Source organism: Populus alba, chromosome 16 (genome assembly GCF_005239225.2).
Source record: "Populus alba chromosome 16, ASM523922v2, whole genome shotgun sequence".
NCBI classification, from domain to species: Eukaryota; Viridiplantae; Streptophyta; class Magnoliopsida; order Malpighiales; family Salicaceae; genus Populus; species Populus alba.
This window is the reverse complement of record NC_133299.1, coordinates 7,270,645-7,338,916: the sequence shown is the minus strand read 5'-3', so window position 1 is coordinate 7,338,916 and position 68,272 is coordinate 7,270,645. Positions and strand designations below refer to the sequence as shown.

At 33.2% G+C, this 68,272-nt stretch overlaps 2 protein-coding genes and 2 pseudogenes across 3 annotated transcripts; 3 read left to right on the top strand and 1 right to left on the bottom strand.

The window, feature by feature from the left end:
• The first annotated feature begins 14,612 nt into the window (after positions 1-14,612).
• On the top strand, positions 14,613-18,248 carry LOC118062945 (G-type lectin S-receptor-like serine/threonine-protein kinase At4g27290; annotated as a pseudogene).
• Positions 18,249-25,831: 7,583 nt separating this feature from the next.
• On the top strand, positions 25,832-52,653 carry LOC118062969 (G-type lectin S-receptor-like serine/threonine-protein kinase At4g27290; annotated as a pseudogene).
• Positions 52,654-55,961: 3,308 nt separating this feature from the next.
• On the top strand, positions 55,962-56,915 carry LOC118062534 (stress-response A/B barrel domain-containing protein UP3-like). Its single transcript, XM_035076338.2, has one exon. It carries the CDS (start codon positions 55,994-55,996, stop codon positions 56,819-56,821), a length of 828 nt encoding a protein of 275 aa, XP_034932229.1. The 5' UTR covers positions 55,962-55,993; the 3' UTR covers positions 56,822-56,915.
• Positions 56,916-57,095: 180 nt separating this feature from the next.
• Positions 57,096-60,938, bottom strand: LOC118062508 (G-type lectin S-receptor-like serine/threonine-protein kinase At4g27290). Of its 2 annotated transcripts, none has more exons than XM_073405295.1 (7): positions 59,594-60,938; positions 59,285-59,434; positions 59,010-59,167; positions 58,508-58,718; positions 57,973-58,210; positions 57,711-57,861; positions 57,096-57,612 (listed from the first exon to the last, which is right to left on the bottom strand). In XM_073405295.1, the coding sequence occupies exons 1-7, from the start codon at positions 60,846-60,848 to the stop codon at positions 57,319-57,321; spliced, it is 2,457 nt and encodes an 818-aa protein (XP_073261396.1). In that variant the 5' UTR covers positions 60,849-60,938; the 3' UTR covers positions 57,096-57,318. The 2 variants fall into 2 exon arrangements, with proteins under 2 accessions (XP_073261396.1, XP_034932188.1); XM_035076297.2 differs by having other exon boundaries at positions 59,285-59,437; positions 59,594-60,937.
• Positions 60,939-68,272: the final 7,334 nt, after the last annotated feature.

Genomic DNA, 68,272 nt, shown 5'->3' with positions numbered 1-68,272 from the left:
ATGTACAGCTGAGATCTGATTTGCAAATCAATTTCAAAGACGACGCTCAAGAAAGTCTTATATGTACAGTTGAGATCTGATTTGCAAATCAATCTCAAAGACGATGCTTAAGAAAGTCTTATATGTACGACTGAGATCTGAGCTTCTATTCAAAATGATGGCAGGAGCAAATTCCCTATAAATCACGCAGTATTTGGCAAAAGACATCATCAACTTCTCGCATTTTCAATACTCTCAAAGTTCTTAACTTTTGAAGTTTTAACCATGTCTTCCTCTTCTTCCAATGCTAATCCAAACCTTGTTCCTAAGGCAAAGCCTGTAGTTTGGCGTACTACTTTTGAAGTGAATGGTCGTCCAGTTACAATAGGGATACTGTAATGGACAACGAAGATACTGCTGTAGCCGTGGCTAGAGACATGATCCTTCCTCGTGATGAAATAATGCTGGCAGCCAGGACCGATATTGAAGCAGTGAATTAGTCACTTGCTCTCAGTATCAGAGCTATTTCGTCTTTGGTGAACGTTGCGGAGCATCTTCATGCCAGAAGACTTGAGTGAAATAATCAAATTCCTGAGCTCGATCGTCAGATTGAGAATTTAAGGAAAAGACTCCGTGATGAGAGACATCACAGAAATGACTTGGAGAGGAGAAACGAAGAGCTCAATGCACGCGTTGACTTTTGGAGGGACTATGTTAACACATGACACCTCGAGTTTGAGGAACAGATGGAGCGCATAATTAACTAGTTTGAGGAATTTCGAGTAATGATGGATCATCATCGAGATGAAAATATCCCTAATCGTCCTCGTAGTGTTTAACGTTTGTACTTGTAAACCATTATGCCCATGAATAAAAATCCATCTTTCTCGTTTTTATTCATGAATTTTGCTTTTATGGAATTGCCATATTTGATATGATTTAAAAAAACTTCATTTCATCTGAGTCTCGTTGTGTGAGATATCTGCAAAACAAAATATGTGATGCTTGTGAAGTGAGATGATATGCAATGCATCTTATCTGTTTTTGAAATATAGATCCCCGCTCATCTTGTTTGAAGGTCTTGACTTTGAGTGAGCTCTTTTGATTTACGCGTACTTCAAGTCTACTCAAGCCGACCCATGTTGTTCATTCTTCTAAGATACACTTTGTTTGAGTTTCCTAACAGTCACTGCACTTTTCTCTATTGGTAACTTCACTGAGAAAATTAACTTCTCCCTAGCCTGGCATTGTTCTATAGGTAACATTCCCATTATTGAAGATTCTTTAACCAATTCATATGGTCAATATAAGAGGATTATCCCGCTTCACCTGGGATTTTATCTACATTCCTCTTGATGTATCAGTTATCTTGTTGTCTAACTGATCATATTTTGAGAGTCAATAATCTCCTTTCATGGATACTGCATATCATACTATTTCAGTCCTCATGCTAGAAGAAGTCCACAGTTTTATCATGTGTATTTTCCACTAGGGAAGCAAATTTCTTTGTGCCATTAAGGATCTGGTAACTGCTTCTCTGCCCCCTGGAGAATTAACTGCCTTATTTCATTTCCTCCTTTGCTCTTGTTGTCATTAGAATCTCTGATTTTCTAATGATGCCTCGTAGTGTGTCATATATTCATTTTTCTTACAAAGAAAACCTTTTTTCAAAAATGATTTTTCAAAAGATCTGTTTTGTTCTCGAAAACTGAAACTCTCAATGTCTGTTTATAATAATGTTCAGGAAACTCTGGGGCTTTATGTCAAATCTCTTAGTAAAAGTAATCTAAGATGCAGTTAAGTGATGAGATGACCTTCTGCTTTGGTTTTCAAAGTGTTCAAGCGAGTGCTTGAAGGTATTTTTAGAGAAAAGAACCAATTTGCTTTTTATCTTTAGAAACACTCTTTTTAACAGCATGAATAATAACGAGTAATTATTTGCTACGCCATGACTCTTTATGGAAAAGTCTCTTATATTTTGAGAACGTTGTTTATTGATCCAGGTTGCTTACTTGATAAGAAAGGACTTCAAAGGCATGTAATGTATTTCATAGCTCAAGGCTATAAAAAAAAGAGTATTCCATAAGCTCAAAAAAGTGTTTAAAAGGGCTTATAAACTATAGATCACTATTATCTTGTCTTGACATTTTCTTTTGCTACCTTGACAATAAAAAATGATGCTAAATATTCCAAATGAGGAACTTCTGTTTTTTTTTGTTATTCCCATCTTTGTTAGGAATTCTCTTAATTGTTTGGAATCTTATTGAATTCTTTGTTGTCAGACTTTCTTTATAAGCTCGCATGCCTTCAAGACAATTTCCTTAATCATATTTCTCTTTTTGCCCCCTAGTGTAGGATGTGATCTTAGTTAAGGTTCTTGTGAAAAGAACAAAAACTTTAAATAGACTCAGCTCAAATTGGGACTGCAAAGGATAATTTTAAAGAAAGTGAAAGGAATATCAAAGATGGCCTTTCCTCATTTCAAGTAAATCAATTAAAACCAATAAACTTTGTCCACATCTAACGTAATGCTTTGGATTTGTAAGATACCATGTTTTGCGAGTCCATGACAAACTAATGTACTACCAACCATTATTCATGCTGGTAAAATGTGGATCCACGACGTAATTTGGGTGATAGTTGTTCCAATTGCATGTTTTTGACTTGTTTGGTCATCTCTTTCAAGGGAATTGTTCTGAACATTATTCCAAACAAATCATTGATTTATTTCATTGAAATCACAAACAAAATCAATTCTTTCAAAACCTCATTTAAGAAGAAAGGACTCTCTTGTAAAAAAAAGTTTGAAAGATCAAATTGTTGAGCCATTGAGATCATGCATGGGCTTTTTGGTGAGGTATATGCAAAGAGAATTTCCTGGCCTAAAACTTCATTGATTTGATTGATGAAACCATCATACATAAAACTTTTTCATAGAATCAGAGTTCACAGGCCTAGGTAAATCATCTCCATCCATCCTAGTTAACAACAGAGCCCCTCCGGAGAATGCTTTCTTCACTACATATGGGCCTTCATAGTTTGGTGCCCACTTGCTTCGGTCTTCACTTGGTAATGACAAGATTTTTCATAGTACAAGATCCCCTTCTTTGAATTCTCTTGGTCGAACTTTCCGGTCATATGCTTTGGCCATCTTTCTTTGGTACAGCTGGTGATGGCAAATTGCAGCCAACCTCTTCTCACTTATCATGTTTAACTGCTCATATCTCACTTTAGCCCATTTAGCTTCTTCTAGTTCAGATTCTATTAGTACTCTCAAAGATGGAATTTCTACTTCCAAAGGCATCACTGCCTCCATCCCAAATACTAATGAGTAAGGTGTAGCTCCAGTGGATGTCCTTACTGCTATACGATATGCATGCAGAGCAAAGGGAAGCATCTCATGCCAATCCTTGTAAGTGACTACCATCTTCTGGATAATCTTCTTGATATTATTATTTGCAGCTTCAACAACACCATTCATCTTTGGTCTGTAAGGAGACGAGTTTCAATGTTTAATTTTCCACTTCACACATAATTCTGTGATCATTTTCCCATTAAAATTTTGGGCGTTGTCGGTCATTATCTTCTCAGGTGAACCGTACTGACATATCAAATCTTTCTCAATGAAGCACTTGACCACTTTTTGAGTTACATGAGCATAAGAGCTGGCCTTCACCCACTTTGTGAAGTAATCAATGGCTACTAAGATAAATTGATGCCTATTGCTGGCCTTTGGGTTGATTGGACCAATCACATCTATTCCCCACATTGCAAATGGCCATGGTGATGTCATACTAAACAGAGAAGCTGGAGGTGCATTTATCTTATCACTGTACACTTGACATTTATGGCATCTTCTGACATAATCGATGCAATCTGTTTCCATGGTCATCCAGAAGTACCCAGATCGTTGTATTTGTCTAGCCATCATGTGCCCACTTGCATGAGTTGCACAAATTCCTTCATGAATTTCTTGCAATGCTACCTTAGCTTCGATTTCATCTAGACATCTTAGTAAAGTTCCATTGAATGATCTTTTATATAGAATTTCTCCATCCAGGTAAAATTCCATGGCTAACCTTCTCAAGGTCTTCATATCCGCTTTAGATGCCCCCAAGGGATATTCTTGATATTGGATAAACCTCTTGATGTCATAAAACCATGGGTTCCCATCTATTTCTCCTTCAACTGAACAACAATGAGCTGGAAAATTTTTAATCTCAATGTGGATTGGTTGTACCCTGATTCCGTAATCAATTTTGGCCATAGAAGCTAAGGTTGCCAAAGCATCAGCAAACTGATTTTTGTCTCTTCCCATATGGGTAAAATCTATCTCATCAAAGCCCTTAGTCAATTTTGAGAGATATTGTTGATATGGGATCAATTTTTCTTCTTTAGTCTGCCATTCGCCTTTCACTTGATAGATTATTAACATTGAATCCCCATAGACATCAAGCTTCTTTATTTTCATCTCTAAAGCAGCTTCTAACCCAAGGATACAAGCCTCATATTCAGCAGTATTGTTGGTACATTCAAATTGTAGTTTGATTGAGATGGGATATTGCTTCTGGTCAGTTGAGATTATCACAACTCCTGCTCCATTGCCAGATACATTCACTGCCCCATCAAAATACATAATCCACCAATCATTCTTCTCTTTGTCTTCTTCTACTATCAACACATCCTCATTTGGGAAGTCAAATTTCAATGGCTCATAATCTTTGATAGCATTATCTGCCAAATGATCAGCAATTACATTTCCTTTTACGGATTTTCTTGTCTTGTATACAATGTCATACTCGGCCAACATCACTTGCCATCTTGCTATTCGGCTTGACAAGTAAGGTTTCTCAAAGATGTATTTAAGAGGATCCATTTTTGAGATCAACCAGGTGGTATAATACAACATATATTGTCGAAGACGCTTCATGCTCCATACAAGAGCACAACATAGCTTCTCAATCATAGTATATCTGGATTCACAATCGGTAAACTTCTTACTCAGATAATAGATAGCTTGCTCCTTTCTTCCAGACTCATCATGTTGTCCCAACACACAACCCATTGCTTCCTCAGTTACTATCAAATACAAGATCAAAGGTCTTCCAGGCACAGGTGGCACTAACAAAGGTGGATTCTGTAAGTATTGCTTTATTTTATCAAAAGCTTTTTGACAATCTTTGTCCCAAGTACCAGGATTCTTTTTCCGAAGCAATCGAAAAATTGGCTCACATGTTGCTGTTAACTGAGATATGAATCGTGCAATGTAATTCAAACGTCCCAAGAAAACCTCTTACTTCTTTTTCGGTTTTAGGAGCTGTCATAGCCTGAATTGCTTTCACTTTATCAGGATCGACCTCTATTCCTTTGTTGCTTATCACAAACCCTAGCAACTTTCCAGACTTCACCCCAAATGAGCATTTTGCAGGATTCAATTTCAACTGATACTTCCTTAGTCTATCAAATAATTTTCTTAGAATCTGTACGTGATCTTCTTCATTCGTAGACTTAGCAATTATGTCATCCACATACACTTCAATCTCTTTGTGTATCATATCATGAAAAAGTGTCACTATTGCCCTTTGATATGTGGCTCTCGCATCCTTTAACCCGAATGGCATCACTTTATAGCAAAATGTTCCCCATGGTGTGACAAAAGTGGTCTTCTCTTTATCTTCTTCAGCCATTTTAATCTGGTTATACCCGGAGAATCCGTCCATAAAGGAATAAGTTGAGCTTCTAGCAGCATTGTCTACCAAGACGTCTATGTGAGGCAAAAGGGAAAATTATCCTTTGGACTAGCTTTGTTTAGATCCCTGAAGTCCACACATACTCTGATTTTGTCATCCTTCTTTGGTACTACCACTATGTTCGATACCCATTGAGGGTATTTAATGACTTCTAGAAAACCAGCATCCCACTGCTTCTTTATCTCTGCCTTGACCTTGAGTAGAATATCTGGGCGAGTTCTTCTCAATTTCTGCTTGACAGGTTTACATCCTTCTATCAAAGGCACTCTGTGTACTACAATATCAATGTCTAAACCAGGCATATCTGCATAAGACCAGGCAAACACATCCATATACTCTTGTAGTAATGAGGTTAAACTGCATCTTTCTTCTGTAGTAATCAGAGTTCCAATCTTTAACTCTCTTTTATCTTGCTCGGTGCCTACATTTATCACCTCTAATTCTTCTTTTGCAGGTTTCCAAGCATGTTCAGACTGTTCTACCTGTCTAGTAAACTCTTTCATATAATCTTCATTCCATTCTTCTTCATCCATTGCAATCATATCCTTATCAAAGTTTGGCCATTCATTTTCAATGCAATATGTTTGTGGATTTATGGAGGATTCGCTTTCAGAATTCCTGAAAGCGGAAGGTGTTTTTAGTGTAAATGCGTATCTTGTAGCCAGACAAAACAAAAGAAGATAACAATTGTTGAAGAAAATGCAGGATCTCAATAATATTTTAAAAGTTGACTTAATAATTATGAAAAGACCTTATGTTGACATCTTGAGCCAAGATTGCCAACTAGGTACAAAAAACACAAAGCAAACTACAAAGGCAAAGCACACAAAAGCAAATTATAAAGCAAACGCTTTTCATTACTTCTTGAAAATAACTAGGGCTTCTTCAATCTCCCAATTCTGGAATACTTCATCAACCGAAAGCTTTCGCACAAAGGCGTTGGTTGGAGCCTCTTCTAGAGAGTGGACAGTTAACTGAGGTAACAGTTCATCTTCTTTGCTGTTTTTGGCTCGTCATCAGAATTCCAGCCTTTTCCTTCACCTTCCTCTACATTGTTGATATCCATGACAGAAAGTTTTTGTCCCAAGACTTCCGTCATGTTTTCAGGTTTCATCACATATGCTGATTTTGGGAAAGAAACATGGATGGGTGGGATTACAATGTCTTCTTCTTCTGGCTTTCTTCCTTCCATTCTGGCCAACCTTCTTTCTCGCTTAATCCTAGCAGCTCTCTGGTAATCATCTTTCTTAGGCTTAAAGCCAAGCCCAAACCTCTGATCAGCAGCCTTAATTTTCATTATGTTGACTCTCTCAAGATTTCCAGTAATTGGGTCATTCTGGAATGGTAGCCCATGTTTCAAAAAGCACTTAGCTATCATTCTGGTAGTATCAGAAATCATTGGTCTTCTTAACACCGTATTCTCTGGTACCCATTCAGTGTTCACAATCTCGAAGGCGTGGAGATTTCCATCTTTGCAATCTTCTGCTTCAATATAAGGGACCGACACATTCCTTATCATGGACAAGGTTTCTTCTGCCTTAACTTTCACTAGAGTACCATTGATAATGTACTTCAAACATTGGTGTAGAGATGATGTCACAGCCCCAGTGGCATGTATCCATGGCCTTCCTAATAACATGTTATACGAAGGATGGATATCCATCACTTGTAAGGTTATCAAAAACATCTGAGGCCCTATAAACAATTCAATGTCAATGGTCCCTATCACCTGTCTAGGGGAACCATCATATGCTCTAACTGTCATCGTGCTTGGTCTCATGTAGGTAGCATCAATTGGCATCTCATCTAGCATATGCTTTGGAAGCACATTCAAGACTGAACCATTATCCACAAGCACTTTGCCGATCAAACAGTCTTTATATTTCACGGTGATGTATAAAGGCTTGTTATGCCCAGTCCCTTCCTGGGTCTAGCTCATCTTCTGTGAAGTATAAGTAATTAGAGGCTTGAATTCTTCCCACCAAATGTTCCATTGTATCTTGAGTAATATCCTGTGGCATATATGCTTCATTCAACACCTTTTGCAATGCTTTACGGTGTAACTCAGAACTCAAGATAAGTGATATTAAAGAGATTCTAGCAGAAGTTTTCTTCAACTGATCTACCACACTATACTCACTATACTTCACCAACTTCAGAAATTCATTAGACTTATCTTCACTTATAGGTTTGTTCACTTCCATGCCTTTTAAAAGCATCAACTATTCTCTTTTCCATTTAGCTTTCCTTTGCCTCTCTAATTCTTCTGGAGTAAAACATCGACCACTTCGAGTTAAACCATCGATTTCAAGGTGAAAGACAGGAGTAGGGTTCTTAATGTTGAAAGAATACCCATAATTGTAAGGCATTGTGCCATAACTTCCACTATTTGTGCATACAGGCCTGGTCAGGATTAATTTTGGTGGACCACCCACAGTTGGTTGGAGTCTACAAACTTTTATTTTTTTCTCCTGACAGCCTACTATCCCAACTTCACTGCTCTCTTCTTCACTCCCTATCCTTATCATGCCGAAAGTCAACATCCTTTTCACTTCTTGGTGAAATTCTTCACAATCATCAATGTGATGTCCCACCTTGCCATGAAACTTATAATAGTTATTTCCATTCATCACTGGTTCAAACTCAGATAAATATCCAGACTGTACCACATACCATATAGTATTTCTATGGAAACCTTCAAAACTCTTTCCTTTTTAACCTTTACTCCTACAACATTCACTCCTCCACTGCTTGCAGCATGATTGGGCAAATGGTGGGACTTCACATTTGGTGCATCATCATCAAAAGTTATCCATCCAGCTTTTATCAATTGCAGAAGCTTGTTTCTAAATGCATTACAACTTTCAATGTTATACCCAGCAACGCCATCATGATACTCACATTTCATATCTGGCTTATACCAATTTGGGTATGGAGGTTGCAGTGGGGTTAAGGGAATAAGGGTTATTTGCTCAATACTCAACAACTTTGAGTACATTTCTCCCAAGGGAAGTGGTAATGGTGGCAATCATTCTTGGGTTCTTTGAAAATTCCTTTTTGGAGGATTAACAATCTGATTACTTTGTTGGTCATTTAGCTGATTTTGTTGGTTGGTAAGGAAAGGTTTAGTGAAGTTTACACTTGTAACTTGTTGGGTGGGTATTTAGAAGTTATAATGATGGTAATTCTTTTTCATACCCTTATACACTCCTTCCACATTGTTCACATGGAATCCTTCTTTTTCCCAGTAAAGCCTTTCTTCTCAGGAGGCTCTGACATTCTCCCCGTTCTTATCGCTTGTTCTATTCTCTCAGTGATAGTTACAGCATCATAGAAATGCTGAGCTGAACTACCCACCAAGTATTCAAAGTAGGGAGATTTAAAAGTGTTAGAAAACAGAGTGACCATTTCTTTTTCTAACAAAGAGGGTTGCACATGAGATGCTTTTTCACGCCATCTCAAAGCGTATTCTCTTACAGTCTCTTTGTTGCCCTTCTCCATGACTAACAAGCTTGACCTGTCCGGGGCTACCTCCATGTTGAATTTATATTGCTCCACAAAGGCTTTTACCAAATCTTTCCACTTTTTGATCTTAGTATTATCCAGCCTTGTATACCAGCTTAGTGCCGATCCAGAAAGACTATCTTGAAAAGAAATGGATGAGAAGTTTCTCATCATTCACTACTTCTGCCATCTTATTGCAATAAGATTTAAGATGAGTGACTGGGCATTCAGTTCCAGTATGCTTGATGAATTTTGGTACCCTAAATTCTTTGGTACAACTACATTTGGAACTAAACACATTTCTGCAACATGAACAGAATCATATAAGTTCTGCCCTTCGAATGCCTTCAATCTTTCTTCCAGAGCGGTCAATTTATCTTAATCGACATATTTAGAGAATTTCATTCTATGTTAGTAATTAGTTGCCAGGTTTACAGTAACTAGCACTTGTGCTGGTGGAAAATTGACAGTGAACTGTTGTTCAAATGAAGAGGGATTTGCCCCTAAATTTTGAGACATGAATACAAAAGGAGCTGCTGGCATAGATACAAATAGAGTTGCAATTGCCGGCTGAGTAGAGGTATCTTCCCCAGACTTAGATATTAGGGCCTGCTCGAGTAGACTTGTAAGTCACGTAATATCATTTTTCATGTTCTCCAACTCTCTTTGATAATGAGCCTCTAGATGGGCCATTTCTTCGTTCTCCATTATCTTCTTTCGCAGTCGAGTGTAATGAATTTTATGGTCTTTTGGGGGGCCTATATTTCAACCTAAGTGAATACAAGTAAACTAAATGAAATGCACAAATGGATGCAAAATGTCATATGGTTTATGCATGCTTGTTATTTGTTTCAAGTTTTCCTTTAACTTATGATGAGGAACAGACCAGATCAGATTCTCTTAAGAAAGTTCTCACTGAGGACTCCAAACCTACAGGAACTTGAACCGATTTAGGGGAGAAATTTGATGTCATATTCTGATGGCAAACAATCCCCTTCATCATGTTGGTTCAATTCTGATCTAGTAAAAAAATCCTCAATAGTAATGGTTTTTTTTTTATCTCACACTTCCTATAAGGATCGGTGAAGATTTAATGAGAATATGAAAATGTATATGAACATGTATGTTAATGCATTGATATTTGTTTGTGTCCTAAAAAGTATATCCTAAGTTGATAGGAATCTAGCTCATAAGATTTGGCTCAGTTGAGTCTAGCCCTAAAGATATTTTTTGGTTCTTAGATTGCCCAAATTACCCATGGGGTAGTCGGCCTCTTAACCTTATACAACATGAGTATGGGAAGAAAATTCCACAATACCCATTGCATAAGGTGAGTTAAATCCAAGCGAAAGTCCAAATGAGCATCAGTGGACATAAGTCACACTTGCCACCTGAATCGTTCTTTTCTAATCGTTAAAAAGGACGAGCTCGGGTCCAGAGCTTTTATGGGTTCACCGTGAAGTGTGTGAATACACAAAAAATAACATGCATACATATGCAATCTGAAAAATTAAAATGATTTACAATTGATATTGAATAAAATAAATAGTGCAAATAAAATAAATGCTCAAAAAATAAATAGCAACAAAAAAAACAAATGAAAAGCACACACAAGCAGTTGGTTCAACCCTTGCTCCCCAGCGGAGTCGCCATTCTATCGATACACGACATCGAGCGACGACTCTGTTTTTTTGTTATATTTAACAAAAAGATTTTGTTTTTTTTTTTTATTGAGGGAAATGAAGATTTTATTGGAGTCACCATCTAGTAATATGAGGGAACTAGAAATCCCAAATTAAACACTGGTCCTAGAGATTCGGATACTGGGTTAGAGTAATATCAGGGAACTAGAAATTCTAAATTAGACACTGGTCCTAGAGATTCGGATACTGGGTTAGTTATGATTAAGGAAAGGTAGACACCACCCTTAAAACATCCTTTCAAGAGAAAGGTTACCCTTACTTATGTGTGTTTTTTATTTGTATCAAATGATATTATATTTCGAGTTTATTTGCAATTTTGTTTTTTAAAATGGTTAACGTCGGTCCCTAAAAATAGAAGACACGTTAAAAATGAGATCAGTCCCTAAAAATAGGAGACTCGTCTAAAATATCGACGTTTAACCCTAAAAAGGAGATTTATGTCTAAGTTACCAAAACTAAATAGTGGACATAATCCATAATTGATATAAATACCCTTGACATCGGTCCTTTTCTATAAAAAGAGACGTGTCGACAAACAACGTTCGTAGGAGACGCATCAAAAAAAATATTAATGACATCAGTTCTTAAAAATAGGAAACTCGTCTAAAATATTGACGTTTAACCCTAAAAAAAGAATTACGTCTGAGTTACCAAAAAGAAATTATAGACATAATTCATATTTGGTATTTAAACTTTTGACATCGGTCCTTTTCTGTAAAAAGAGATGTGTCGACAAACAATATTCGTTTTATAAAAACAAAAATTATTGTGATATCGTTGGGAAATAGTTATAACCATACTTGATAATTGGGCTTTGGACCCATCAACGACGACATGATAGGATGGGTGTTGGATCCGCGTCGTTTTTTCCTTTTATATTTATTTTTTTTCTTTTTTTACATGCAAGAAAATTTATATACAAAAAAAAATGTTAGAAATCCAAAAAAAAATTACCTGAGTGCCACTGTATAGGTAAAAGACTGAAATACCCTCGGATTTCTCGAAAAATTACGAAAATGCCACTGGTGGCGCGTGTGGCTCACGCGCGGTTCCTGTTGGCGGCGGCGAACTTTTCCGGCGAGATTTCTGGCCAACGAATGGTCGATTCTGGTAGATCTGAGGTAGAGGATTCTGATTATGGTGGTCTTGAAGGCAGTTGATGGCTGAAGAGGGAGAATCGACGACTTGAAGCTTCGGTGGCCGGCGAAGATCGCGGCCTTTTTCCGGCCAGATGATTCGGCGAAAAAGCTTAAAACAGCCGGGGTGTTGCTTTATAGGAGGTTAGCAACCTTTATGTTGTGGTTCGGAAGCTTCAAACGGCCGGAGATGAGAGATCGGAGGAGAGAGAGAGAGTCGTCGGCGAGAGGAGAGAGAAGCTCTGGGTTTTACTACAGTGTGAACGCTAGCACGGTACACCGGTGCAGCTGAAGTCTGTGATCTGTTGGATCTCCGATGAAAAGATCATGCGGCTGTGATTGACTCGATCTGCAGGTTGATCGGACGGTCCGGATGAGCAGGGGTTAGATCTGGTGTGGCGCGGTGTACCGAAAGCTCGGTACATCTGGTGACGTGGCACAACGGGATCAAAGCTTAGGTTATTTCAAGGGCCGAGATGTGTTTGGGTTTTAATCTAGTATGGTAAGCCCTATTATATCCTATTAAATCAAAGGTCCACAATTAATACTATTAGATCTAACGGCTAGGATATTTTTGATATTTTTCAAATTGTTTTTTAAAAAAATCAATATCTTACTTTGGTGAAGAAAAAACTAAAAAAATATAAATAATACACTAGTCTATTTATAGCCAGCCAATACTAGGGACAACACATTTAATTCAAAGGTTATACGTAGGGGACAACACATTTAATTCAAAGGAAAAGGAAAATAATGCACCGCATCAAACTAACTATTACCTACTATAATAAATTCTGAATTATTAATTTTATTTTATTATAAATAATAATAAATATTTATAGGATAAAACTAAAAACTTAAATCAGTATTAGAAAAAGCTCGTTTCAACCGCAAAAAAAAAACAAAATTATATTGGAACACAATAAAAAATAAATTTGATGGGTATCAACCTAGTGAACCGGGTTTTGACCGAAAAATAATAGTTTTGACCCGAAACAGCATAAAACTTATTTTTTTATCCTGGTCAACATGGTTTGACCCGTATTGACCCGGTGGACTCGGTTTTGATCCAAAATGACGGTTTTGACCGAAAATGATGGTTTTAACCCGAAACGTCATGAAAACTCATTTTTTACCTCGGTCGACATGGTTTGACCCATATTGACCTGGTGGACTTGGTTTTAACCAAAAGTGACGGTTTTGACCCGAAACGTTATGAAAATTCATTTTTTATCCCGGTTGACATTGTTTGACCCGTATTGACCCGGTTGACTCGATTTTGATAAAAAATGATGGTTTTGACCAAAAATGATGTTTTGACCCAAAACGTCATAAAAACTCATTTTTTACCCTGGTCGACATGGTTTCACCCATATTGACCCGGTGAAATCGGGTTTTTTTTTTAAAATGATGGTTTTGATCCGAAACGTCACGAAAACTCATTTTTTACCCTGGTCGACATGGTTTGACCCGTATTGACCCGGTTGACTCGGTTTTGATAAAAAATAACAGTTTTGATCGAAAATGACGGTTTTGACCCGAAACGTCATAAAACTCATTTTTTACCCTGGTCGACATGGTTTCTTGACCTGGTGAAATCGGTTTTTATGAAAAATGACAGTTTTGACCAAAAATGACGGTTTTGACCCGAAACGTCACGAAAACTCATTTTTTACCCTGGTCGACATGGTTTTCTTGACCTGGTGAAATCGGTTTTTAATGAAAAATGACGGTTTTGACAAAAAAATGATGGTTTTTGACCCGAAACGTCACGAAAACTCATTTTTTACCCTGGTCGACATGGTTTGACCCATATTGACCCGGTGAAATAGGTTTTTATGGAAAGATGCGGTTGACTCGAGAAAAATATTTTTTTGAATTCTAAACTTTTTTTTTGAATTTTTTTAGATTTTTATGAATAATAATATAAATAAAATAACATTCAAGAAAATCTTAATGAATCAAAAAGTGGGTTACAACAGAGTTCCTCAAATGTGAGGGATGTTTCTCTGGTTCGTATCATGGTTGCTATATCACGAAATTCTGCTCCTATTCCATTGAGAATATATAACGTAATGTCATCTATGCATATGGGAGTATCAATGACAGTGAGTTCATCAACTAGCCTTTTGACAGTGTTGGGGTAATCTGAAACTGGCTGGCTTCCTCTTTGTATAAGTGTCAGTTCTTCCTTGAGTTGCATGGCACGCGTGCGTGATCGATTTGCATACAATCGTTGTATTTTTACCCATGCATCACGGGCAGTGCATGGTGGAAGTGGCGATTAGTGGCAAAACTGGTTCTGAAACAGATGCAAGGATTGCATGAAGGAGCAAGTTATCTTGCCGAAACCAGTGCCAGAAAGCAGGATTTGAATTACCTGCAGTAGATGATCCAGTAATTGGATCATGTAATGTTTGAAATGGACAACTAGTGGTTCCATCAATATGTCCTTGTAGGTTGTAACCTATGAGCAAGGACATTAATTAGTTGAGCACGCTAGGAGGGAAAATTCGAGGGTGTCAGTTTCAGGGGAAGTTGGGAACTAGCATTGAATGCAATGAGGTGAGTATCACCATTGCTGTGAGTTTCAGAGTTTATGATGACAGCATCTATTGTGACCTTAAATATGCAGCTTCTTGCAGCTAGGCCAGCCACACGTTAAGATGAGAAAGTGGGCTGCAGAAAAATCATGAGAGTACCAATGTATTACATTCCGATACTTATCTTTTGCTCCTCTTTATTGCTGATTATACAAACAGCCACAGCTATTGACACCATAAACACAACTCAGTCCATTAGAGATGGCGATAACATAACTTCATCTGGTGGAAACTATGTGTTAGGGTTTTTCAGCCCAGGAAATTCCAAAAACCGGTTCTTGGGGATATGGTATGGCAAAATATCTGTCATGACTGCTGTTTGGGTTGCCAACACAGAGGCTCCACTTAACGATTCATCGGGTATTTTACGGCTTACAGACGAAGGAATTCTTGTCCTTCTCAATCGTAGCAGGAGTGTGATTTGGTCTTCAAACACGTCAACACCAGCAAGGAATGCAGTTTCACAGCTTTTGGATTCAGGAAACCTTGTTGTGAAAGAAAAGGGTGATTATAACCTAGAAAATCTCTTATGGCAGAGTTTTGAACATCCCGGTGATACAATGTTGCCAGAAATGAAGATAGGACGGAATAGAATAACGGGCATGGACTGGTACCTTACATCATGGAAGTCAACGGATGATCCTTCGAGAGGTAACGTCTCAACAATCCTTGTTCCTTATGGATATCCGGAGATACTTGTGATGGAGAATTCAATTGTGAGGCAACGGACAGGACCGTGGAACGGCCTGCGATTCAGTGGTTTCGCCTCATTTGAAACCAAATCCCATGTACACATTTGAATTTGTTTATAATGAGAAGGAGATATTCTACCGATATCATCTTCGTAATAGCTCAATGCTTACAAGGCTCGTGTAACTCAAAATGGCGATGTCCAGCGCTTTGCCTGGATTTCTCGGACACAAAGCTGGAATAATATATCATACAGCAACTACTGATAATTGTGATCGTTATGCCCTATGTGGTGCAAATGGTATCTGTAGTATTGACAACTCACCAGTGTGCAATTGTTTGAATGGATTTGTACCGAATGTTCAAAGCGAATGGAAGATGATGGACTGGTCAAGCGGTTGCCTTAGAAGGACTCCACTAAATTGTTCTGGAGATGGGTTTCGACAGCTCTCAGGTTTGAAGTTGCCTGAGACTAAAACATCATGGTTTAACAGGAGTATGAACCTCGAGGAATGCAGGAACACATGCTTGAAGAACTGCAGTTGTACAGCATTTTCAAATTTGGACATCAGGAATGGAGGAAGTGGGTGTTTGCTCTGGTTTGTTGACCTGATTGATATCAGAACTTTCGTTGACAATAAGCCAGCCATTTATGTAAGGATGGCAGCTTCAGAACTAGGTATGTAAATCTAACAAAGATAGGAGATAAAATGCAAGAGAAATGAGAATTTAAACTTCATTTTCATCGTCACCATAAGCTGGTGAAAGTTTGCTGCCCGTAATAATTCCATTTCCTATTTTTTCTTTCAACTTAGTTTTACTTCTGCCTTGGTATAGATAATGGTGGCGCTGTGAAGATTAATGCTAAATCCAATGTGAAGAAGAGGATCATAGTAAGCACTGCGTTGTCTACAGGGATTCTATTCCTTTTCCTAGCCTTGTTCTGGTATATTTGGAAAAAGAAGCAGCAGAAAAAGGGTAAGTCCTTAAGATCATGAAATTTTAAATTTTCAGCACGTCGGATAGGCAGTTTAGTGTATTCCAATTTGACTTTAGTAATGTAAGGTACAGCCACGAATTGTTAAAGATCTCATTTAATTTGATGTCTCAGAAATTTGTGTTACAAGAAAATAAAGATTCACTGCTTCCTATTAATCATAGCAGTTCTGCTTGCAGGAAAAGTCACAGGTATTGTTAAGAGAAGTTCAATTAACAATCCAGGAGAAGATCTTGATTTACCGTTGTTCTATTTGGATACCTTGACTCTTGCTACCAATAACTTTTCAGTTGACAACAAGCTTGGAGAAGGGGTTTCGGACCAGTTTATAAGGTACTAATCATTAAACATTCAAGCAATTTCATGATACAAACTCCTGGAACCATGAAACTAAAACAATGACCATTACAAAGTGTTCTTTCACTGGGCAATGATCTATTTGTTGGTATTGAGTGGTTATTTACAGGGGACGTTGAAAGATGGACAAGAAATAGCTGTGAAGAGGCTCTCTAAGAATTCAAGACAAGGAATTGATGAGTTCAAAAAATGAAGTCAAATGCATTGTGAAACTTCAGCACCGGAATCTGGTGAAGCTTCTAGGTTGCTGCATTGAAGGCGATGAGTATATGTTGATCTACGAGTTCCTGCCTAACAAAAAGCTTGAACTTCTTTATTTTCGGTTAGGATCTCTCTAACAAAACGCAGAAATTTACAAAACGTTAATTATCACTACCTTTATTCTTGTTCTTTCATTTACTTTATGTATCTGATGAGAACCAGAAAGGGCTGACTTGGGCAGAAAATTGGGCAGATGAAACACACAGCTTGAAACTAGATTGGCCTAAGCGCTACAACATCATCAACGGGATTGCTCGTGGACTCCTTTATCTTCACCAAGATTCAAGACTAAGAGTAATTCATAGAGATCTAAAAGCAAGCAATGTTTTATTGGATTACGAAATGAACCCAAAAATCTCAGACTTTGGCCTGGCTAGAAGTCTTGGAGGAAATGAAACCGAAGCCAATACAAATAAAGTGGCTGGAACATAGTAAGTGTTTCCAGATGCTTATTTTGTTCACTACAATTGACAGCAACATCGACCTAACATTTTATGGATACTTCCAGTGGCTATATATCCCCTGAATATGCAATTGATGGACTCTACTCGCTAAAATCCGACGTCTTCAGCTTTGGAGTGCTGGTGCTAGAGATATTGAGTGGGAACAGGAATCGAGGATTCTGTCATCCTGACCACAGCCTCAACCTTCTGGGGCACGTAAGTGAAAACACTGTATCATTTCATAATCTTAAATACCGATCTCATTCTTACAACTTGGATTCATTGTATCAGGCTTGGAAGCTGTTTACTGGAGGCAGGCCTTTGGAACTGGTTTCGAAATCAATAGTTGAAACTTGCAATTTATCTGAAGCGCTCCGTTTGATTCACGTGGGTTTATTATGTGTGCAAGAGAATCCAGAATACAGGCCAACCATGTCATATGTGGTTTTGATGTTGGGTAATGAAGATGCCTTGCCTCGGCCTAAACAACCTGGTTTTTACACTGAAAGGGATTTGATAATTGAAGCAACTTATACATCAAATTCAAGCCAGAGCAAACCATATTCGGCTAATGAATGCTCGATTTCGATGATAGAGGCAAGATAAACTGCTTTTGGTTATTTCTAGAAGCTATAGCGACTTCCAAGTCCTCCTTATGTTTGTCATAGTACCGCTATAAATCTATTCCAGGGAATGACAGTTTGATAATCTTGTAATGGTAAGCGCACTCAGTTGCGCATTTTCAGGAATGTCTTCCACTACACTAAACTTTGTGTAGTTTAAGGAGACGAAGTAAGAAATTTTAGTTATCATTCTTTCATGACACGGATCTCGGGTTTGATGGGTTAACTTGGTTTGACGAGTTAACCCAAATTTTTTTTTATTTTTTTTTCCTTTTCAACCAATTTTTTCGTTTAGTTTAGTTTGGTTAATTTTTTTTCGTTTAACCCATCGATTTTTTTCTATTTTAATATACTAAAACGCGTAGCTTTTTCACTATAGCTAAAACTGTTTTTTTTTTTGTTTTTTCTTCCTGTGACATTTTTTTTCGTTTTTGGTTTTTTTAGCAGTTTTTCCTTTTTTTTCTTTTTTTTTTTGTTTTTTTTAACGCGTGGGTTTTTCACTGTAGCAGCTTTGGTTTTTTTTTTTTTTCCTCGCTTTTGTTTCTTCTGTTTTTTACATATAATGTATCACTGTGTACATAGTGAAACACTTGACTTTTTTTTTTCGTTTTTGTTTTGTTTTCTTTTTTTTGTTTTGCCCATGGTTTTTTTTTTTTTTTGCTTTTTTCTTTGTGTTTTTTTTTTCTTTTAATGAATTTTTTTTAATTTAGTGTGTTAATGTGAAAAAAAATTTTAATTTAGTTATCATACTTTCATTACACGGATCTCAGTTTTTTTTATATATTAAGCTGGTTGAGAACTTAGCTTTGTAGCTTTTTTTAAAAAAAAAAAAAAAAAAAACACTATAAATTACTATAGTGTTTCCCTTACATAATTTTTGTTTGGCTGCAGTGTTTCCCCCACATGTTTATTTTTTAAATTATCTTTGTTAAATTTATTTTTTTAATATTGAATTGGTTGAGAATTTAGCTTTAGCTTTCCCCACGTTTTTTCATTATAATTATTATTATATTGTATTATATTATATGACTGTTTTTTTCTTTTTAATTTTTTTTAATGAATTGTTTTTGTTTGATTTAGTTTGTTAATGTTAAATATATATTTTTTATATAGTTATCATATTTTCATTATACGAATCTCGGGTTTGATGGATTAACCTGATTTGACGAGTTATTTTTTTCATTTAGTTTAGTTTGTTAAAGTTAATTTTCTTTCTATTTAATTATCAGACTTTCATGACACGTATCCTGGGCTTGACAGGTTAACTTGGTTTGATGGGTTAACCCTGTTAATTCTGGGTAGACCCGTCATTTTTGTTTTTCTATTTAGTTATCAAACTTTCATGATGCAAATCCCAGGTTTTACGGGATAACCTGGTTTAAAGGGTTAACCCAATTAATTCAACTTCTTTTTCTTTTTCTTCATTAGTTTTTTCCTTTCTGTTGATTTTTTTTCTTTGTTTTTTTTAATTAATCTATTTAATTATCACACTTTTATGACACGACCTTATAACCAGACCCACATCCAATATTTTCTTGGGTCCGGTGTTACATTCAGGCTCACTTAAACTTGGGTCATGCAAGTTTAATTTTATTATTAATATTATAAATATTACTCTTAGGTTAGGCATTGCAGCCAAACTCAAGATTCTTGGGTATAACTTTGCAGAAAAACCCAAGATTTTTAAATTTTTATTTTTTTTAATATTTTATATATATATATAAAAAATAAACTGCGGCATCGCGCGGGTATCTAAGCTAGTATATATATATATATGGCGAAGAAAATGGCCCAAGTGAAACAACCATTTAACAACTGGGCCTAGTCCGAGTGTTTGGTGAACTGGATCTCATAATTTTCTCCGAAAGATTCCCAAATGAACCGAGTCTACTTGAGGCCACTGCAATTGGGACAATGCTAAATGGCTCCCAACAACATAAACATAGTTCTAATCGTTGTGTATAGACTCAAAAATGGAGAAAAAGTCTACTTAAGCATGGTGATCGTCCCGGGCACAGGTTCCTTGTTCAACGAATACAAACCGACTAGCTATTTGCACTGAATAAATCTTTGGGTAAGTCTCAATTTGCATTAATAAGGTTTATGTATTTTCTCCCTTCCAAATCTTTCTATTTCAGTAAACTTGATCTCATAATTAAAACTAAAAAAAAAGCTAAGGCTCAGTGCTTTACTCTAAGCCAAGACTGTGGATTTCTATAATGTAATTACATTTTTTTTTTTCCTCCATGTAAAAACCAAGAAAGTTTCCAATTTATGGGGGGTGTTTTTTTTTTTAAATTACTCTTAAAAAGTTTATATATATATATATATATATATATATATATATATAATTAACCTAGCATTTAAGAGCTTTTTGGTCTTTTCATATTTTTTCAAAATAATTAAATAACTAAATTATTCATAAAAACAAAAATTACTAAACTTATTGTCAAGTGCCTTTTTGTCTTTTCACTATGATTTTTTTTGTTATAAATATTTTTTTTTAAAAAAAATAATTGACGCATGCATTGCTCGTGTTAGCGCATGAATGGTTACTATCCCCTTCAGATAGCGTGTACAACATCACCATGTAGCTAAACACTAGCTTTCAAGGTAATGTTAGAATCTCCTCGACATTCCCTACATGACTAGGTGGTGCATGTAGTCAACGGACCATTAATTTTGCATTGGTAACCTTTTTTTTTTTTTTTTTTTCTCTCTTCTATTTGATTTTCATATCAAACCCTTTAATCTTTTCAAAGTAGCCTCTTAAATTGTTTTCCTTTAGATTTAGTTCATGTTCTTTTGATTACTATTTTTTTTTGAAAAGATTTATAAATTAAAATTGTTTTTCAATTTCATCCTTCATTTTATTTTGTTTTCCAATTTCATCATTTATTGTTTTATATCATTTAATTTTTATATCAAATTTGGTTCTCATTCTTTTGATTGTTATTTGTTTTGTTTTAAAATTTTGGAATGATTGAGAAATTTTTTGTGGTTTTTTTTTTTTTATTTTGTCTTTTTATGGGGTTACTCGGTCTCATAACCTAGATAACAAGTTTTGAAGATTAGCCTAGTTTTAATTTGTCCTTTTCTTTTGTTCTTTTTTAAATTGATATTTTTTTTTTGTCAAATTCATCATTTGACATTAGGTTATTAGGCCTTCAAATTAGTGAGTTTTGTCACTTTCCTTTCTATATAGTTATTATAATCTCATATCCCAGATCATGAGTTAGTCGAGTTAACTTGTTTTTTCAATTTTTTTTATTGATTTTTTCCAGCTTTGCTTTCATTATTTTTGTTTGATTGAGAGATGACCCCTATTTATTTTTTTATTCAATTTATTTTGTATCAGGTTATCATGTCATTACAAGCGAGCCATGAATTTGCATGCTGAATTAGAGTTAGGTTTTTTTTGTTCGTTTTTTTTTTTCAATTCATCCTTCAACATTTAATCTACTAACTTGTAATTGAGCTTTAATTTTTTTTTTTCTTTATGTGGTTATCTCATTCTCATTAAATATTTACTTTGTTATAAAAAAAGATCATTAATACCTTTTAAGAATATTTAGAAGGTATCTTTTTTTGTGAAATTGGCAAGCATTATACAATGTTTTAATCGAATTATCATACAATTATAATACTTTTTTTTATATAATATGAACAGTGAAATTAATTTTTCAAATTTGTATTTGTAAATTGAAGCAATATATGAAAATAGAAAACAACTCATTGAATCATACATGTCTTCATATTTTATTACCACAATTTTTCTTTTCATTGTATTATAATATAAAAACTAGAGGCTAAAATGTTGAACTATATTTACAATATAGTAAAATGGATGATGTCATTTCTATGCCACTTATTAAGTATTATTCATAAAGGTGTGGGTTTTTTTTTATTATTATGCAAGGCTCCACAATTCATATTCTTCTTATACATTATTGTGAATGGGCTGTGTAAAATTTTATATTTTTTCAATTTGGTCCTTAAATGTTTTTTGGTGATTTAGTTCTAATTAAAGACCAATTGATTTTAGATTTTTTTATGAAAAGATAAGATTTAAAGAAGAGGGATCAAAATGAAAAAGGTGCCAAACATGGGCGGCATTTAATAAATTTCTCAAAAGACGCACTTTGGTTACTGAACTTTAAAAATCACACAAAGTATACAATTTCAGTACCTTAATATTTTTCCAGTTTAATTTTAGTATAAAAAATTATTTTTGTTATTTTTAGTTTTTAGTTGAGAGAGGAGATAGAGAGGTCGTCAGATTCCTACGGTAGAGAAAAAAAAGTATCATTGATATCAATTTATGCCACCAAAACAGAAGATATTTATGTTATATTATTCCATTTGATGAAGAGAGTTCATATTAGGTGATTTTTTTTTGTTACCTTTAAAGTTAATGAAAAAACAGATCTGAGCTTGGGTTGATTTTTGGATTGCGATTGATTTCGGTTTTTAGGGCGGTTTTTTGAGGCCATGGATTGGTTTATCAACATTCCTACAATGTTTGCTAGGTGTTTTAGGTAAACAATAGGTTGAAAAATATATTTTTGGGTAACAAAAACATAAGCCTCGATTTCCCAGGCACCACAGTGGCCAAAATCAGGGTAAATCAGACGACGCGTCATCTAAATTGTTTTCTACAAAAACAATTGGGTGGACGACTCGTTTGCCTCAATTGAAAAAAAAAAAAAAGCCTACTTACATGGGCTTGCACGTGCACGGGCCTTGACAAATCAAGGTCAGCAGATAGGCTGACCTAGATTGTCAGGCCTATCAACGCCTATCTTTGCTCTATTTTTTTTTTTCTAAACTTTTTTTCTATTTAAATTAGTATCCTTTTTCTTTTTCATTTTGTTTGAAGAATTTCTTTTAAATGATGATTATTTTTTAAAGTTATGCATTTAAATTTGAAGAGTTTTTATGATTCATTTATAATTTGTTTTTATCTTTTATATAGATGAAGTTTTTTTTTATAATAAAAAAATTTATTTTCAGATAATACTTCTAATATGGTGTAGCCTGACATGATGTTTTTTTTTCCTTTTATTTTATTCAATTAATTTAATTTGTATCTCTCTATTTCTATTATTGTTTTCTTAAATAAAAAATTATTTCAAATAAAAAAATTTAGCAAACACAACCGGGTAAATGTCTTGTATTTTAAGATTATTTCTTGATTTAGTTCTATCTTTTAATTTTTCAAATTTTATTTTAAGTATTATTAATAACTTTTTTATTTATTTATTCTCACACATAATTTTTGATTTATTTGATTATATGTATGCATAAAAGTTTTTATTTGAACTTAGATTTCTTAAACTATAAAAATACATTGAAAAAACTTGTATATATAATATTTTTATAGAAAGTAAAAATATCTTACCCATAAGAGAGTGCACTGCAGGTCTTTTTATATATATATATATATATATATATATATATATATATATATATATATATTAACATAACTTTTAATTAATACTAGTTATGTTATTCGCACACATAATTTTTGATTTATTTGATTATATGTATACATAAAAGTTTTTATTTGAATTTAGATTTTCTTAAACTATAAAAATACATTGAAAAAACTTGTATATATAATATTTTTATAGAAAGTAAAAATATCTTACCCATAAGAGAGTGCACTGCAGGTCACATAACTAGTATTAATTAAAAGTTATGTTAATATATATATATATATATATATATATATATATATATATATATTAGGTTTAGTTAAAGTTGTCAAATCCTTACATTCATCGGCAAGGCTATCAAAGTTTGAATGACGATAGCATTGCATGGCTGGCCAATAACAAAGAACAAGATTCTAATAGTAGTTAACTACCTGTCTAATAGAGTTAATTAAAATGAAAATGATAAAATATAATTTAATTTGACTAACTTCGTCCTGTACCAATGGATGTAGAGAATAAACTACAAAAGGTAAACAGAGGGACGTAATCGAGAAGGCCTGACAAAATAGATCAGGCCCGCGCATAGACTGTTACAGTATATTTTGATTTTTTAAATTTTATTTTAAATATTGTTAATATTTATTTTTTTTTTTTTATTCACACATAATTTTTGATTTATTTGATTACAATATGCATATTTTTTTTTATTTAAACTTAGATTTTATAAATTATAGAAATATGTTGAAAAACTCTGTATATAAATGTTTTTTAATAAAAATAGAAATATATGTCCCATTAAAACACAAATCACATAACTAGTTATAATTATATATATATATATAAAAAGAGTAAATATATATTAATTTTCAGAACATTGTGTGTTATATAATTAATATTGAAATCTTACTAAATTATCATAACATAGTTTTGAAATGTCATTTAAAAAAATATAGCTTTTTTATATTTAAAAAAGATGTATAATTTTCTGCAATGAAAGAAAAAAAATACACAAACCACTCACATAACAGCTGATATTGACTAGTTATTATTAAAAGTTAAAAGTTTTTTTTTTGTTACAATGAAAAGTTAAAAGTTGATATAACATAGTTAGACAAAGATTTTTTTAAAACAATTATTTAACAGTTTACTTGCTACGGGTCATGCAAGTCGTAGAATTTTCCTGGTTGAGAAAGGAACGAGAGGTTGTTAGATTATGGTGGATTAGAAAAAAAAATATTGTTGATATTAATTTATATTATTAAAACAAATGATATTTATTTTAAATAATTTTATTGATGATGAGAGTTTATATTAAATGTTTTTTTTACATTTAAATTTCATTAAAAAAAACACTAACTTGGGTTGATTTTGGTTTTTGAAGCGGGTTTTTAGATTTTTTAATACTATATATAAGTTTATCATAATTCTTACTGTGTGTTTATAGGTGTTTCGGGTCAAAATAAATTGAAAAACAAGTTTTTGATTAAAAAAACATAAGTCTTAATTTTTTCGATCACTATTAAAAAAAAAAAAAAACTAAAGGCCTAATTAGGTGTGCTTACAAGGACAGACCTATACATGAGGAATGAAAAAATAGACGAGGCAAGCTGGTCTAACTTGTCAAACCCAATAGACCTTTGCTTTTTTTGTTAATTAATTATTATTTTATGGTTTTTTTTTATTTTTTTAATTTATATTTAAATTAATTTCCCTTTTCATTTTCATTTTTTTGCCAAAATCTAGGCAAATCTAACTTTTTTTTCAAAAAAATATAGGATGAAGTATAATGTTATCCGTCTAAGTTGCAAACGAAAAAAATCAAATGCCCAATTTGGCAGGCCTCCAAGGCAGGCCAACGCATAGGCCATGACAAAATGGATCCTGCTTGTGTATAGACCTGACAAAATATCTCTTTATTTTTAAAGTTTTATTTTTAAATATTGATAATGATTATTTATTTATTTATTAACACTCATAATTTTTGATTTATTTAATTACATATATGTATATATTTTTTTTATTTAAACTTAGATTTTCTAAATTATAGAAATACATTGAAAAATCTTGTATATACAATTTTTTTTATAAAAAATAAAAATATGTGTCACGTAATAGATCACAGGTCAAATATATATATATATAAAAGATTGTGTGTTATATAATTAATATAATAAAATCTTACTAAATTATCATTACAATAGTTCTGAAATATAATATAATTTCACTTCCTTCGTTCTTTACCAATAGATGTAGAGAAGAAACTACGAATTCAAAAGTAAACAGAGGGACGAGGCAAGTTCTTAGTTTTTTAGGCAGCGTGGAATTGTGAAGATGGTTAGACTATTCAATGGTGCACGGCAATGTGCACCAACTTTCCATATTGGTTCTCGACAACAATGACTGTGGTCAGGATTCGAGTCCAATACTGGACTGTAGCGTTCAAACACAAAAAACCAGTTGTGTTCAAAAAATTGAGAATGAGAAGCCGGTTGTGAATGCTCATCACGGTAATTTGTTTTTGAAACAGCAAAATGACCTAAAAATATATAAAAAAAAATTAATTTTTTTATTTTTTAAAAATATTTTTTGAAATATTAGAATATTCCCCTCAATCCCCTCTCAAAATTGAAATTTTGTATAAAAGTATTTTAATTTTTTTTAATATTAAGGGGTGTACTTCAATTGGTTAGGCTTTGAAATATTTATTTTTTAGAGGTTATCAATTTGAGTCTCACAAATCTCAAAGCCACTAGAGATTTATATAGTTGTTAACTTCAAGATTCATTAAAATTGATTAAAATACGCGTAAACTGATTCGAATACCATGTTAATAAAAGAAATAAAATTCCTCTAGAAGTTTACATAAATCTTGTTTCGATACTTTTGACTGACTTTCAAACTGTCAACTTATAATTATTTTAGTCCCATTCATTTTTTCATGCTTACGATTTAGGGTCTTTTGGTATTGGAATATTTATGGCATAATGTTTTTTTTTAATATATTAAAATAATATATTTTTTATTTTTTTAAAATAATTTTTAATATTAATATATCAAAATCATATAAAAATATAAAAGAAATAATATTTTTTTAAAAAATTCAAAATAAAAAAAAAAACACGTTTCCAATACCACACACCACGTTTCCAAACAATCAAATTTCAACTCTGCTATTCATCATTCAATGGATGGAGATCAGTTTTGAATACGGCGAGAGAAAAGTGATGAAAATTCGTAGTAATTGTCGAATTGCTGGGTCTCTAATCCACGACACATGGATTAACGCTATAGATTAATCCATGGGATTGTAAAACACCGAGTCTCCAAAGGGTTATTGCATGCCTCTCAAGAGTTTCCTCTGTGAATCAATTTTATTTCAAAAAAGGGAAGAGACGAGAGAAGAATAAGAGAGAGAGAAAACAAGAAAAAACAAGGAGAGAGAGGGCTGGGCTGGCCACGGGTGCTAGGCCCACACGGCCAGAGAGGGTGGCTGCGTTTGATACTTCCACGTGGCAAGAGTTTTTTTATTTTTGAAAAATCTATTTTTATTTTATTTTTACACGTTACCACTGCAAATAAAGTTTTACTGGCGCTTACCTCTAAAATTTATCACTGCTCCTCTTGCAGACTGATTGTGTTGTGCTCCTCTTACATACCGAATGCTTTCACATCTAAGCAAGCTGTTCTAAAGTACGCTAAGTGAGTTGCAGAAAAAATCACGAGTTTACCTATGGCTTACATACATATACTTGTTTTTTTGCTCCTCTATGTTGCTTGTTCTAGAAACAGCCACAGGTATTGACACCAATAAACACCACTCAGTACATTAGAGATGGAGATACCATTAACTTCTGCTGAAGGAACCTATGTATTAGGATTTTTCAGCCCTGGAAAATCAAAAAACCGATACTTGGGATATGGTACGGAAAAAAATATCTGTTCAGACAATAGTTTGGGTTGCCAACACAGAGATTCCACTCAACGATTTATCAGGATTTCTACGGCTTACGGACGAAGGAATTCTTGTCCTTCTCAATCGGAGCGGGAGTGTAGTCTGGTCTTCCAGTACATCAACACCTGTAAGGAATCCTGTTGCACGGCTTTTGGACTCGGGAAACCTTGTCGTCAAAGAGAAGGGCGATAAACAACCTGGAGAACACCTTGTGGCAAAGTTTTCAACATCCAGGTAATACACTATTGCCAGAAATGAAGCTAGGTCGGAATAAATAAAGTAACAGGCATGGACTGGTACCTGACAGCATGGAAGTCACCTGATGATCCTTCTAATGGTAACGTTACATGTAAACTTGTTCCTTATGGATACACAGAGATATTAGTGATGGAAAAGTCAAAAGTGCTGTCCCGGTCAGGGCCGTGGAATGGTCTGCGGTTCAGTGGCACGCCTTCTTTAAAACCGAATCCCATATACAAATTTGAATTTGTTTCCAATGAGAAGGAGGTATATTATACAGAGCATCTAACTAATAATTCAACACATTGGAGGGTCGTGCAAAGTCAAAATGGTGATATCCACAACCTCAAGTGGATTGAGCGGAAACAGAGTTGGTTATTATACGGGGCACCAAATACAGGTTATTGTGATCGTTATGCACTGTGTGGTTTAAATAGTATCTGTAATATTAACAACTCTCCAATCTGTGATTGCTTGAATGGATTTATACCTAATGTTTCAAGAGACTGGAACATGATGGATTGGTCAAAAGGTTGTGTTAGAAAGACTCCACTAAATTGTTCAGGTGATGGGTTTAGAAAGCTCTCCGCAGTGAGGTTGCCCGAGACAAGAACATCATGGTTTAACACGAGCATGAACCTGGAGGACTGCAAAAACACTTGCTTAACGAACTGCAGCTGTTCAGCATATTCAAATTTGGACATCAGGCATGGAGGAAGTGGGTGCTTGCTTTGGTTCGGTGACCTGATTGATATCAGAATACTTCATGAAAACGATATAGATGTTTATATACGGATGGCTGAATCAGAACTAGGTATGAATTTATCCTCAGTCTAGAAAAGTTGATAGCAATTGCACTCTAGCAAGATCTAAGATGGGACATCAAATGAATTAAAAGCAAATCTTTATCATATACATCATAGTTTTACAGAACATCTTGTCAGATGATGCTATGAAACTTCCTTTATATGCATTTAAGCATGTGCTAATCTATGTATATAGCATGATAGCTTGGCAAGCACAGATCAAAATATCATTTGGCTTAGAAGAGCTTTCAGCATAATAACAGCATTGAGATGATACATCACTTTGTAACATCATAGACTGATTTGCTCTGCCTAGAGTATAATTATTTTAGTATGACCACAGTCATTATGTATGCTTAGAATGATCTGATCTATTCTCTGTCATACTAAAATAATAAGTACATACGATGGGCATTGTCCTCTAACTCCTTTTTTTTCTCTTCCATGGTGTAGATTATGGTGATGGTGCGAAGATGAATACTAAATCCAAAGTGAAGAGAAGGATCATAGTAAGCACAGTGTTGTCTGCAACAATTCTGTTCCTCGGCCAAGCCTTGTTCTTGTATGTTTGGAAGAAAAAAAACAGTACGTTATTCACCATGAGCTTCTAATTACTCATGGTTCGATCTGCTGATTTTAGGATGGGAATTTTAGTTTATTTTCGATTTTAGGACCTCCTTGTATAGATGTCTAAAAGAAATTTTAGTATAAAAGAGAATAGATCAGATCCCCTGCTTCTTGTTATTCACAAGATTTTTGCTTGCATGACAAATGACAGGTGCTTTGGAAAGAAATTCACGTAAGAAGCACATGAAAGAGGATCTGGACTTACCGTTGTTTGATTTGGGTATAGTGGCTTGTGCAACAAATAACTTTTCTGCTGACAATAAACTCGGAGAAGGGGGTTTCGGACCTGTTTACAAGGTAATAGCTGACCTATAAACAATAAGCAATTTGTTGGCTTCCAATGGACAGATACTTTCTAAGCATACCTAATGACTGTTGGGAAAGCGTTCCGACATTAGATTTTCCAACAGATGCAAGTAGTATGCGGCATTGTACGCACCATATATTACAGGTTTCACAAGACAAACTGTTGCTTATGATTATGAGAGAATATTTGCAGGGAGAATTGAAAGATGGACGAGAAATAGCTGTGAAGAGACTCTCCAAGAATTCAAGACAAGGACTTGATGAGTTCAAAAATGAAGTCAAGCTTATCGTGAAACTTCAGCATCGGAATCTAGTGAAGCTTCTAGGATGCAGCATTGAAGAAGATGAGATGATTTTGATCTACGAGTTTTGTCCTAACAAAAGCTTGGACTTCTTCATTTTTGGTATGAATATCTCAAAACCCTACGCTAGTTCTGTAAATAACATGAAATTTTCAGCTGAGAAGGGAAGTGAAAAGACTATTTGATATGCATTTTTCCTTCACAACCATTGAGAAACCAGCCTGGAGGGAAGTGTTTCTCCACTTCCATAGTCACGCATGCTGGCTTATCTATCAGTAATTTTAATTGAAACTTCATCAAGTATTAAGTTTGCATTACCATTTCTCCAAGTTTTTCATATGCATTTAGGAATCTGATAAGAGCTAGAATAAATAGATTTGGGCGAAAATTTGGCAGATGAAAGACACAGATTGCTTCTAGATTGGCCTAAGCGCTACAACATTATCAACGGGATTGCTCGAGGACTCCTTTATCTTCACCAAGATTCAAGACTAAGAGTAATTCATAGAGATCTTAAAGCCGACAATATTTTATTGGATTATGAACTGAACCCGAAAATTTCAGACTTTGGCCTGGCTAGAAGTCTGGGAGGAAATGAAATTGAAGCCAATACAAATAAAGTGGTCGGAACTTAGTAAGTTTGTCATCCATCATACGATTTTATCTTCCGTTCTCACAAATACAACTCAACATTCTACAAACGAATATGTGCAGTGGCTACATTTCCCCTGAGTATGCAAATTTTGGGCTCTACTCACTAAAATCAGATGTCTTTGGCTTCGGTGTATTGGCGCTTGAGATAGTGAGTGGGAGCAGGAACAGAGGATTCCGTCATCCAGACCACCACATGAACCTTCTGGGGCATGTAAGTGTTAAAATCATGGTACTTAATTAGACTCTTCATTTCACTTAACTTTTGTGTGCCAACGTTAGGTTCACTTAGACACTTGCAATACATGAAAAAATTGTAGAAAGTTCGAAAATCCAGCCTGACAACGGTACCCAATATAATTTGGATCCTCGAGTTTCTAGAGAACAAATTTGTAAATATTTTCTAATGAAATTGTATTGAATGCCTCGGTTTGTTTACCAGGCTTGGAGACTGTTTATGGAAGGCAGGCCTTTGGAACTGGCAGCGGAATCAATAGTAACATATTCATCTGAAAGTGCTGCGTTCGATTCACGTGGCTCTACTTTGCGTGCAAGACAAACCAGAAGACAGGCCAAACATGTCACGTGCAGTTTTGATGTTAGGTAATAATGATTCACTGCCTCAGCCTAAACATCCAGGTTTTTTCACGGAAAGGGATCTTCTTGAAGCAAGTTATTCTTCCAGAATGAGCAAACCGTCTTCAGCTAACGAATGTTCAATTTCAGTCTTAGAGGCAAGATAGATTACCCTTTGTGAGGTCTTGACATGCTGCTGGGTGATCGTGTTTTAGAAAGCTATATATACTTCTCAGTCCTTTTTATGTTTGTTAACAAGCATCTATGTTCTTTATTGCCTTAGCTAAAATAGCTAAAAACCATTTTAACTAGCTATCTAAAAAATATTATCACATTCATACTCTCTAAAATAAAGAGTCATTACTATTTTTTGAATTAACTAAAAACCAAAATCTTCCAAACTAGTTATCAGTTTTTCATACATGTAAGAACCCAAGAAAGCATGGCCACCAATTTTGTAGCCAAAGTTGCATCCAATAGTACAGGTTACGATTTTTTACGATTGCTACATCGCCAATGCTCTCAATGCCCTTGTTGAGGAGAAAAAGAACACCTTCTTCCTCTTCTTGAAGAACAAGGAATTATTCATGCACCCTTAATGAGACAGGCAAAGGAATGTTGTACCTAAAATGCCTTCCACAGTCCTAATAACAATTGTTTAGATGAGCCAGCATAGTTACAGCCTGGAAGAGGGCATGCACAGGGTGAAAAGACAGTGTTCCACTGCACCCATATTCTTTGTTTTGGCATATTGTTGTAACATATTCTGTACATGTTCCCGCACACTGCATTATTGCTCATCAAAAGGTTAAATCATCATAAAATGTATTAAATATACTCAGAACCAAATCAAAGACGATCGAGCTTAAAGGGAAAACTTCATTTTGTAATGAGGACAATTCTCTTTAAACCATCAAGCCAAGCAAAAGAGAGAGTTCAAAGGAAAAGAAGAGAGAGAGCTACTTGTGCTCTCCACAAGCTGTATTAGAGTCAATTATTTCTTGGCCATCAGAAAATTTCCTCTATTTTAGCTGAGACCACAAATTATAGGCAATTCAGAAAAATCTTTTTCTATCATTTGATCTCCATAACTAATGTTATTAAATGATGTCAAAATATAAGTTCTCCAATAAGCAAACAGTATTCATAGGTCAAATATCATGGCTCCAGCAGACATGGATTTTTAAATCCATTGAGAATTGGCACGTAAAGAATCAGTTAAAATCAGAATGCAAAACAAAGGAACCTAAAGAACAGGTTTGCTACTGCAACCAAGACAGTCATTTCTTAACATGCATCGCCTGATTAAGAAGCCAAATATTGAAAGAACATGTGAAGATATTAAGCTAGTCAATACCTACCACAGTCAAAGATGGCCATCAGAAGGTTCTCTTGCAATCCCATCGAATCAAATGTCTCAAAAACCTCTTCATACATTGTGAAGAAATCTTATCCATCATTTGGGAGCCTGCATTGTTGTCGACACATTGGCGTCTTCCTAGTCCGAAAAAGGGAATTAAGAACAGCGAGAAATAATGAAAAACACAATCACTTTCTGTTGGCAAAGTTCATCGGTTTGGCAATAAGGTAGCATCATCCTATATTTCTTATCACCTTAAGAACAAACCGGTTACGAGTACCATCGGTGCATAGAACCAAAATCATGTTTGCCAGCTTCCTTAGTTATTTTCAATATTGATGAACCTTTAGTAGGGATTGGCTTCCATATTTTGTATCCTTGATTCATGAATTCATTCATCAAGAAGCGTCTACAATCAAGACTAACACCCATATGAATTCCAAGATTCTTAATAGCCTAGTCACCAATTTACTCATGTAATTTTTCTTAACGGGGACATGCCTCGTGATTAGATTGTCCTCCCTGAAACGTCATGATAAAAACCTTGTCAAAAAGGGGAGAACTAAGATACAATTTAAAGTTCCAAATTTGTTTCTCATCATATATATATGTTTCGGACTTCCATAATGAAATTATTTGAGAACAGTTTGAAAGTCAAAATTTACTCACCAAGCAAGCTCCAAGTAACAATAAAATTTGCTGGGTCTCAAAGGAAATGCATAAGGTATAATAAAAGAGGCAACACCCGAACCAATACCTAAATGATATGAACTATTTATTTTTCAAGTAGAGTGTATATCTACACAGATAGATACATATAATTGACAGTAACTTGACTTGACTTGTAAGTAATTTACATGTACTGCCTTTTCGTATCTCCTTTTTCCCGACACAATAAGATACTCAATTTGATAACAAAAGATAAACTATTTATTTTTCAAGAAGAGTATATATTTACACAGATAAATACATATAATTGACATATAAACTTAAAATTTTATGTAATTGGGCAATTCTAACAACTAATTTTAACGTAACTTTTTAAAATAAAAAAAATTACAACTTTCTAAATTAAAAATACACAAATTTATTTTAAGTAAAGTTTTTAATAGAAACAACTTTTCATTCACAAAATCCATAAAATGTCCAAACATGTCATATGCAGTTTCTGATGTTCGGTAATAATGATGCACTTCTTCTGCTTAAACAACCATGTTTTTTCACGGGAAGTGAACTGATTGAAGCAAGTTGTTCATCTATCCTAACAATCCATATTATTAACGAATGCTCGATTTTCATTGTTAAAAGCAAGATAAATTACCTTCTTTGTGATCTTGATAGCTGGGTGATGGTTTTTTTTGTTTTTAGCTATAGTTACTTCTAGGTCCTTTTTATTTTCATAGAATAATTTTATTTAAAAACTTAATTTATTAGGTTCAAATAATTTTTTAATTTTATAATTAGAGTTTTGTTGATTAATTTGAATTTGAATTTTATTATTTATATTTTATTTAATAAAAATTAAATATTTATACAAGGAACTTTCGCTTGAAAAATATATTAAAAAAATTATATAAATTAGACCTAATAACTTTCTAATATGATTCCTAATATGTCATATTATGTATATACTAACTTTTTTAATAGGTTGAAGGACAAGTTCCAGTAAAAGTAAGTTGGTAAAATATTATCATTAAAGGCTTATATAATCGTTAATTTTAAAGCCCATGAATTAGTCAATGTACACTGATCAGACACCCATATTAAAAAAAAAAAAAAAATTAACAAAACCCTTTATAAATCTGTTTACATGTCACTTCCATTTATTAATAGAACACATTGAGATGAAAAAGATGAAGCATAGGCTGTTTCTCACCATCCATGATGGTACACTTGCCTGTAGGACTAACAGCTGGCATGCAGTGCTGTTGCCAGTGCTTTCAGAATTGTGTTGTGCCCGTGTTGAGAGAAGGATCTCCTGGCATTTTCCTCGTTGAGGGCATTTGTCGAACACTAGCGGACTTTTAAGTGACGATCTCTTAAAAAATCAACGACTTTGAGAGAGCCTAAACAGAAAAGGAAAGGAAAAGGTGAGAATTCTTTAGGGCATGTTCTTTTGTTTTTAGAAGGTTCCATGTCTGGTGTTTGAACTGGAAGACCAAGACTACGTGTAGTGAACAGCTAGGCATAGCCCATGTACTAAATGGTCTATTTTCTTCAGCTGGATCTCACTATAATTTGTCCAAAAAAGGCTCATATATATGGGATTGGAGACGAGGGCTCAAGTAAGAGGGTTTTTTTTTTTTTTTCAAATTGGAACTGTCAATAAATTTATTTAAAGAAATAGCATAATTTAAGTATATTCGTTATCCTTTTTGCTTCTTCTGATACTTAATAGATTACATTATTGACATTGATACAAGAATCTTAACGTCTTGATTTATTGAAAGAAATTGATGGCGCTCGTGTGTGAAGAGAGAACTTGGGCAAGTTTGAACACTACGCTGGAAACATAAAAGGAATGAATGGTTGAGATGGGGACAAAAGAAAGCAAATAATTCAAGTTGTTCAGCGGATGAAATTTTCAAAGATTGCGGTAGCAAAACTGCAGCGACAAGTAAGAACATTTTGTTTCGACAGTTCCACGGCAACAACAAATAAAAGAAAACATAACGCAATCATGTTCTGGTAGTGGAACTGATGCAATCAGATAATTTTTATTATGCGCAAGTAAGATTTTCGCAACCAAAACAAACGTACTTATTTATAACAATTTTTTTTCTCATGTTATATTATTTTTTGAAATAAATTTGTTAAGTATGCTAATTTGAAAAAAAAGAAAACTCCTTCAAGTAGAATCTCTACTTTCTAGTACTGCCCTAAAAAAGAAGAAGATGTTTTTCAATCAAAATCATAACTTAATCGTGTGTGTTGCATGATATATTAAATCATGGATTTCCATCATTTAAAATAAATACAATATAAAGTAGATGCTTTTCAAAAGCCAAAACTCTCATTTTGAAATCCAAATTTTTCTTTCTAAAATAGCCCTTCAGTTTTCAAATAATTCATCTAAGTAATCTTATTTTTTAAAATAGCGTTAAAATTCTTGGGATAAACATTCTTTTTCAACCAACACTCATTTTAAACGTGTGCCTAAACATAAAATCTAAAATTATTTCACAACACTTGAATGATCTATTTTGGACTTTTTATCAAAGAAATCTAAAGGTTCCTATGATGAAAATTAATATTTTCAAATTTACATCTTAATGATTTCATTATAACTATTGGAATTACATGAGCATAATCATTAAAATTTATAGCTTGTCTTGAAACATAAAAACATGATTCCTAGAAAAAATATTTTATAACAACACTTTTCATGCCTAAAATTTGTGAAGTTCTTAGAAAAAATGATGATGATGTATGCCTTTTAATGACCATATATATAAAAATACAACTAGATCAACTAGGGGGTGCAATTTAGTTTGAAGAAACCCTTCGTAAATAAAATATCAAAATTATGACATTAAGAAGCCTATCATAAGTCATTAGTGGGTGGAGGAAACAACTTCTTCATAGTGATGATGAAAAGTGAGCAATACTGAACATATATCATCATACTATACTTAAAGGTAATAATAAGTAGAGTCAATGTGGGATAAGATGATGAACAAGCCATATCTAAAAGTGGAGAACATGAGAAGACAAATCCATAGTGAGCCAGAACGCAATTATGTCACCTAAACAATTCAGGCAAGCTAGAGATCACTTATCAACACTTTCACAACCAAAAATCTTCAAAGAAATAGATGATATCAAAAAGGATATTAAGCTTCCAAAAATATAAAATTTGTGATTTCCCTAATCTTCAAGATGTATCATTTAAAAATAATATAATAATCATTTACTGCTATAAAACAAATTCCCCTATATAATTGAAAGTTCCTTCTAACTTATCTCTTATTAGGAAATAAGTATATTTTCAAGCATTACTACAAGATGATTTTCTTTATAAAATGACAAGTTTTTAGAATCACTTCAAAGTTGATCTCTTTTTAATATAAGTAAAATTTTTGAAATTATTTCGAGATGATTTTTCTATGAAATGACAAACATAAAAAGAAAAGTTAAAAATCACTTTGAGAGAGTTTCTATAAAAATATCATTATTCAAGGATGGTTTTCCTATGAGTTGACCTATTTAAATTTCTTCAAGGCTAGTCACCTGATAATAAGACCCCATTTGAATCTTCTATTAAGGTTAGAATTATACCTTATTTAAATTTTATATTTAAGGGAATTATACCTTGTTTAAATTTCATATTAAGGTTGGTCACCTATAATATAAACCCATTTTTATTTCATGTTGAGGCTAGTCACCTAATAATATGGACTAATTTTTCATTCATATTGAGGTTGGTCATCTAATAATGAAATCCTGTTTTTATTTTTATGTTGAGGTTTGTCACCTCATGATATGGACCCTTTTATTTTATATAGAAAGTTGGTCACTTGATACATGGATCATTTTCATTTTATATTGAGGTTGGTCACCTAATGATATGAACATTTTTTTTTAATTTCATGATGAGGTTGGTCATTTTACAATTTGACTTTTTCAATTTTCATATCAAGTGTTGTTATCTATTTTGGGACCGTACATAAATACATAAAAAAATCATAAAAAAGAACAAAAAAATAGAAAAAGGAAATACAAAAAAATTATAAAAAATGGAAAATATATAAGTGGATAAAACATGAAGAATGCCTAGAAAATTATCAAAAGATTGGTAGGCGAGAATCAAAATATACAAGGTTGGAAAAATTGGTAGTCTAATATGGACTGGTGAAGGCCCTTTGAATAGAAAAATTGAATTTTGGGAAGGAAAAGTCAAAATTGGATGTTTAATGACTTAATTGATATTTTTCAGGGTTTAATTGAATTTATTAAGGGCTTAATTGTAAGAAAATTAGTGTTTAAGGGTCAAATAGAAATTTCAAAAAGATAATGTTGTCGAAACAAGGGCTTATTTGTATAAATATTAAAGTTTGATGGTCAATTCGATAGTCTTTGACAACGATGATGTCATAGTTATTACATTGAAACTTTAAATATGGTTAACTTAGTCAACCATAATTGCGATACCCATTATGCGAAACCAGTTATTTTTGTCTTGTGTTCGCACTTCAAACCTTTTCAGTGAGTTTTTATCAAAGGTTGACCAAGTTTTCTCTCATGATCAAAAGGCTAAAAAACAAACCCTTACCTTTCAAATTTGATAAAATCACCAAAATCTCTAAAAAACCAAGTTTGTTGCAAAAACCAGTAAAGTACAGAGCTTTCAGCTATTAAAACCTGCTAAAACTCTTCTATTTGGATCAATGGGTCAAGCATTGATCAATCTTGATTGAATCCATAAAAAATAACCCTAGCAAAAGCTTATAAATACCCACTAAAAATCTAAAGAAAAGAAGGGAGAAGGAGGAGAGAAACATATTGATAAAGAAATCTTAGTTATGAAGGTTCATAAGCCTAGCATAAGGGTTTTTTTAGCTTTGAAAAGGTAGAGATTTTGTAGAGGCAAAAATTTTACAAAAGATAGCAAAAAAGACAACAACCATTGATTGAAGCTTTGAAGCTATAAGCCTTTTTCTAAAACTAGTAGTTGATGTCCAAGAGGCATGCCTCTACCTTTTCCTTATATGTTTTAATGATATGTTGAACTTGTTTTGGTGTTACATTTTATTGAGCTTGGATTTTGAATACTAGCGTAAAAAATATTATCTTCTTTGCTCAAACCTGATTTAAGTTTGTTGTTAATGTTATTAGATGTCAAGAAGATTGTTTGTGATTGTTTTTTTTTTTTTTTTTTTAGGAATGAAGTAGTTTTGGAGCTTGCAAAATATGGCAGCAGGTTTTTGAATGTTTGCTTTGATTGTATGTTCTTATTAAATGTCAAAATGTTCTTGTGAGATTTATTTAATCAATAATCAAGGGTTAATTTATATCAATAACTATTTTTTTTCGAGTTTTAAATCTTAGAGTTTCGTCTTTGGCATGAAACCTATTTTGATCAAATCATGATTATTGGTTGATAATTGTTGATGTTTGATGCTTGATTATTGTTTAGTAATTGATTTCTAGCATACTTATGTCTTTGTTTTGTTCTTATCTTGTCAGGATTTTGATTCATATTTTACTAGGCATGTTCTTCGTGTTCTTGACTTTTCTGGGATTTTGATTTGTTTTTAACAAAAAAAACTTTCATGTTTTGTTTTTTGCAAGGTTTGATATGTTTGGGATTTTTATTTCTTTTTTGGGATCAAACTAGTTGTTTTTTTGTTTGGTTTAATAGTCAAATCAAAGATTTTGAGTAAACTTGATTGGATCACAATTTTAGATTAGATAGGTAAGGACTAGTTTTGGTTCTCAATCTTTTTTTATAAAGAAATTTTTGGCTCAGTGGTTTGTTTGGAAAACATGCACCTTAAGACCTATTTTTTGATAGTGTTATTCATAAGGAAAATAAGTTTTTTGCCATAGCAAAGGATTATAAAAAATAAATAAAACATAGGTTGTAAAAATATATATTTCATATGGCCAAGCAAATCCTAAAAATTATTTAAGTATTTTTTTTTAAAAAAATTTAAAAATATATTTTGGCATGTTTTAAGACAAAAGTGTTGTATGAATTTTACAAGTTTGTTAAAAATTCCAATGGATTTTTTGACCTACATTTTTAAAATATTAAAAACTTCAAATTCTGGAAAGGAAATATTATTATTCAATTTTATATAAAGATAAGAAAACTTTTATGGGTGTCAATATTTTTTAAAATGTTAGATTGGGGAGAAATACAACTTATTCATTTTAATATAATAAAAAATAAAAATAAATATATTAAGTTAAATTTATTTGAAATATTATTTAGAATGAATAATAGCTAAAATTTCAAAATTTGTTTCATAATAAGGTAAAGATATTTCAACATATATCTTTCATAATACAAGAATCATGAATATACGAGATATCATATAGAAATAGAGAAACTATGAAATGCAGAGAAGCTATGTTTTCTTTTGTGCTGTTTGAGATAAAAAAAAATATATTCTCTTTCTCTCTCCTTTTTAAACCTTAAAATATATAGTCTTCCTTGTAAAATATATGAGTAGCTCATGATTAAAGGTGACATCTTCCATTATGGTAGCTCTAAAAATTCTTGGAAAATCGGCTTAGGCAATAGTATATAAAAAGTAGAGGACGATAAGAGAGAGTAGGTAAGCCCTTTAGCTTTTGAAAATCAGCCCAAAAAAGTTATATGGTAGCTTGGTTGGGATAAAAAAAAAAAATTCAAGGTAGCTCGGTCAGAATGTAGCTTGGTTGGGTAAGCTAATTTTTTTAGTGTGTGTATATATATGTGCATAATATTTTTAAAAATAGTTAATGTGGTCCTTGAATATAACAAATGTGGGAGAAAGGCTATTAAAGAAAAAAAAATAACTCTAACAAAAGTTTGCACTAGTATAGTGACTTGAAGAAATTCAAATAATCCGTAACTATTATTTTCTTTGATTTGTAGGTAATTTGAAACCAGAACACGATAAGACAAATTATTTACGCGGAGGGCGCAGCTTTGTCTAGTCTTCTTTCGGTCCGCGGGACACGATGAAATTTCCTCCGATGTTTACATTCTTTCAATTAAGATGCACGGGCGCCTTTAAAAAGCATCCTTAATTTTTCCCCAATCATCATCCTCTAGCCTTGGTCAAGCCACTTTTCACCATCTATCAATTTGTCACTCCGTGATTTTGGGTCTAATCCACTTACAAAATGATGCAGCATATATAGTTAAAGGTGTGTGTGTGTGTATTAGTGTTCTCAAGCACCGAAATTTCAAACTCTAAAATATTGAGAAAAACTTTAATGTATATTAAAGGTTTGTATCTTTGATGTAGGCAATGATATAGCTTGACTTGTAAAAATAGGAAAGTTCTAAGTCATTGGATGAGAAAATGATAATATGAAATATACTTATCTATTTATATAGATCATATGAATGGTCTAATAGATGTTTTTATGAACTAGTAAAGGAAAAAAATATTGTATCTTACAAAACATAAGTTTATTTGAAACATTATTAATTATTGAATTTTGCAGCACATAAAATAATATATAATCCTTCTATATAACACTAATAAACTCTTATTGGGTTGCAAACTAGTGAGCCTAAGTAATAACTAGCTAACATAAGCTTAATACTTTAAAATAATTCTAAAACATTGATTTTAAGCCAAAATAAACTCAAACTAAAATTCAAGCCTTCAATTAAATGTAAATATCTAAATAATAAAATAAAACTTAAAATAAATTCAAATTAATACAAAGAAATAATTTATCTCAAAAGTAATATGTTCATTAAATATTTCAACTCTCATTTCCTTGTGTAGCTGAATAAATATAAAATTTTTTATAAGAAAATGATTTTAGAATATTAAGAAATCTTCATCACATTTGAAAACTATATTTGTTATCTACTGAAGATTTCTTGTAAAAATATAAAAACTCTAAAAAATAAGCTGTTGAATATTTTGCATTATAAGAAAATAATTTTGTCTCTAAATATAAAATATACAAGTTAAAAGATAACAAATAACAAAAACATGTATTACTATTTTTCTAAAAAAAAAAAAAAAGGTGCTAGCTTTTTTCTAAAAAAAAACCTATGAAACTAAAGTCGGGTATACACCTTCAAACAAAAGAAATTAAAAAAGAAAAACATGTTATGAAATGTGAAACACAAGGTCACGTGTTTTGTTCCAACTAGCATCAATATCCTCGTACTTCTTTTTCTTGGCTCGAGAATAAGTTGAAAGAAACAACCAATGCCGTTGTTAATTTCTCATATGTCAAACAAACCTTAAGCATGGACAAAAACTAATTATTAGTTTATAAGTAAAGCAAGTGAACTTAACAAACAAACATACCATATAATTAGATTGGTAGCCGCACAATGCTATGGACTAGAATACAAAAAAATTAAAACCAAAAAAAATAATTAGAAGATGAAAAGAGGGATTCAATGAAATATTAAATCTTGATTAATTTAATAATATAATATATAAAATAAAATAACAACAAAAAATTAAAAAAAATATTTCTAGGGCAAAGTTGGGCTAACACATGAAACTCGTGACTTGTATATTAAATATGTCTAGATTACAATGTCTATCGTGCATCTAGATTATGAGATAGAGATAATTTAAAAAAAAAAGTGACAATAAAAAAAAAAATAAAGATAAATATAAATTAAGATATTTAATATCATAACATAAATCATTTACTCAATTGAGTTTATTAAAATCAATTTGTAAAACAAATCAACACACACATAAGTTTTAATGAATAAAATAATTGAAAAAAAACAATACTAGTTGGGCTGTACATTTTAAAAATATTATAAAAAAATATTTTTAAGAAATAAATTTAATTATATATATATATATATATATTATATATATATATATATATATAAAATCATACTAACATCCTCAAAAATTAAATACACCAAATATAATTAAAATAGCATCGCCATTTAAAATATGCTAAATAAGCAAAAGAAAAAAAAATCACATAAAATGGGGTATTAACTGAAACATAAATTTTTAAAATTATATAAAAGAAGATATATAAAAAAAGGGTATTAATTAAAAAAAAAAAAAAAAAAAAAAAAGAATGAGGCCAAGTGTTATTGGGCCAAATAAGCCATGCTAAGCGCTTGGCTTATCAAAGATGTGGCACGCATTAGGTTTTTTTTTTTTTTTTAAGTTAATGGATCATCCACTCCATTATATTTTGACAAAAATAGATGATGCATTGTCTGAATTCCTAGATTCCAACCACTATGGTGCTAGAAAAATGGGTTCACGTATTTTTTCATCAAAAATCTATTTTTGACCCAAAACACTTTGAAAACACCTTAGGAAACTTGTCAAATCAATCCATGGCCTCCAAAAATACAAAAATACAAAAAAAAAAAAAAGAACACCTCAAACTCTGAAATCAACCTGAAACCAAAACTATTTGTAAGCTCAGATTTATTTTTTTTAGGCACTTTCATGGCAAAAACACCTAGTTCGAACTCCTCTCATCATATTAAATTATTTGATACACAATTCGATTGTGTTTAGTGCTCATAATTCTTGTTAATGACAACTTCCTCACTTTATATTAGAAGCTGATCCTCTCTCTCCTACAACTAAAAAATAACTAAAAAATTAAGAAAATAAAGTTTGCTATCAAAATTGAATTTTTAAAAATTAAAGACATTGGTTACCTAAAAGCCAAATAAAATGGGGGATGTAAATGAACTTTTAAGACAGATTTCAAAGCCACCACCTATTATACCCTTTCTTTTAACTTTAGTCCTCTATCTTTCAATTAAACCCTCCATCCTAAAAAAAATATATGCAATTGAGTGCTAATTTGGGCTCAAAATGGCTAAATCATGCAAAATAAAACTTCAAGGATCAAATCCAATTTTTTTATAAAAAAATCAATGCTCCAATCTATAGTGATTTGCGAGATGGTAAACAATATTTGTGCTCTACAACAAGAAGGAGCTCTTTTAGTATAAAGCTAATTATTTGATTTGGTTTTCTCCATCGGTTAGATAAATGTTTAGGCAAATAAAAACAATAACTATGCAAGCTTTTTCAAAAATGCATTTTTTTTTCTTACAACAAAAAATCCTAATTATAAATATAAAAGCCTGTGCATGAATTTAATTAAATTAATCAAGAACATTTGTGCTAATAAATATATAAAAAAAAGTGTTAACGCGTTTATTCGACTCGCCTGGCTACAAGTCAAATAATATTTTTTTCTATCACACAATAATTAATGTGTTTTTTGACATCATGTAAAAAGTATAATTGTGAATAAAAAAGTTGATGTTTACATATAATAAAATAAAAGAAAGGAGATAACAACAAAAATAATGGTGTAAATAAGACAAATGTAAAATGATAAATATTCCAAGTGTATATAGGCGAGACACAACCACAATTGGGCTTGGTAATGTGCCAAATACCGGGCATGTTGGGTCTGGCTCTAGCCATGCTACACTACCAAGCCCCGAGCACGTCTAAGGGAATGACCATTCTCCTTGGACACGCCTAAGAAAATGGCCATACCATCCTTTTTGGGCATGTCCATGGGAATGACCATCCTTCCCAGGAAACGCTCATGGGAATGATCATCCTCCTTTGATCATGTCCAAGAGGATGACCAGACTCCCTTGGATCTAGCCTAAGGGAAGAGCTCAACCTTTATGAGATCACCTATATTTAACATCTTGGACCCTAACTTTCTTACACCTTTTAGGTGTATAAAGTCTTTTAGGGACCCATTATATTTCCATCAAACATTAATATAAATGTAAGAGATATTTGTCCCTAGTTAAATGTTATCAAAAGTAAATTACATTACAGACCCTTCTTTTCATAAATATAAAAAAAAGACTCATGGGCTATTAATACACCATGAGACATTCAGAACAAAGGTTCACAATCTTTATTCTTTACTGCATATATACTTTTAGAGTATCTCGCTTTAGAATATTATTGTATTTTTTTTTTATCTAAAAAGATACTTATTTAAGCATTAGATAGTCCCCCCTCCATCAAAGGTGATATTTTTGTAGGTATTAGCCACAAGCTACATTGGCCTATCAAGCACCAAGTATAAGTTATCAATCACCTTGGCTAGAGAGAATTGATAAGATTACTATGACCAATTGATTAACTGATTGTCCAATCCGGGAGCCCTATTCCTAGCTTACTTGGATTTTTAGGACAACATCACTAACCCCGCACAATATATTAAAGACAATTATGTCATGGTGAATATACAAATTGTCCCCAATGCCTAGTCCAGTGGTTTTATTTTGCAAGGGAAATTTCATAATTTTACTACTATAACGAATAGTAATTTGTGTCTAAAAGCGTTGGAACTTTCCTTTAAGAATTATTTTTTTGTTAATATATTAGCTCTTTTTGGCCCTTCATGATCCTCACTTCCCCATCATTAATTTTTTTCAGATTCAATACATTATTTTAACAACCCTTTATGGTATTCTGGTGATAAAAACTAAAGATAGTGGCAATGGTTTTTCAAACCTACCATTAAGGGTTTATTTATCCTTTATTAATCTGTGAATGATAAAATTATGATCAAAATTTATGTATTGGAAATAATTTTCTAAAATAATTTTTATTATCATTTTTAGGTCAACTTCTAAGGATCAATCTCATTAAGGGTTGATTTTGTCATATATCGAACAATGGATAATAAGATTAGCACTATATTTATTTATTTATTTTCTTGTAAAATGTTTTTATTATCATTTATAAGTTGTCTTCTAAGGAAAAATCATTGAATTTTTTATTTATATATAAGTCTACGACAATAAAAACATCAACAAAAATATAAAACCCATAAGATAAAATATAATAACAACAAATAAAAATATAGCACAACAAATCAAGAGCAATTTTCACAAAATATCTAAAAAACAACCTCCACTCTTCAAATATTTCACAATCATCCAAAATAAAATGAATTAAACTCAATACACAGTAAAAAATATTCAAATCCCACAAAATTCATCAAAATTAACAACATACAAAAATATTATTCAAAAACCATGTTTAAGGTTCAAAATCAACCTTCAAAAACAACTCGAGTCGTTTGGATTTTTCTAGAATTGGTGGTAGAAGTTTTAGCGCGTAGGAATGACATGCGATCATGAATGGCAGTGTGTGAGGGTGATGCTCTAATGACTTGGATGCCAAGCGACCCATTAGATTAGGCAGTCCTCCTTTTAGTTTTCAAGCTAGTGTCGATAGGGTGTTATCACTCACTCTAAATCTTAAAAAATGTTAAACCAATGTAGAATAATATGTCTGGAAACTCTTAGTAAAATTTTAGCATAATCCAACATTGAATTGAGAGTTATGCTTGATAGTATAAAATTTTACAATATATAACATTACTTTAAAACCGACTCTAATTGTTCAACCCTTACATGGATCGTACAATCTAGGATGACTAGGCTTGATTAGCACCTTAAAACTATAACATTGAGAGATCCAACCGTTATATCGAGCCTAAATTTTTCTAGATGATTCTATGAGCAATTTTTCCTAGGACAACCATTGCATCGTTAAACAGACCATCAGATTTTTCATATTTGAATATATAAGAAATCTATATCAAACAAATCCCTTACTCCTAATTAGAAAAATCAAATTAAAAACTCTACAAAATAAATAGAAAATAAATTCTAAAACAACTAGAAAAATAAATACAATTTACAATAGAATTATGGTCAATTGATCATTATGGGATCATGGCTAATTATTGTCAAATATGATCTTAAAAAAACCATGTTGAACAGATCAAATTTTTTTTAAGCTTTGTTTTGTCTATCTTGTCTATAATTAAAAAAACAATGTCTCGTGTTAAAAGCGTATTATAGATTTTTTTGGAATACGAACTCACAAACCCATGTCATTAGATTATAAATTGCACGTTGGCTTTTATCTTAGAAATATTATTGAACGTTGGCTTTTATCTGAAAAATATTGGAACATTGTTCCCCTGTAGACAAGTTGTGGCTATAAATATGCAGTTCGCGACAATAAATATTTTCAGATCCAAACATTAAGTTATTTACAAACTAAGCTATAGAAGAAGAAAATGTTAGGTTTGTTAGGTGTGTTGCCATTTAATGTGCCTAACATTACCATTGACCAGCAGCCTTTGTTGAAGAAGATGGCAGCCACCATTGACTGCAGCTGCAGCTGCTGGAAAAAGAAGAAGAGAAGCCACCATTCCTGCTATAAATAGGCACTAAGTGTAGAGAGCAAAATGAGAGAGTTGAGAGAAAGAAAGATGTGAGAAATGTAGGAGAGAGTGGGCTGCCAAGGCAGCCAGCAGTAGCTGCCATTGCAGCACTGAGAAGAGAGAAATAGAGTGAGGTTGAGAGTTGCCAAAGAGGGGATGATTCCTCCTCCTCTATTGTTGTAAATCTTGTTCTCTCCCTATATAATCAAATGACTTCTCCCGTGGATGTAGGCGGTTTGCCGAACCACGTTAAATATTGTGTCAGTGTGCTTGCCCTCCGATGAGCAATTATCAGTACATCACCGGTCGGAATTCCCTACAATTGGTATCAGAGCATATGGTTTAAGTGGTGTTTGATTTTTTGCTCAAAAATGAAAGTTGTCAAAATGTTGTTTTAGCCACCTGCCACGTCATTAGCCACGAGCCGAGCCAAATTGAGCCGAGCCGAATTGGAGCCGAGCCGAGCCGTGAGCCGAGGTATAGGATCTAGTGTAGCTGATCCTACATGCAACCGGATCTGAGATTGAATCTGAGCCGTTGATCAGGCCAGAATTGTTTTGATCAAAACTTAGCCGTCTGAAGTGCGATTTGGACGATTCAAGACATGTTTCCAGCTAATTTGATCATTCCGGATGCAATGGTATGGTCTGATCGTTGAGATTCGAGACCGAAAATGGCAGTGGTGAATTATTGAAGAGAGATTGCCCGATCAGGAGGCATATGAGGGTCATCATGGTGGTCGATGGAGATGAAGAAGAAGAAGGTGCACATGTTTACCCAATTACATGTGCTGAACTGTTAAGCGAAAATTTAATTGCCTTGATGGAAGGCAAAATTGGGACACTCTAGACACCCGATCATGTGGACGATTTGAGGTGGAGAGTGAAAAATGATGAAGACCAATCTTGACGAATCTAAGCACTGGTAGTCTCGCCAGATGTTGAGAAATCAGGTATAAAACCAGGATACCCCAGATCACTTGTAAAGGAAAGCCGCAACAAAGCTAGCAAATGGTTGTATATACAAAAAGGCAGTACGGTGGATAGATACGTTCTAAGAAGTTCTGTCTAGGAGATTAGGTTTTAAGCGGGACCAGTGTGACCCCTCCAAATCTTTCCTGGGAACTTGCTTAGTTGAAGGATCATCCACACAGTACTATTTTTGTATATGTGACAGTTTGTTATGAAACTGTTGAAGACTAGCAGGATGACGGCACAAGGGGAACAATTGGGTTCCGTATGATCAAGGATCTGATGGAGTGGTGATTTCTCCAAAGAAGTTAGATTTGGTGACTGTGATTTCTTGAAGGGAGAATTGATGAAGACCCTGATAATGGAAGAGAAATACAGCAAGGGGATAAAGATTGGCACCCTATTTTGACTTGGATAAATGTTGTGACAGGATGAGCTGCTGTCAAACATAAAAGCAAAGAATAGGGAGAAATCTGGAGAACCGGAATTGCACGAGAGCACATGGAGATTGTGCAGGAGTACCCGTAGGATCCAACGAGGTATTGTAATGAGACAATAGGTGCAAGGAGAAGAAGAGTTCCCAGATGAAGCTCAGAGCAGAGACTGTGTGAAAAAGTTGTACAACAAGAAGTCTCTTGTGCTCTTGATGAAGGCAACAAGCGAGGACATTTCCAGTGCATGCAAGGATGGAAAGATGAGCTGTTGCAGAGGCACCTAATTGAGGGGGTGCGAACGCCTATGATGAAAGGCGAAGACACCAAAGAGAGTTGGTGTGGGTGGAGCTATCAAGCAGAAAGGGATAGAAGCTCCAAACATAAAAAATGAGATGGAAAACTGTGAAGAGTGCACCACAACTTTCTCTTTCTATGTGATCAGTGGTAATGATCTCTCCCAAGTCCACATGGTGGTAGAGAATCTTGGAGCCACTAGAGTCATCCCAGATGAAGGAGGATGAGACCGCTTCACGACAAGCGGAGACACCTCAGACGGAAGGTGTGAGGACCATGGTATGAGTCCAAGATCAGACCGTCTCATGACGACAGGCGAAGACACCTCAGACAGAAGGTGTGAGGACCATGATATGAGTCCATGTTCAGACCGTCTCATGACGACAGACGGAGACACCTCAGACAGAAGGTGTGAGGATCATGATATGAGTCCATGTTCAGACCGTCTCATGACGACAGGCGAAGACACCTTAGACAGAAGGTGTGAGGACCATGATATGAGTCCAAGATCAGGTCGTCTCATGATGACAGGCGGAGACACCTCAGATGAAAGGTGTGAGGACCTTGATATGAGTCCATGTTCAGGCCGTCTCATGACGAGCAGAAACACCTCGGATGGATGGTGTGAGGGCTGTAATGTGAGCCCATTTCAGACCGCCGCATGACAACGGGCGGAGACACCTCAGAGAAAGGTGTGGGCCACGATGTGAGCCCAGATTTAGACCACCACATGACGACGAGCGGAGACACCTGAGGAGAAGGTGTGAGGGCCAGGATAGAAGCCCCAATTCAGAACGCCCCAGAGCCGATGTGATGGCCAGATATGAGTGGACAAGTGTATAGCCAATGAAGTGGCTATGATGAGTATGAAGACGAATGCAGGATTGACTTTCATGGATATTGCCCCCATGCTAAAGATCAATGAGCTAGAAGACATTTGCCTTGGACAATAAGTGGGTGACTTGTGGAGCATTAAGACGCGACTGCTATGAAGGAGCAGAGGGCATGCGCAGGTTCCAGGAACAAGTTGACTCTTGTCAAGGTGGTGAGCTCGGTGAAGACATTGTAATACTCAGAGTATGAAGACAAATATATATCAACCTTTAATGGGCTGCCCCCATGGTTAAAGGTGGATAGCTACCTGGACTCTTGAGACTAAGAGTGGGAGACTCATGGAGAAGTAAGGCGTGGTTCCTAAGGAGGAACAGAGGGCAGATGCAACTCCTGGATGAGTAGACTCTTGGAAGAGTGGTGAGCTAGTGATCATATTGAGATACTCAGATAATGACTGTCGCACTTGGAAATGGAAATTTCCGTTTGAGGGGGTGTTGTAAGCCTTGATGTAAGGCTTGATAAATCATTCCGGGCCAAGCATGGTTGATATGCTTGAAGGGGAATGTTGTTCCAGAGACAAACGTTAAACACTCTTCAGATGAGATGTGACAAACCATCTGGTTGAAGTGATCCTTTGGAGTGAGCAAAGGGGTGTTTGGTTGACTCTGGTGATTGAAAGGTTTGGCGAGTACCTGTAAACTTGGCTGCAGACGCTCTCGGAATGGTAAGTTTGGAAGAGCTGCAGGATGCAAGATTGTGCTGAAGAAGCAAGAGGACAATTGCCCATATAAATGTCAAAGGGGGTGATTGTTAGGTTTGTTAGGTGTGTTGCCATTTAATGTGCCTAACATTACCATTGACCAGCAGCCTTTGTTGAAGAAGATGGCAGCCACCATTGACTGCAGCTGCAGCTGCTGGAAAAAGAAGAAGAGAAGCCACCATTCCTGCTATAAATAGGCACTAAGTGTAGAGAGCAAAATGAGAGAGTTGAGAGAAAGAAAGATGTGAGAAATGTAGGAGAGAGTGGGCTGCCAAGGCAGCCAGCAGTAGCTGCCATTGCAGCACTGAGAAGAGAGAAATAGAGTGAGGTTGAGAGTTGCCAAAGAGGGGATGATTCCTCCTCCTCTATTGTTGTAAATCTTGTTCTCTCCCTATATAATCAAATGACTTCTCCCGTGGATGTAGGCGGTTTGCCGAACCACGTTAAATATTGTGTCAGTGTGCTTGCCCTCCGATGAGCAATTATCAGTACATCACCGGTCGGAATTCCCTACAGAAAACATCATCAAAGTAGCAATGCATTTCGTTTCCATGCTTCTTTTTTGCTTCCTTTTATTGTTGGATAGAGAAGTAGCCACAGCCATTGACAACACAAACACAACTCAGCCTATCAGAGATGGTGATACTATGGTTTCAGCAGATGGAACCTATGAATTACAAAACACATGCTTGAGATATATATAGAAGATTTCTTCCATTCCTTTTGGCTGTCTGTTTCACTAATGTATATTCTATGGTCTTAATTTCCTATTGTTGTCTTTTAAATCCACTTTTTCTCTGCCATGTTGTAGATAATGGAGATGGTGCAAAGATAAATACCAAATCCAATGCGAAGAAAAGGATCATAATAAGCACTGCATTGTCTACTGGAATTCTGTTCCTTGGCCTAGCCCTGGTCTTGTATATTTGGAAGCAGCAGCAGCAGCAGAAAAATAGTACGTTATTCACACCATGAAAATTTAACTACTCCTATGCTCCATCTTTCGATTTTCAGATAAGAAGATTTGTTTCTTTTAAAATTTTATTTTTAGAATAATTAGATACATAAATGTATTGACGGCTTGAAGAAATTTTAGTATAACAGAAGATATTGTTCACCTACTTCTTTCTTGAAGAAATTTTAGATGCATCTTCCCAGTTCTGCGTGCAGGACAATCAAATAACATGCGCAAGAAGGAAGACCTGGAACTACCATTTTTTTATTTTGGTACCTTGGCATGTGCAACAAATAATTTTTCCACCGACAACAAACTTGGAGAAGGCTGTTTCGGATCAGTTTACAAGGTACTAATCTATAATCAATCAAGCATCTTGATGGCTTTTAAATTTCACGGTGGAAACCCATGGCAACAATGATATTTGTGGTATTGGTTTCTTTGAAACATCGACCATGGGATTGAGCCTTTTAAGCATAAAATAATGACTGCTTGGACAGTATTCAAACTTCAGAGTTCCGAAACATGCTTGGACAGTATTGATTTGCTTAGGATACTGAGTTATTATTTGCAGGGAACATTAGCAGATGGACGAGAAATAGCTGTCAAGAGGCTTTCTAAGAATTCGAGACAAGGACTTGATGAGTTAAAAAATGAGGCAAATTACATTGTGAAACTTCAGCACCGGAATATAGTGAAGATTCTAGTTTCTGCATTGAAGGAGATGAAAAGATGTTGATCTATGAGTTCTTGCCCAACAAAAGCTTGGACGTTTTAATTTTCGGTATGGGATCTCTCAAAACGCCTAAAAATTAATTAAACTTATTGCACTTGTCAGTGTTCAGGCACCAAACCAACTCTGAGTGAACAATGCCATGAGCTGTGGCTTAAGATAAAAAGTTCAATAGATCAGTCGGGGATACAAGTTACTAGGAGAAAGTGGAAACCATATACACCAAAACAAGAAGCTGTTGTGCTTCCTTCAAAACCCTTGGGAAAATGGATTGGAGGGAAGACTTCTCCACTTTAATGGTCACACATACTGCCATACCAATTGTAATTTTAATTCAACATGACAACATTCATTAAGTATTTACGTATGGATTACCTTTTTATCCTAGTTTTTCGTATGCATTTAGGAATCTGACAAGAGCTAGAATGAGTTGACTTGGAAAAAAATTTGGCAGAAAAAACACACAGCTTGCAACTAGATTGGCCCAAGCGCTACAAAATTATCAATGAGATTGCTCGTGGACTCCTTTATCTTCACCAGGACTCAGGACTAAGAGTAATTCACAGAGATCTGAAAGCCAGCAATATTTTGTTGGACTATGAACTGAGCCCAAAAATTTCAGACTTTGGCCTGGCTAGAAGTTTTGGAGGGAATGAAACTGAAGCCAATACTAATAAAGTGGCTGGTACATTGTAAGTGTCTCCACCAACATATGGTTTTATCTTCATTTTTTGACAAATGCAGCCTAACATTCCATGAATAAATGCAGCGGCTACATATCTCCTGAGTACGCAAATTATGGACTCTACTCACTAAATTCGGACGTCTTCAGTTTCGGTGTATTGGTGCTAGAGATAGTAAGTGGGAAAAGAAACAGAGGATTTTATCATCCAGATCACCACCTCAACCTTCTTGGGCATTTAAGTTTCAAAACTATGTTGTCTCACTTTGCTCTCAAAAAGCACCTATGTTAGGTTCCGCTTCAAAGGCATGAAATATTTGTAAGAACATCGAAAACTAATCCAATCCAGCAACGGTGTCATGATGGATTTAGATTTTTGAGTCCAGAGAACATAGAGTTGTTGATAATATTTTCTTATTTCAAGACACCATATCCATTCTAAAAACATGGTTTTCTGCTTATCAGGCATGGAAACTTTTCAAAGAAAACAGGTCTGTGGAACTGGCTGCAGAATCCTTTGTTATAACATGCAATTTATCGGAAGTGTTACGTTCAATTCACGTGGGTTTATTATGTGTGCAAGAAGATCCAGAAGACAGGCCAAACATGTCGAATGTAGTTTTGATGTTGGGTAATGAAGATGAATTGCCCCATCCTAGACAACCAGGTTTTTTCATTGGAAGGGATCTGATTGAAGTAGCTAGCTTATTCTTCCAGCTCGAGCAAACCATGTTCAGCTAATGAATGCTCGATTTCAGAGTTAGAACCAAGATAGATTGCTTGTCGTTCTGATATATTGTTTCTAAGAATTTTATGCTTACTGTACTAGGTGCATATGGATTAGTCATCTCACAAAGAAATATTGTGTTTTGATTATTTGGTGGACAGTCACCATGTATCGACGTTATGTAAGGCAGGTCTTTGTGTCAACATTCTCATGGATAGATCTTCTGAAACATTTTGAACGTAAAAAACCATTCAGGATTAGTTTGGTATGATTGGTTGGTTTTGGAAATTGTAAGTAATGCATGGGTTTTCTTATCAGGATTGGAGGTTGTTTGTATATTCTTGATCTGTCCTTGAAAATTAATCAAGTATTTTAATTAATTATATTCTAACGAAAGTTATTTTCCTTGATTTGGAATTGATACTAAATTAGTCTAAATCAAGTCTTGCCAAGCATGGCTGTGAAAAATGTCCAATAAAAACTTAAAGTTTATACATGTTTAAAAAATTTCAATTAAAAAAACAATAAGAAAAAAATAAATAATAATTATAAAAATAAGTTGATATAAAAATCAAATTAAATCAAATTTTAAAAGATGAAATTGAAAAAAAAAGATTCAAAATAAAATATATAGCAATCAAAAGTTTGAGGATCAAATTTGATATATTAAGTAAATAGCATGATATTTTTAAATTTTTTACAACTTCAGGAAAGTGTTTTTCATGTTTAACTTTTCGAATGACAAACAACACTGAAAAGTTTAAAAAATAATTTCCAGAAAATCATTTTTCATAAAACAAACACGGCCCATACATATGCAAAAGTATAACTCATGGCAAACATGTTTTTCAATATAAATATAATAAAAAGAATTGTAGCATGCATATTAAGCATATAATTAAACTTACAATTGATATTAATTCAAAATTTTAGAATACATACTAGTAGGGGAAAAACATTATGCTTAAATTAAAATAAAAGAGGGTATGTATTTATTAAAGTACTTTAAAGTAATAAATAAGTAGTAAATTTTTTGTTATTTTCAATGATAAATCATATTTTTTTTAATGTTTTATTGCTCCTTACTTATGCAGCTAAAATGTTTGCAATATATCCTCTCAAATTTCAACAATATCACTTTTTTTAGATAAACTTCTTAAAATATATTTGAACCACATAATAAGAAACTCAAATGTCTTTTAAAAATATGAATCTAACCTCTAGATTTGGGTCGAAAGCCATAGGTTAAAATGAGAAGAAAATCCTAAAATATAAGATAAGGAAGAGTATGCAAAAATCTAAAAAAATCAAAATAGAATCTTTTGCTTTACCCTCTTTTTATAATGAATTTTAAAAGTTAAAAAATTAAAAAGTTAATGAGAATTAATTTTCACCATTATTAACTTTTGATTAACCTCTACAAATTAATAATTAAATTTAGAAAAACCAAGAATTTTTTAAGGAGAAAAATCAAGAGTTATTTAAAATTAATTTTAATTTATTTAAATTATGTTAATTATATAAATTTTTAATAGATTAACCTCTCTTAAAAATATTGCACAGTGTTTTAAGCCAACAACATTACCCCCTTCAAGAAAGAAAGCATTGAACAAAACATTTTTCTTTCAAACCACCTATCTAATAAAATAAAAGTTAAAGAACAGATAGTCCATATATTTTTTTTATCTTTCTAATTAAAGATAGATATGCCTATTTTCATTGTGAGTTGAATAATATTTAGAAGGTAATATTGTTTTTTAAAGTGTTTTTTTTAAATATATTAAAGTATATTTTTTTTTAATTTTTTTAACATCAATATATTAAAAAAATTTAAAAAACGTATATAATTCAAATTTTAAAGAAACATGATTTTTAACATCAATACATTAAAAAAAATTTCAACACATGTTTAGCATTAATATGATCACTAGTATGCTATGCTGTATATTTCTACATTTATGCCACTACGTTCTAAAACTTGAGATAGTTTCGTGGATGATACAAATAATAAGATATAGATTTAACATTCTTTTCCTTATCAAAGATCTTAGAATTGAAAATTCTTCTCCTTATCCTAAGACTCAATGCCATGCAGGTCATATGGTAAAAACACTAACCTACCTTGTATAGCTCATCACTTTTCGTTTTGAGTTAATTTCAATCTATTCTTTTAATTATTACACTTTATTTTTATGTTTCAAAAATATATTTAAAAAAAATAAAAAAAATTTTATTTTTTATTTCAAATTAATATTTTTTTGGTGTTTTTAAATCATTTTAATATAATGATGTTAAAAATAATTTAAAAAAAATATATTATTTTAATATATTTTTGAGTAAAAAATATTTTAAAAAATAACTATAACTACATTTATAAATAGCTACTTTCCTTTTAGAGGAAAAAAAAAAGTTTTATAAGTCACTAAACTAACTTGATACCACATAAATCGTAACTTGATAAAAGAGAAACTCTCTTCAAATGATTTAATGAGATCAAATATTTTACTCAAATTATACTATTCAAATGATATCACATAAATCGTTTTTTATTTAAAAGTATAAAATACAAAAATTATTTTATTTAAATATAATTTATATTGAAAACAAAAAAATAATCTTAAAAAAATTGAATTAGAAAGACCACAAAAAATTAAAACCTTAAAATTTTAAGAAACTTTAGCCCAAAGTAAAACAAGTTTTAAACTTTTGTATTGTCACGAGGGTATAAACATTATCTAACAAACTAAAAATATATTTGATAAACCAATTAATCTATAAAATTCAAACATGATATACGTTTGACTCATAAAAAAACTTAAAATTGTTTATTTATTTATTTTATAATGAGCTCCGTAATTTATACTCTATCTTTACTTATAATATTTAATTTGATACAATAATCTACTATTTTTATGATTAATATATTTATACTGCTAAATATAAGTAATGTAAGTGATATCACTTAAAATTAAAAGTAGAATTTATCAAATTATTTTTAAAAAAATTCTGTTAAAACTAAATTTTAAAATATTTAGGAATTGAAAAATTAATAATTCTTATTAGTTGATTTTATATTGGAATTTCAATGAGTGCATGAAACTTCTAACAAAAAATAAAAAAAACCTTCCAGCCTTAATTATAAATTGAAATTCACTTCTTCTTTTTTATAACATATAATCTGTTTTTTTTTTTTTAAAAGCAATTTAATTTTTTTTATTTGTTAATATTAAAAGTAAAATTTTAAAAATAAAAAAATATTATTTTAATATATTTTATATAAAAATACTTTTAAAAAAATAGCTGATACGATGCTAAAAGTTCTCGTAGCCTATCACTACCTTAAATTAATAGTCAAACAAACCACATTAAACGTCCCCACAAATCGTAGATGACGATGTTGTGTCTGAAAGCCGCAAGCCTACTCTCTACTAAACCATTTTACCTCCACTCTCCCGTCGCCAGACACCAGCTCAACCCCTTCTTCTTGTCCTTCAAGCCCCAGAAGCCTTACTCCGCTGCAGCATCCCGATCCCAAATCAGAATGTCGTCGTCATCCACTCCGCCCCAAACAATTGAACACATAGTCCTCTTCAAAGTCAAAGAAAACACCGACCCCACTCAAATCAACACCATGATTCATTCCCTCAACCGTCTGATATCACTCGACTCCGTACTCCTCTTAACCGCCGGTGCTCTCTACCGCACCAAGTCCTCACCTATTCCCTTCACTCACGTGCTCCACAGCCGTTACTCCTCTAAAGAAAACCTCTCCGCTTATGCCCTTCACCCGACCCACGTTCAAGTAGTTAAAGAATCGGTTCTACCAATCTGCGATGACATCATGGCTGTCGATTGGGTCACTGGTGATCTCAACGGCTGTGATTCATTGGTCCCACCTTCTGGGTCCGCGATTAGATTAACATTCTTGAAGTTAAAAGAGGGATTAGGGGATGAAGTGAAAGATGAGATCCTGGGAGTAATTCAGGGGATTAAAGATACATTTGGAGGAATTGATCACATCAGTTGCGGAGAGAACTTCTCCCCTGCTAGAGCCAAGGGTTATTCGATTGCGTCACTAGCTGTTTTTCGTGGATTGAGTGAATTGGAGGCGGTGGATTCGGAGAAAGAGTTGGCGAATTTGGAGAAAGCTAAGGTTAGAGATTATCTGGAAAGTGTTATGGTTTTTGATTATGTTATGTCCTCTTCCAGTGTTTGATTGATATTGTCTTTTAGGCTTTGAGATCTTATGTTGTTCTTGGATGGATTGAGGTTCCATAAAAATTAATAATGTAATGCCAACGTATTTGGAATTTTTCTCTTGTTTGTGCTTTGCTGCTGCTGGTGTAGCATCAAGGTCAGTGTTCGTCTCTTCGTTCCGGCTCGTCTCGTACGTGTCCTCTATTCCAGTTAGCTTCTTGTCTTTTGTCCAAAACAGCGTTACCTTACTTCATCCATCTAGTTTACTGTTAATTTCATTGACGTTGCGGATGTAATAAAGCTCAATCGTTGTAGTATTCATCTGCAAAACTTGATTAATCGGGCAATGCTAGCAAAATGCCAACCTTTTTCCGTTAATGAGAAGAAAAGAACGTAAATCTATTCGGCCATTTTGGGCTTCCTTTACCAAATAAAACTAAAAAGCCGAATGGATGATCGACTCTCTGAATTAAAAATAAAAATAAAAATTAAAATTAAAGATGGCCTGGCTCGCTTCTATCTGCCGTCAAGTACTGTGATTGTTACTTCATTGGTGGAACTCAGGTCTTTCATGTTTTCTTCGATCAATTTTCTTTCTGTGAAAAAACCTGGCTCGTTAGGTTGAGGCAATAACCCATTTCCCTCCAACATAAGAGCCACTGTAGACATGCTTGGCCTGTGTTCTGGAGAGTGTTGCACACATAATAGCCCCACATGGATTGACCTTAACACTTCAGGCACATAGCAGGATTCTACTTTTAATTCATCAATCAACTCCAAAGATCTGCCTTCCTTGTATAGCTTCCATACCTGAAATTTGAAATCATTGTTTTCTATGAAAATGATTCTTAAACCATTGTGCCAATGCTATTTTGAAAAAACAAGAAGAAAAAAAAAATATTCCTTACATGCCCAAGAAGGTTGAGTTCGTGTTTTGGATGTGTAAATCCCCAGTTTCTTTTCCCACTGACAATCTCTAACACCAAAACACCAAAGCTAAACACATCGGATTTTATCGAGAAGAGACCATCAATGGCATACTCTGGCGACATATAACCACTTCATGATACAATTAAACAAGTTAGTGAGATTCTTCTACTAAGATGTTAGGCATTTCTAATACATTTTTCTTTGCTAACTCAGAGAAGGGGAATAAAGAAGTACTCTTACTATGTCCCAACTACTCTTCTTGTAGTCGCTTCTGTTTCATTCCCTCCGAAACTTCTAGCCATACCAAAGTCTGAGATTTTTGGATTCATATCATTATCTAGTAAAATGTTGCTCAGCTTAAGATCTCTATGAATAATTCGTAGTCTAGAGTCTTGATGGAGATAAAGCAGTCCCCTCGATACCCCATTGATGATGTGGAACCTTTTAGGCCAATCCAGCAACTTGCTTCGAATTTGATCTGCCCATTATATAAAAAATCTGCAAGTTAATTCATATGGCTGCTGATTTTACTTGTAAGTGCGACTTTAACTAACAGTGAATATTTTTTAGTAACAGGATAGTAAGAAAGAAAATCCTTGTAGACCAAGTTCTCATGGGAGGACTCAAATATGTTTTGCAGCTAGTCTTTGATCAGTAGGATTAGAGATGAAACAGAAGTTGTAATACCTTCTTTCTCTCACATATGTAAGAAGCAACTCAAATGAAATTATCTTGAAAAAACATTTGATGAATATCAAGATTCAGAGATCCTAACCAAATATGTAGGTGTCTAGACTTTTGTTGGGCATGTATTCATAGATCAAAATCTTCTCTTCATGTTCTATGCAATATCCCAGAAGCTTTACAAGGTTTCGATGTTGAAGTTTTGCAATGCATTTTACTTCATTCATGAATTCATCAAGCCCTTGTCTGGATTCCTTCGAAAGCCTCTTCACCGCTATGTCGTGTCCACCTTTAAACGCACCCTGAAAAAACAAGACAAGTGCCAGATTTTTGTCAGCAGGCAAGTCTTGAGGGGGATATCCAACAATCATAATCATAGAAGCTTGGTGTCTTCCTTTACGTTGGTTTTTCCTTTTTCCTTCTTTTTTGTATTAATTGTCTACCCCTTTGTTTTTATTTTCTTGTTCACATTCTTCCTGAGCCACTGAATTTTAGAATGTAGTTTTTCTATCTCAACACAATAAAAGGCATGTGGTTAAGTATCATCACCTAGTCAAAAAAGCTGGGCATAGTATCATCGCATTGTGTTTTACCTTGTAGACAGGTCCAAAGCCACCTTGTCCTAGCAAATTGTTGAATGAGAAATTGCTGGTAGCAATAGCTATTGCAGTAAGGTCAAAATGTGGCAAATCTAGACTTTCATCCTGGCTCTTCATAGACCATTGTTCTTCTGTATTGTTTTCCTTTTTCTCTGTGACACAGCAAGTAAAGAAGGAATGACAATAAAAATTTCTTATAGGGATCGAAAAAAGTTAATGAACATCCATGACTTTGCTCTACAGAATGTTTTTATTGCAAGGTAACTTACTTGTCCTACCAAGAGTATTAAGTCTATTATGCTTCCTCTTCTTCTGGAGGAACAAGCACAGACCAAGGCCTAGGAGAAGCAATGCTGATAACACAACGCTTACAATGATGCCCACTTTTTTCTTCTTGGGAGAGCCCTCTAGAGTGTGAGCTACTACAAGCAGGGAGATAGCAATGTATCAGTGAGAGAATATTTCCAATCTGTTACGTTTCAAAGCATTAGCCATGGATTTTTGGTATTATGCAATGCAATAAATATAATATAATATATTATATTATATTCAGCATGTAAGAATGTGCTTATATTTACCTATTTCAGAAGAAACCATTCTAATATAAAGATCTTGGCCATCTTCTGTGTATTGTCTGATGTCCACCAGGTCACCAAACCAGAGAATGCATCCGCTTCCATTTCCCCTTATATCTGAATTTGTATAAGCCATGCAAGAACAATTATTCAAGCATTTCACCCTGCATTCCTCCGTTGTCATGCTTTTATTCATTGCCCGAATCTTTGAGTCTGGCAATTTAATGTTATAATACTTTATAAATCCATCTCCATTCTGGCAGTTCAGCGGTGTCCTCCGAACGCACCCGCTAGACCAGTCTGCCCTTGCCCATTCACTTTGGTTTTTTGGCAGGAATCTGTTCAAACACCCACATGCTGGGGAGTTCCCGATGGTGCACCTGCCATAGGCACCACATAGTGCATAGTTATCGCAGTTATCTCCTGGTGCGCTTGAGTACACTATCCAATTATTAAGGCGGTCAATCCAGGCGAGCCGCTCCAGGACACCGTCTTGATCAAAAACCAAGGTCAAAGCAATAGAGCTGTTAATATCATAAGTTAAGTATGCCTCTTTGTCATTAAAAACAAAAGCATAGCTTAAAAAGGGGTCTGGTTTCAAAAGAGGCAGGCCACTAAAGCCGACACCATTCCACGGCCCTGATCGAGACTTCAGAACTGAATTCTGTCTGACAACCAACTCTAAACCCTTCCCATCAATCTCAAAGGTATAAGGGCCTTGAGAAGGATCATCATTGCTCTTCCATGACGATATAATCACATCCAATCCAGAAGCTAGTCTTCCAACCTTCATTCCAGGTAGAAATGTATTTCCAGGATGTTCAAAACTTTGCCAAACGAAATTTTCTGTGCGACGATCATTTTCATTCCTGACCACAAGATTTCCTGAATCCAAAAGCTGAGCAACCGGGTTCTGCGCGTGGCTTGATGTGTTGGAAGACCAAATGACACTACCATTCTGAATGGCAAGGATGAGAGCTCCCCTCTCATCAAACTTTAAGACTCCTGACTTATCAGTTATAGGGATTTCTCTATTGGCAACCCACACCACTTTCCCCTTAGATATCTTGTTGTACCATATTCCCAAATACCGCCGCGTGGAATTACCAGGGCTGAAAAACCCCAGTTCAAATCTCTCGCCACTTGAAACTATGGTCTCTCCGTCGCCGATAGTGTGATTTGCAGAGATGGTGTCTACTGCTAGGGATGTAAAGAAGAAAGAAGTAAAACAAAAGCAAAGTAGGGTAATGCTATTCATTGATGTTTTTTTGGGTAATTCGTGCTTTAACTGAAAGACTGGTCCTAACCATTGGAAATGGTACTAAAATAGTAGGAGTTTAAGGGCTGCAGCTGGCAGAAGTCAAACTGTCATTCTCCATGAATTCAATTAAGTACAAATATCCTCGTAAATGGAAAGAAAGACCCAACATTCCTGAGTCATCTAAACTCGTTTTCAGCTCTTGTGATTGGACTAACAGGAATCCACGTGGTGGACCAAACCAATTGAAATTGAATGCGTATTTATTAGTGGCCACGGTAAATGGCCACGTTGCTATCGCCACTATCCCGGAATTTTTGAATTTTGAGTAATTTTCTTGCCAGAAAAGGTGAGAGTGCCGTGTGGGGGGGTAGCGGTAGGTGTATAGGACCCAAAATTCGACACGGCATGGCCTTCTACATTTGACCATGAAACTATACCGACGATGGCTGGCTGCCAAGTAATATAAATTATTGACTATCAAAACCAAGAAAACACATGACATCCATGTTTACCATTCAGCATAACAATGCAAGCATGGAATCTCAAGCATGCTACTATCTTTCGCTCAGTACTTAGATGTCATGCTGGCATGATGTCGTGAATTTATGGCATGTTTATATATTATTGTAGATTTACATATAAAAAAAATCTATGAAAAAAAATTATTATAGTCTATAATGTTTTCAAGAAAAAAATTATAAAGTTAAACTTTTAATTAGGTTAATATTTAAAAAATAAAATGAATAAAGAAAATTTTGGAAAAAATCATAACAAAAAAAAATAAAAAGAAAAAAAAATCATGCAGGGAAATATGTAGCAATTTATAGTATTTCATGAATAAATTTACAGTTGTAATTCTTAACCTACTCAACACATATACACACACAGAGATAATAATTTATTGTGATGACTTAGGCTTCACAACTTAACTTGTCAAACCCGTAATTTGTATTATAAATTCTACTTTAAATATTGAGGCAATAACTTGGAATGACCCGAGTTTCACAACTTAACTCATCAAACCCACAACTCAAATTATATACTCTATTAGGTTTAAAAATTTTGTTTTTTAAACTAATTTTTTAATAATATAATAAAAATAAATAAATCCTTAGCAAAATTAAGTATCAACAAATATTAGAATATTGGTTTGAAGTTGTGATAGGTTTGTAGAAAACAAATCGAAATAAATTATGGTTATTAATTTAAAATTAATAAAATATCAATAGATAAAATTAATAAAAAAGAAGATAAAAAAACATTCAATGAGAAAAAAATACATTGAAAAAAAAATGAAGATAATTTTAATTTTTTGAAAAAAAATCACCTCCTTCACTGTTCTTATGAACACCGAAGTAGTTGAGACCCGAATTTATTTATTGTAGTAGTTAATTAGATAACTTTCAAACATATCTTGCCATTGTTTGTATTAATTAAGAACCATCATACTGCCATTGCTCATTTTTAAAAGCAATTAATAACAAACCGTTTATGTAATTCCTACAAGCATTTAGCTGGCTCGGACTAAACCTTGTTCTTATTTTATCTTTAATATCAAGAAAAAGAAAGAATCCATGTTTTTAATTTGTAATAAGATGGGATATCTTGGTATTACTTTTGATGTTAATAAAAAAAACAGGTCTCCTCCTTAAATAATCTTAAAAGCATATAATTAATATTCTTGGGATTTATTTAATAAATTTATTGTATTATTCCAAGTTTTGAAATCATTTGATTTTCACAATAAGAACCATTCATGATATGCTAACTCGGTATATTTATGACACTTGCTGACCTAAAGCAGGATGTCATAAAGAACATGGTACATATTTTTTTTTATTTATTTATGTGGGTGTCCGGGTCAACTTGAGTATATCACGATTAATCTTATAGTTCACTAAACATCCTGCAAACTGATATCATAAAAAACATGGTACATATTTTAATCTTAGGGGACGCAGTCGAAATGTTTTCGATCCAAAACTTCAAACGGCTCCCTGTTCATTAATTTAAAATTTATGAGATATAAATATTCTGATAGTTGGTGCTTCCTGTGCTATATAATAATAGAAATATTTAATTTTTCTAGCAGAGAAAACGAAAATTTTAGTTGGGTAGGTACAAGATATTGTCTCAGAAGTGGAAGAGGAAGACCAGGTGATCATGGACGAAAGAGATGAAATATTTGCCAAATTGAAAGAAAAAAACGAAAATCTTGATTGAAAGTCTTCAAGTCATCAAGTTCCACTGTCCCACAGAATTTGGGTCCTGTCTTCCTCAAATGATCACAACAGGTGAGCTTTTACTACGAATATACGTAATTGAGAATGTGATTATAGTTATTTTTTAAAATATTTTTTATTTAAAAATATATTAAAATAATATATTTTTTAATTTTTAAAAAATTATTTTTAACATCAACATATTAAAATAATTTGAAAATACCAAAAAAATATTAATTTAAAATAAATAAATAAAATTTAAATTTTTTAAAAATACTTTAAAAATACAAAACCAAATAGAAAGCCTCAACTATCAGCAACACGATTTTGGCTCGAAAGGCAGTTTTGAGAGTTTTATTGCCCGAGAAGAAGGCAACGCAAACAATGGACGAAACCACAGTAATTCTATGGTGCTGAAAGAATAATTAACCTTGGTTATTCTCCTCATTTATAATTATTAAAAAATAAAAAGAGAAAGAGAAAAGAAATATTAGATAAAAAAAAATTAATATAAAATCACATCATAAATATCTAGAAGTATCACTAATGCCAAATGAAAAATGAGGACAAAGACAACATAGATATTGTTGTCCTGATAGATTGTCTATAATTCCTATAAGCAATGATAAATAACACCAATTACACTTCATGCATTCAGATGTTTTTAAAATGGTAAGGATTGGGTTCTAAGGAAAATTTGTATTTTTTTTTAATGGATATTCGAAGATATCCTTATTATTATATATAAAAATTATCGTAATTTTAAAAATTAATTTATTAAGTGAGACGTAAAAAACAATTTTTATATTACTCTTCAACAATTTCCACTAAAAATAAACATTGAATGTACAAAATATTTTGCAAAAACAAAGAATTTTTCTTTTATTTGGTAGGAGGGGAGTTATTAAGCGCTGATTGGAGAATTTAACGACATTTTTTTTGTTGATGTTGCAAAAAGGAAAAAATATAAATAAATCACCGTACGTTGCCTTGTTGTATTATGCATCTATAGAACACATTAGTGAAATTACTTGATAGACATTAGCTATAGTCTAATTATTTTATCAAATATTCAGCTATTATCATAACATTTCAATAATATAACAGTTTTAAAACATAAAATTTCATTAATATTATAGTTGTGAACCGCAACATTAGTAAAATATCATATTTTTGAATAATGATATCTTTAAACTGTGTTATTTTACCAAAACTTTTTTATCATGTGTTATTTCAGCATTTAATTATATTTTGGGTGATAATTGCCTTGTTTATCCCTCTCATTTTCACCATTTTGGTTTTAAATAGTTATGTGACCCGTGCTCTATCATATGTCAAATATTTTTATTTTTCTTAAAAAATTATATATACAGGTTTTTTCAATGTATTTTTATAGTTCAAAAAATTTAAGTGCAAATTAAAAAGCATATGAACACATGTAATCAAATAACCTGAGAACTATGTGCGTTAATAAATAAATAAAAAATAATTAATGACACCTAAAAATAAAACTTGAAAAATAAAAAAAATAGATGTAGATCAAGATATTTAATCTTACAAGACGAAACATTTACCTGATCATGTTAGCTAATTTTTGTTTATTAAAACATTTTTTATTTAATCAAATAATAATAGAAATAGATAAACATATTAAATTGATTGAATAAAATAAAAAAATAATAATAATATGCAAAGCTACACATATTAGAAATATCATATGAAAATAAATAATTTTTATTTTAAAAAATATAGTTCATCTATAGAAAAGATAAAAAAAAATATATAGATGAATCAGAAAAACCTCCTCAAAAATTAAATGCATAACCAAAAAATCATTATCATCATTTAAAAAATAATAATATGCAAAGCTACACATATTAGAAATATCATATGAAAATAAATAATTTTTTTTTCCTTTTGTCACATCTATATTAGGTATACTCTATATATAGAAATTTATGAGGCATAGATGTTTCTTAAATTATGGGTTTGAGCTTTTTTTATTATTATACTATACAATCAAATCAAATTAATATTTAAAAAAAAAAAGATTTGGACCTAAAACTAGTAGAAATTGAATTGTCTAATTTATTTTTCATCGGAATTTGTTATTTCGATGAACCAAAAGAGAAATTGTTCTCTTTCTCAGATTTTTCTTAAGCGCTTTCTTTCAATCCATCCTAATTTTTCTATGGATCCTAGCTAATTAATAAAAAATTTGGCTTCGTCAAGTATCCTCATCAAAAACATGAAATGAACTAGCAATCCACAAGCAAGAAAAGACAGGAAAAGCACTAAATAAAATACGACATAAGAATATGAAGACTTAATGTTGCATTAATCTAAAACAATCTCCAATACAAGGGATGAAAAAAAGCATATCTTAACTAGTTGAAGTGGTAATTACATAAGCAATACCAATCCTATACATGCTCCGGTATTGAAGCAAAACGCAAAACCATGTCTGTGTTTTACCTCAACTATCACTGCAAATAGTTAGAAAGCATATAAGGCATGCATATCCTAACTAAAAAGTATACATGGATTTTCCATACTAGAATTTTTAGATTTACAAACAGAATTTTGTATCAATATTTATACTCATAGTTCGTTAACACAGATTTTCTCGACGGACTCATGAACAAAAAATAATTCATCAGAAAATCTCTAGTCAATTATTTATGACCTGTCAATGATTATGTCGATAATAATTTTACCGATGGATTAACCAATGAAAAAAGCACGCCAAAAGAAAATGTACCTGCTTCATTATGTCAGTATTTCCATCGATGAATATAATATATCACCAACATAAAAATCATATGTCATTCTATCGATGATTGTTTTGTCCAGTGGTATTTCCTTCGGTGAATTTGACATATAACCATCAAAAGATCGGCTATTATTCCATTGGTGAGTAAACAACGACGATGATATTTGCAGTAATTCTTTTCCAACTTTTTGAAATATAGCGATGGACTTATGTCATTGGTAACCCCGTCAATAATAATATATAATTTTTGTTTTAAAAAAACTATTAAACAAAAATAGAAAATCAATGGCATTTCAAGTAATTTTTTTTAACTCTCTAGAATATATCGACGGACTAAGTCCATCGGTAACCCTATTAGTAATAATATATATATATATATATATATATATATATATATATATTTAAAAAAAATAGAAAATAATTAAAATAAATTAAATTAATATAAAAATAAAATATTTATTATAATTTTAAACATTTATAAGTTCAAATACAATTAATTTAGAATAGAGGCGTTGAGGAGGAGGAGGCAGGTCCTTGCCTAGACCGTGGGGTGAATATGAGGGAGCACATAAAAATAAAATATTTATTACAAATTTAAACATTTATAAGTTCAAATATAATTAATCTAGAATAGAGACGCTGAGAAAAAGGAGGAGGAGGCAGGTCTTTGCCGAGATCGTGGGGCAAATAAGAGGAAGCACATATACCACTCATCTAAGATCTCATATCCATTACCATTCAACAGAGTTCGACCGTTTCAGCACTGAGTCATTCTTAATCAACAGCAAGATGGGTCGTTCGAGCTTGAATTCATTGGTTTAAAATTACCTCAAACTCTAGAGTTTGAATGCTTAAAACCGATGTAAGCATTCAATGGTCGAAACACTGCAAGTCGTCTGTAAGTCCTCAACTATAGTGTTAGAGAGACCGCACACCCAATTTATATCAAGTCCACCAAATATTTATGCCTCCAACCACAAATCTGGATCGAGATCTGGATGGGTCAAAGAATCATCACCGTATCTCTCCATCAATCGGGTGTTATATGTATCATGGAAAAAAAAGTCAGCAAATTAAAAATAATAATAACTTTAAAAAAAAAATTGGTTGAAAACCAACATACCATAAAGTGCTGAGCTTAGCTATCCATGAGTTATTGCACCTTTTTTTTGCTTTCATAAATCTGTACGTGCATTTCCATAAAAATCTTCATCGGGTTTGGCTTGCATCTAAGAACTGTAGCCTTCAAAAAAAAAATTATTGTTAGTTAAATATATTTATAAAAAAACAACAAATAAAAAAAAATAGATGTAATTGAAAAAGAATCGTACCATCCGCTTAGCATACGATACAAATGAAACGGACCTGCCGGTGTGTGGTAATAGAACTGTGAACATATTGGTTTCGGTTCTCTGCACCGAAGTGTGATCATCACAAAAGAATGTTTAGAAGTCACGTGCTTAATAAATTCCACCCATACAACCTCTAAGACGTATGGCGGTCTGAAATCCTTTTAAGCTACCACCTCTTTCTAGTCTGAAAGCTCTCTTTCTTTCATATATTTTTTTAGCTTTCTTTTGCATCTCGTACAAAAAATCATGCAACCTATATGGTACAAATGAGTTATCTATTAGTAAATGAAAAGTAAAATTTTATAAAAGTATTAAAAGTTTTTATCTTGATTTCAATCTTACTTAGTTGCAACGTGATTCTCTCAAACTCTCATTCCAATAGTGTTGTCAGCTCACCCATTCAAAATTTTCCTTTCATTTAAAATTTGTAAAGATAAATTTCATTAATATCAATAAACTAACTGAATTAACATAAAAAAATATTTAAGTTAATACTAACATTAAACCTTTCGAATCATGTATCAATTATAGGTTCTATTCAGGATATTTGAAAACATGACTTAATTGAAACAATGAAATTTTCATCGCCGATGTTATGGTTTTGGCAACCTCAATGTTTGTAAACCTAAAATTACATTTTTTAATTGAAATTAATTTTTTAAAAATTATTAACATGTCGTTGCGAAGGGAAAACAAACTTGCATTGAAAAGTCGTTCTTCCACTGAGCCTAGTACTTCCGAGTAAATGGGTCTTGTTGTCTAAAGACCCCCTCAACATGGATGTATCATACTCATCAAGCTTGCGTAGAGCATGGCCGTCTATGTCTACGGTGCTTGCTCTTGGTTGACACTTAACGACTCATGGTTATGAGAAGCACTACTAGAAGGACTAGTAACGATCATGTTTATATGATGCACTATTTACTTTTCCCTTAGCATCTACACAAATTATTTATGTTGGCAAAGTTGAAGAACCACCGCATGCCATTGCTACCATCGGTGCTAGTAACCAATTGATAGCAACTTATGAAAACATTGACCATAGGTTCAAGCCTAACGATCCAACAAAAATTT

Excerpts from the sequence above, each read along its gene's own strand:
- LOC118062508 (XM_035076297.2), bottom strand. The coding sequence starts at position 60,848 with ATGAATAGCATTACCCTACTTTGCTTTTGTTTTACTTCTTTCTTCTTT. Across the intron at positions 58,211-58,507 it reads TCTAGACACCTACATATTTG|ATCAAATTCGAAGCAAGTTG; the intron begins GTTAGGATCTCT and ends TATAATGGGCAG. Across the intron at positions 57,862-57,972 it reads AGAAGAGTAGTTGGGACATA|TGGTTATATGTCGCCAGAGT; the intron begins GTAAGAGTACTT and ends TGTATCATGAAG.
- LOC118062534 (XM_035076338.2), top strand. The coding sequence starts at position 55,994 with ATGACGATGTTGTGTCTGAAAGCCGCAAGCCTACTCTCTACTAAACCA.